The sequence below is a fragment of the Rhinoderma darwinii genome, unplaced genomic scaffold (assembly GCF_050947455.1).
Source record: "Rhinoderma darwinii isolate aRhiDar2 unplaced genomic scaffold, aRhiDar2.hap1 Scaffold_729, whole genome shotgun sequence".
In the NCBI taxonomy this organism is placed as follows: Eukaryota; Metazoa; Chordata; class Amphibia; order Anura; family Rhinodermatidae; genus Rhinoderma; species Rhinoderma darwinii.
The window spans coordinates 198,287-269,972 of NW_027464290.1; the positions used below are offsets into that span (position 1 = coordinate 198,287).

General features: G+C 44.3%; 4 non-coding genes and 5 pseudogenes across 4 annotated transcripts; 7 read left to right on the forward strand and 2 right to left on the reverse strand.

Moving 5' to 3' along the window:
* Window positions 1-3,963: 3,963 nt before the first annotated feature.
* Window positions 3,964-4,139, reverse strand: LOC142729623 (U2 spliceosomal RNA; annotated as a pseudogene).
* A 2,710-nt stretch (window positions 4,140-6,849) lies between these two features.
* LOC142729605 (U2 spliceosomal RNA) lies at window positions 6,850-7,041 on the reverse strand. Its single transcript, XR_012878383.1, has one exon. It is a non-coding gene; the product is annotated as a U2 spliceosomal RNA (small nuclear RNA).
* A 15,385-nt stretch (window positions 7,042-22,426) lies between these two features.
* Window positions 22,427-22,601, forward strand: LOC142729604 (U2 spliceosomal RNA; annotated as a pseudogene).
* Window positions 22,602-28,870: 6,269 nt separating this feature from the next.
* Window positions 28,871-29,079, forward strand: LOC142729615 (U2 spliceosomal RNA; annotated as a pseudogene).
* Window positions 29,080-35,598: 6,519 nt separating this feature from the next.
* On the forward strand, window positions 35,599-35,781 carry LOC142729635 (U2 spliceosomal RNA). Its single transcript, XR_012878400.1, has one exon. It is a non-coding gene; the product is annotated as a U2 spliceosomal RNA (small nuclear RNA).
* A 6,581-nt stretch (window positions 35,782-42,362) lies between these two features.
* LOC142729624 (U2 spliceosomal RNA) lies at window positions 42,363-42,557 on the forward strand. The gene has a single exon (XR_012878392.1). It is a non-coding gene; the product is annotated as a U2 spliceosomal RNA (small nuclear RNA).
* Window positions 42,558-49,119: 6,562 nt separating this feature from the next.
* LOC142729620 (U2 spliceosomal RNA) lies at window positions 49,120-49,300 on the forward strand (annotated as a pseudogene).
* Window positions 49,301-55,828: 6,528 nt separating this feature from the next.
* Window positions 55,829-56,016, forward strand: LOC142729602 (U2 spliceosomal RNA). Its single transcript, XR_012878381.1, has one exon. It is a non-coding gene; the product is annotated as a U2 spliceosomal RNA (small nuclear RNA).
* An 11,978-nt stretch (window positions 56,017-67,994) lies between these two features.
* Window positions 67,995-68,200, forward strand: LOC142729629 (U2 spliceosomal RNA; annotated as a pseudogene).
* The last annotated feature ends 3,486 nt before the right edge of the window (window positions 68,201-71,686 follow it).

Consider the following 71,686-nt stretch of genomic DNA (forward strand, 5'->3'; position numbering starts at 1 on the left):
CCACATTCGCTTATAAAACTCCACTGGCAACCCATCCTCTCCCGGTGTTCTATTCACTGACATGCTTTCAATAGCTGATTTAACCTCTTCCTCCCCAACTCCTCTCACCAGCCTATCATACTCCACTCTGTCCACCTGCTTCTCAATCACAGCCACCACCTCCGACTCCAAATCTCTATCACACTCCTTTACTGCATACAATTCTCTGTAAAACTCTTCAACCACTCCTAACACCACTTTCCCTTTTACCACATTCCCATCCTTATCATACACACATACCAAATCCTCTTTTCTCCCAATCACTTTTTTAAAAAAATATCTCGAACATTTCTCATTCTTTTCTAACTTATCCAATCTTGCTTGATACATAATTTCCTTACCCTTTTTCACCATCCATTCTTTCATATTCTTCTTAACTTCCTCAATCTTCTCATCCACCTCCCAACCATTCTTCTTCAAACTTCTCAAAAACCCCAATCTTTTATACAAGCACTCATACTTTCTCCTTCTACCAGCTGCTCTTCTATAACCAACTTTCTTAAAATATACTTTTGTCTTTTCCTTCACCCAATCCCACCACTCCAACACATCTACAAACTCATTCTTCCTTCTACACCAACTCCCATACAAATTAACATATTTCCCATACACCTCCTCATCTTCTAACAAATTAACATTTAATTTCCATAAACCCCTCCCACTTATACATTCCACATCCAAAACCAGTTCACACATCACACACTCATGATCCGAATATATTACCCTCATTTGCATATAATTTTTACCCATAATACCTTTCGACACAAAACACATATCTAGTCTCGAACTATAAATACCCCTGTCTGAAAAATATGTATCTTGGGGGTCTACTCCACATAATTTTATCACATCCTTCAACTGAAAATCAAACAATATATTTTTAACCACATTACCAGACACATCCACATTTTTTCCATCAATCTCACAATTAAAGTCCCCTATCCACACAACCGGATCCTTCCCAGGCAAAAACATTTTAACTTTTTCAAACAATTCCACTCTTTCATTCTTATTAACTGGAGCATATATATTAATTATACGAACATTCACTCTATTAAATCTCACCACCACCATCACACACCTTCCCTCCTCAATAACAGTATGACTACAAATTTCTATTTTTTTGTTTTTGAATAAAATCCCCACACCATCATTTCTATTTTTGTTTGACACTGACCATATTGCAGGCCCGTGCACCCACTCCTCCTGCCCCACCACAAAATCCAATCCACACTCTTGAACACAAATGACATCAACATTTTGATTTGCTAATATATCTAGTATAAGAGCTCTTCTGGCTCTACTCCTAAACATACGCACATTGGATGACAAAAACTTCAAAGACATAATCTAAAACAACCCAAAGGAAGAAAATTTAGCAACGCCATTATTTTAAGATTTTCCTCTGGAGTACTTTGGAAGAACCTTCTCCGCCAGAGCCTGTATCCATATGGGCCTCAAATAAACATTCGAATGGGTTCTCCAACAAAATCGCCTCTTCTTCCACCTTCTCAAAACGTGGCTTTTTTGCCGTTTTCCTAGGGGGACGAAAACATTCTGCACCTGTGACAGTCACTTCCCCCCCAGGAGGTTCATCTTCCTCGGAGAGAGACCAGTCTATTCTTGCTGACTCATCAATCAAAATGCTCATGGGAGATTCCACAGCTGGGCTAATCAACCCCTCCCCCATCTCCACCTGCTGCTGGTCTTGGACAGCTTCATTTTGTCTTTTTTCAGCCTCCTCAGACATCCTCAAGAATCTTGCTCCTTCCTCCCTCTTCCTATCAAGATCCATTTGATTCCTAGCCTCCTCCTGCTTCTTCCTTTCTTCCCTCCTCTTTACCACTTCAGGACAGTCTCTGTACATATGCCCAGTCAATCCACATAAATCACAGGCTCTAGGCTGTGGACACGCCCCAGCCTCATGTCCAGGATTTTTACAGTTCCTACACAGTTTAACCCCTGGGCAATCCTCCTTTAAATGGCCAAATTTAAAGCAGTTCCTGCAAAAGGATGGCTGTCCTTGATAATACAGATAGCCTCTGTTTCCAGCCACAGAAAAATTGGCAGGTGGGTGTCTCACTCCCCCAATACAGCTTTCATCAGGTCTTAATTTCACCCAGAATTTATATGTTCCATTAAAGATGTTAAGGATACTTTTCTGCCTTACCCCTCCTTTCACACTTAAACAGTACTGTCCAAGAAAGTTCTTTAGGATATTAACATCCGTGAAAGGGTTAAACACATGGATAAAAACAGTTTTTTCTTCTAGTTCAAACAGTGGAACAAATATGACATTCCTCAGTACCTGGTTAGATGCATTGGTCTTCAGACATTCATAGAATAGCAGGCAGGTCCCATCCACATAAAAGGAAATGTCATAGATACCTTGTTTTTTTGATTCTTGAATACAAAAAACATCATTTTCCAAGGAAATACCAGCCATCTTCTCCACAATTTTGTGTCCAACATATGAGATGCTGTTCTTCACGCTGTCAGAGATCTCCACCTTCAGCCGGACTGTCTTCTGGATACCTGAGGAAAATTCCATACCTGCCATCTTTTCAGCCTATCGGTCCAGGACCATAGGAGGATCGCCACTCAAAAGGTCTCCTGCTACCACAGGAACACTCGCACCCCCGACCCAGACCAGAGCAATAAACTCTGATCTGAGCCAAAAGGCCGAGAAGCGATAACCCGAACGGGCCGCGCGTTGCCCGAGCCTGCCCGATACTGCTGTTCAGCCCTTGCAGCGATTCAGCCTACTTCTAGGCAATTCCATGGGGCCCTGCAGGCTCACACACTCACAGCTACACGGGAGGTGAATAAAGGCCGGATAGGAAGCCAGACAGGATTTGCTTCTTTTGCTTGCACCACAATGCAGTGCTGAAAGAGGAGGAATCTACATAAAAACGCCTTCCTGGCAACGCCCAAATGCCCTGCTGCCATGCAGATAAACACTGGCAGCGGCAGCAAGTGCATGCCCACAGCCACCCCTTGTTCCTTCACACCTTGTATCAGCTGTAATCCAGTCCAGTCCAGTGCTGCCTGCTGAGCAGCACTGACCAACACTGCCTGGGCCCAGGCTTTTATCTCTGAGGCCCCATTATGATGTCAGAAAGCTGGCTCTGGCTCCTCAGGGCTCCACTATGACACGTGCAAAGTTCCGTCTGAACTTTATATAAGACGGTGCGGCTCAGTCAGTCACTCAGTGTTGCCTGAGAGGGCAACACTGCAACAGCCGGCCGCCAGGCTGTCTTTTTTTGCACAGCTAGTTGCCTCCAGGAGGCCACAAGAGGGAGACAAGGGACTGCAAAATGGAAAATAAGCATCCACCAACTTTACAGACAACTTCTCCTTGCTCCTACAACCTCCATCCTTGCACAGTTTGTTATTCTTCTAGGTAACATAGTAACAAATCCAAATTGCTGCTCTCTTTGTAGGCAAGCAAGGCTTTGTTGCAACTGCAATTCTTACTCCTTCTTGAAATGTAGGGACGACAGTACATTCCATCACATCCATCTAGTGTACACAGGTAGGTCCATTGTGGCGGGCGGGCGGCTTTAATGGCTGTTTGCTGTTCCCCTACTCCACTCCACTATTTGACTGTGGTGCTGCATCAATCAGTGGCTGGCTCAGGTGCAGCTCTTTAACTTACCTAAAAGGGAGGGCGGAGAGAAGACAAGGAAGGTGAATGAGCTGTTCCAATGTGAAATGCCGGAAACACAGACACACAGACGACACAAAACAAGAGGTGGCAATGTATTCATTAATTGCATTTAATCAATTAGCTCATTATCACTCATGCATTGTCCAACAGGTGTTGAAATAATGGGATTAAAAGGGGAGATCCCTTCAGAAAGACAGAAACAATGGCAAACACAAAAAACACTTTTGGAATCTGATTTTAGTCAACACATAAGGAAAGGGTGCACCGGTCCTGGAAATACTGCAATACCAGGTCAATGCGTGGAGTGGACAGAGCAAGCTCTATTTCCATCTCCCTGTTCTAAAAACCCATTTAATATATGGTCCCCAGATAGGGGACGTATCAGATATTAAACTGATAAGAACAGATGCATGTTTCCCAGGCGAGCAATTGGCAGCATGTTCAGAACCATGTTTCTGTGAATAACTCCTGAACCGTAAGTCACAGACGCTCGCTCTTGGCTGCATTCGATTCAGCTCGTGGCAGCCAGTCTAAAAAACACTATCTTGGACTTCTCTGCATGTTTCCCAGGCGAGCAATTGGCAGCATGTTCAGAACCATGTTTCTGTGAATAACTCCTGAACCGTAAGTCACAGACGCCCGCTCTTGGCTGCATTCGATTCAGCTTGTGGCAGCCAGTCTAAAAAACACTATCTTGGACTTCTCTGCATGTTTCCCAGGTGAGCAATTGGCAGCATGTTCAGAACCATGTTTCTGTGAATAACTCCTGAACCGTAAGTCACAGACGCTCGCTCTTGGCTGCATTCGATTCAGCTCGTGGCAGCCAGTCTAAAAAACACTATCTTGGACTTCTCTGCATCTATCCCAGGCGAGCAATTGGCAGCATGTTCAGAACCATGTTTCTGTGAATAACTCTTGAACCGTAAGTCACAGACGCTCGCTCTTGGCTGCATTCGATTCAGCTCGTGGCAGCCAGTCTAAAAAACACTATCTTGGACTTCTCTGCATGTTTCCCAGGCGAGCAATTGGCAGCATGTTCAGAACCATGTTTCTGAGGCTAATTCCTTAACCGTAAGTCCAAGACGCTCGATCTTGGCGGCATTCGTCTCAGCGCCTGGCAATTAGTATAGGAGCACTGTGTTTGACTTCTCTGGATGTTTCCCAGGCGAGTTATTGACAAGTAAATCCTAGACGCTCGATCTTGGTTATTTTCGCTTTCGCGGCTGGCAGTAAAATAACCATGTTTCTGTGAATAACTCTTGAACCGTAAGTCACAGACGCTCGCTCTTGGCTGCATTCGATTCAGCTCGTGGCAGCCAGTCTAAAAAACACTATCTTGGACTTCTCTGCATGTTTCCCAGGCGAGCAATTGGCAGCATGTTCAGAACCATGTTTCTGTGAATAACTCCTGAACCGTAAGTCACAGACGCTCGCTCTTGGCTGCATTCGATTCAGCTCGTGGCAGCCAGTCTAAAAAACACTATCTTGGACTTCTCTGCATGTTTCCCAGGCGAGCAATTGGCAGCATGTTCAGAACCATGTTTCTGTGAATAACTCCTGAACCGTAAGTCACAGACGCTCGCTCTTGGCTGCATTCGATTCAGCTCGTGGCAGCCAGTCTAAAAAACACTATCTTGGACTTCTCTGCATGTATCCCAGGCGAGCAATTGGCAGCATGTTCAGAACCATGTTTCTGTGAATAACTCTTGAACCGTAAGTCACAGACGCTCGCTCTTGGCTGCATTCGATTCAGCTCGTGGCAGCCAGTCTAAAAAACACTATCTTGGACTTCTCTGCATGTTCCCCAGGCGAGCAATTGGCAGCATGTTCAGAACCATGTTTCTGAGGCTAATTCCTTAACCGTAAGTCCTAGACGCTCGATCTTGGCGGCATTCGTCTCAGCGCCTGGCAATTAGTATAGGAGCACTGTGTTTGACTTCTCTGGATGTTTCCCAGGCGAGTTATTGACAAGTAAATCCTAGACGCTCGATCTTGGTTATTTTCGCTTTCGCGGCTGGCAGTAAAAGAACCATGTTTCTGTGAATAACTCTTGAACCGTAAGTCACAGACGCTCGCTCTTGGCTGCATTCGATTCAGCTCGTGGCAGCCAGTCTTAAAAACACTATCTTGGACCTCTCTGCATGTTTCCCAGGCGAGCAATTGGCAGCATGTTCAGAACCATGTTTCTGTGAATAACTCCTGAACCGTAAGTCACAGACGCTCGCTCTTGGCTGCATTCGATTCAGCTCGTGGCAGTCAGTCTAAAAAACACTATCTTGGACTTCTCTGCATGTTTCCCAGGCGAGCAATTGGCAGCATGTTCAGAACCATGTTTCTGTGAATAACTCCTGAACCGTAAGTCACAGACGCTCGCTCTTGGCTGCATTCGATTCAGCTCGTGGCAGCCAGTCTAAAAAACACTATCTTGGACTTCTCTGCATGTTTCCCAGGCGAGCAATTGGCAGCATGTTCAGAACCATGTTTCTGAGGCTAATTCCTTAACCGTAAGTCCTAGACGCTCGATCTTGGCGGCATTCGTCTCAGCGCCTGGCAATTAGTATAGGAGCACTGTGTTTGACTTCTCTGGATGTTTCCCAGGCGAGTTATTGACAAGTAAATCCTAGACGCTCGATCTTGGTTATTTTCGCTTTCGCGGCTGGCAGTAAAAGAACCATGTTTCTGTGAATAACTCTTGAACCGTAAGTCACAGACGCTCGCTCTTGGCTGCATTCGATTCAGCTCGTGGCAGCCAGTCTAAAAAACACTATCTTGGACTTCTCTGCATGTTTCCCAGGCGAGCAATTGGCAGCATGTTCAGAACCATGTTTCTGTGAATAACTCCTGAACCGTAAGTCACAGACGCTCGCTCTTGGCTGCATTCGATTCGCGGAGAGAAGACAAGGAAGGTGAATGAGCTGTTCCAATGTGAAATGCCGGAAACACAGACACACAGACGACACAAAACAAGAGGTGGCAATGTATTCATTAATTTCAATTAATCAATTAGCTCATTATCACTCATGCATTGTCCAACAGGTGTTGAAATAATGGGATTAAAAGGGGAGATCACTTCAGAAAGACAGAAACAATGGCAAACACAAAAAACACTTTTGGAATCTGATTTTAGTCAACACATAAGGAAAGGGTGCACCGGTCCTGGAAATACTGCAATACCAGGTCAATGCGTGGAGTGGACAGAGCAAGCTCTATTTCCATCTCCCTGTTCTAAAAATCCATTTAATATATGGTCCCCAGATAGGGGACGTATCAGATATTAAACTGATAAGAACAGATTTTTTTTTTATTTTTTTTATTAAATCCTCAGATGGGATATTCAACGGTCCAAAACTACCATTAGAACATCAGTAACAGTTATAGGGCACTGTTTCCCATCATCATGTGGACTTTCTTTATTTCCAACAAATAATACACATAAATAAACATAAAATAGCTATTAGGAACAATTTACTACATCTATCCACTTTCTCACTTTCCACACTCCTTCAGCATCTTCTCCTCTTCTCCTTTTATCCCACAAAAAACAAACATATAATTTTCCTAACACCATTCTTACACTGTCTTTTACAGGAAATTCTTTTCTTTTAAATACATACACATTTCTAACATCCCATAATACTTCTTTTATACATGCAAGCAGCAACCACAACACTCTCTCTTTTTCTCCATTACACGCACACAAACCAAACATAAACATTTCAAAAGATAACAAACTTACCCCAGTCAACTCTTTACATAACGGTCCTATTCTCTTTATCACTTCTCTTGCATACTGGCAATTCCAAAACAAATGAACAATACTCTCTTTTCCATTACAGCCAGACCTCGGGCACGCATCACTCCTGACCAAACCTCGATTCCTCTGGAACTCTCTAACCGGTAGTACTCCGTGAAGGCTTTGCCAGACTAACTCTCTCTGTTTATTCGTTAAGCCATCCATTCTTACTTTCTTCCATACTTTACTTACATCTCTTCCTCTCACCATATTTATACTACACTCAGTCTCTCTACATTCAATCATCCTATACACTAGACTCTTATTTCGCAACATTCTGACATCCACATCCCGTAATTCATATTTACCAAGGAACTTGTACATCCATACATACCACACAGGAATGACGAAGGAAACAGGACGACGCAAATCTCGCACACACCACTTCATTCGAATCAAATAGGTACCAAATAAATATCTACACATATATGCGTACTTTCCATCTGATCTAACTACTCTCAATAGAAAGATAACCAAATTTACCCCAAAATAAATTTCTAAATTTGGAAACCCAAGACCTCCCTTATCTATACTTTTCACTAAAATTTCTCTTTTAGCCCTCTCCATTTTGGATCCCCATAAAAAAACAAACAAAATTCTATTTAGACTCCTAAGACCCATATAGCTTGGTGGAAAGACTATGGCAATAAACAAAAAGATCGGTAAAATAATGCTTTTGATTACTAAGATTTTCCCAAAGAAGGATAAACTCCTCATTTTCCAAAAATTTAACTTGTTTTCAACTTTTTTCTTAGCATCTTCCCAACATTCCGCACCATCCAATCTTTCATTGAACTTTACACCCAAAACCTTAATTGGTCCATTCACTACATTCACTCCTATATCCCTCCTCAAAACGCCTTTTCCAAAATTTTTACATTCGCTCTTGTCCCAATTCACACGAAAAGCAGACACGCTACAAAAGAAGGACACTAGCAATTTCACTCGTCTCACTGAACACTCAGAATCACACCAAACACAAACATCATCCATATAACCACTTACTTTCCATTCTTTCCCTCCTCCACCTGGCACATGTACACCACGAATAACTTTGTCCTTTCTTATCATACACAACAAAGGTTCAATTGAACAAATAAAAACAATCGCAGACAACGGACATCCTTGACGCACGCCTGACAACACATTCACTTTCCTTCATACATGCCCATTCAATAACACCCGACTATATATCCCTTTATATAGGCTTCTAATACGCCAGACAAACTCAACTGGAAACCCCATTCTAACTAAAACCTTAAATAAATAACTATGAGATAACCTGTCATAGGCTTTTTCAAAGTCTAAACTTAATAAAAAGACATCATTTTTCCTCTCCATAGAGTCCCATAAACAATCTCTCAGCATACACACATTCTCATGCAATCTTCTTCCAGGCACTGCACAACACTGTTCTTCCCCAATCACACTCTCTATCACATCACGCATCCTATTCGCGATCACCTTTGCATAAATTTTATAATCACAATTGAGCAACGTTATTGGACGCCAATTCTTCAAATCTTTCAAATCCCCTTTTTTTGGTATCAATACAATTACTCCTGCACGCATACTCGCAACCATTTCTTCATTCGTCCACATATATTTACATACTTCGAAGAAATCACGCCCTATCACATCCCACATACGTCTATAAAATTCTATTGGTAATCCGTCTTCACCAGGCGTTTTATTTACCGCCATACTATTTATTACCTTCCATAATTCTTCTATCACCAACTCTTTCATGACACCTTGTTTTTCTACATCACTCAACTTACCATCCAAAACTTTTAGCACATCACTTTCCATATCTTCATCTCTCCACTTATTTGCATACAAATCCTCATAAAAACTCGCAACTTCTTCACTTACTCCATCACCGCTCACCTCATTGCCATCTCTTCCAACCAACACATTCATACTTTGTCTTTTACTAAAGACTTTTTTGAAAAAAAACCTGCTACACTTCTCATCAAACTCCATTTTATCTAATTTTGCCCTATAAATAATACTTTTTCCTCTATCATTCAAATATTCATTAATCTCTCTTCTTACACACAAGATATCTTCATTCACTTCCGCACCGCTCTCTCTCAATTTATACAATAAATTCAGACGTGCATTTAGTCTCACATACTTCTCTCTTTTAACTGCAGCAGTTTTATACCCAAGATTCCTAAAAAATATTTTTGTTTTCCATTTAACCCAATCCCACCATTTACCTATATTATTGAAAGTTCCTTTTTGTCTACACCAACTCTCATACTTTCTAGCATACTCCTTTCTCACATCTTCACTTTCCATCAAATTAACATTTAATTTCCATAAACCACGCCCAGACACATTGTTTACATCCACATCTACTTCACATATAACCAATTCATGGTCAGAAAATACCACTTGCTGTTGACTGTAACTTAAAGGAACTAAGTTCCGAGAAATAAAACAATAATCTAAACAACTATGTATTCTACCTCTATCTGCATGATAGGTATTCAACCTGGGATCGATTTTGCATAATTTCTGCATGTCCGATAAATGAAAATCATTAATTATTTCTAATAATACTTTCCCTGAAATATCGACAGTACTTTTACTAATATCACAGTTCATGTCTCCAACTAATATTACCGGTAGCCCTCCTGGAACGAAAAACTTAATTTTATCAAACAAATTTTTTCTTTCAACTTTGTCCGTTGACGCATAAACATTAATGATACAAAACTTAACATTTTTATAGCTAAAAAAGGCCAAGATACACCTCCCCTCCTCTATAACTGTATAACTAATAAGAGACACTTCTTTTCCCTTAACTAAAATTCCCAGCCCATCATTTTCATTTGATACACTCCATGACCAAATTGAACTTCCATGCACCCATTCATCACTACTAATTGCTTCATTCAAACCACATTCTTGCAAACAATATATGACTGCATTTTCTTGTGCAAGAAACTCTAATATGGCAGTTCTTCTATTCTTAGTTTTAAACACTCTCACATTTTGTGAAGCGATTTTGACTCCCATATTGCCAAAAAACTTTTAGCTCATGGAGAACACTGAAAAAACAGAACAAAGGAAAAACATTATCTATAAAGTTCCACCACCATCCACAACGTCCGCAATGTCTTCCTCCAGCGTTTGCAACGAAGAGCCGGCTTGCGGGGTTTGGTTTTCACCCTCCTCACTACGTCTTTTCTTGAAAACCCTCCTCTGCACGCACAATGCTTGGCCATCTTCGTCTGATTCATCCCCACCACCCTCCCTTTGACTCTTTACCGTCTCTATGCTTGATGGGAACTCATGAATATTCGTTGGATCTGATTCATGCACCGCCTCCCCTGCCTCTTCAAACAGCTCCTCAAAGTGCCTCATCAGGGGTAAGAAAGGGTGGGGCCCACCTGGTTGCAAAATCTGTGGCTCACTTACTTTCAGCTTCTGTGCTCCGCCCGAGTCTTTCACCACACTAGCATAAGACTTTACCTGTTGCATTTGTCTTTGCTTTCTTTGCTCCTCCTGTCTCTGCTGTGCTGCTTTGGTTTTTTCCTCATTTGCAGCCCTTTGAGCATCTGCTACAGGACAAAACTTGTACATGTGGTCAGTCCCCCCACACGCATCACAGGATTTTGGGGTGGGGCACTCACCTGCAGTGTGGCCTTCTTGTTTGCAATTTCTGCAACACACTGATTTATCACAGAAGACCTGTGTGTGACCAAAGGAAAAACATTTCCTGCAATACCTTGGCTGTCCTGGATAACTTAGAAAACCACGGTGCCCTGCGACAGAGAAACTTGACGGTGGGTGTTGAAAACCCCCAACACAGTTTAAGTCACGTTTCAGCTTGACTTGAAATCTGTACTTACAGTTAAAAATCCCTAGGATGTTGGTCTGTGCAACTCCTCCTTTCACATACTCACAGTACTTGAGCAGGAAATTCACCAGCAGATCAATCTTGGTGTAAGGGTTATACACATGTACAAGCAAGTTAATTTCATTGAATCCAAACAATGGTGTAACTTTAACTCCTTGCATCATGGGATCTTCAGTGTTGTTTCTCAGCCACTCATATACATTAAGGCAAGTAAAATCCTCATGGAACGTGACATCGTACGCACCTGTTTTTGGAAAGTCTTGTACAGCATAGATGTCTTGCCTTTCTGCTCCAGCCTTTTTTTCGATAAGATCTGCAACCACAAATTTCACGTTGTTCTTGTTGGCTTCTCTCGGGGGCACTTCAATCCGGATGGTATTCTTGATGGCAGCCATTCTTCACAATAAACCTGTCGGTACAAAACCACAGCAAAAAAAGTTTCCCGTAAACGGAAACGGAGGATCGCTCCAAACTCGCACCTCCAGCCCAAACCAGGCAATAAACCTGATCTGAGCCAAAAGGCCGAGAAGCGATAACCCGAACGGGCCGCGCGTTGCCTGAGCCTGCCCGATACTGCTGTTCAGCCCTTGCAGCGATTCAGCCTACTTCTAGGCAATTCCATGGGGCCCTGCAGGCTCACACACTCACAGCTACACGGGAGGTGAATAAAGGCCGGAGAGGAAGCCAGACAGGATTTGCTTCTTTTGCTTGCACCACAATGCAGTGCTGAAAGAGGAGGAATCTACATAAAAACGCCTTCCTGGCAACGCCCAAATGCCCTGCTGCCATGCAGATAAACACTGGCAGCGGCAGCAAGTGCATGCCCACAGCCACCCCTTGTTCCTTCACACCTTGTATCAGCTGTAATCCAGTCCAGTCCAGTGCTGCCTGCTGAGCAGCACTGACCAACACTGCCTGGGCCCAGGCTTTTATCTCTGAGGCCCCATTATGATGTCAGAAAGCTAGCTCTGGCTCCTCAGGGCTCCACTATGACACGTGCAAAGTTCCCGTCTGAACTTTATATAAGACGGTGCGGCTCAGTCAGTCACTCAGTGTTGCCTGAGAGGGCAACACTGCAACAGCCAGCCGCCAGGCTGTCTTTTTTTGCACAGCTAGTTGCCTCCAGGAGAATACGATTGCGCTATCGAATTGGTACCAGGAGCTAAGCTTCCTAAGGGTAGGATATTTAATCTTTCTTGTCCCGAACGTGAAGCTATGAGAGTGTATATCCAGGAATCCCTGGCCAAGGGTTACATTCGTCCCTCTTCTTCTCCGGTAGGTGCTGGCTTCTTCTTCGTGGGGAAGAAGGATGGTGGTCTTAGGCCATGCATTGACTACCGTAGCCTGAATAAGGTCACGGTAAGGAACCAGTATCCCCTTCCTTTGATTCCTGATCTCTTTAATCAGGTTCAGGGGGCCCAATGGTTTTCTAAATTGGATCTACGGGGGGCGTATAACCTTATTCGCATCAAAGAGGGGGATGAGTGGAAGACTGCGTTTAACACGCCCGAAGGCCATTTTGAATACCTCGTCATGCCCTTTGGGTTGTGTAATGCCCCTGCGGTCTTCCAGAATTTCATAAATGAGATTTTGAGAAATTACCTGGGGATTTTTCTGGTAGTGTACCTTGATGACATACTGGTGTTTTCCAAGGACTGGTCCTCCCACGTGGAGCATGTCAGGAAGGTGCTCCAGGTCCTTCGGGAAAATAAACTGTTTGCCAAAACCGAAAAATGTGTGTTTGGGGTACAGGAGATTCCATTTTTGGGTCAAATCCTCACTCCTCATGAATTCCGCATGGACCCAGCCAAGGTTCAGGCTGTGGCGGAATGGGTCCAACCTGCCTCCCTGAAGGCGTTACAGTGTTTTTTGGGGTTTGCTAATTATTACAGGAGATTTATTGCTAACTTCTCGGTCATCGCTAAGCCCCTTACGGACCTCACTCGCAAAGGTGCTGATCTCCTCCACTGGCCTCCTGAGGCTGTCCAGGCTTTTGAGGTCCTTAAGAAGTGCTTTGTCTCGGCCCCGGTGCTGGTTCAGCCCAACCAAATGGAGCCATTTATCGTGGAAGTTGACGCATCTGAGGTGGGAGTGGGGGCTGTCTTGTCCCAGGGTACCAGGTCCCTCACCCATCTCCGCCCCTGTGCCTACTTCTCCAGGAAGTTTTCGCCAACTGAAAGTAACTATGATATTGGCAACCGCGAACTCTTAGCCATTAAATGGGCATTTGAAGAGTGGCGCCACTTCCTGGAGGGGGCTAGGCACCAGGTAACGGTCCTTACCGACCACAAGAATCTGGTGTTCCTAGAATCTGCCCGGAGGCTAAACCCGAGACAAGCTCGATGGGCGTTATTTTTTACCAGATTCAATTTTTTGGTTACCTATAGGGCTGGGTCTAAAAATATTAAGGCTGATGCACTGTCGCGTAGCTTCATGGCCAGCCCTCCTTCGGAGGAAGATCCTGCTTGTATTTTGCCTCCAGGTATAATCATTTCCTCGATCGATTCTGATTTAGTCTCTGAAATTGCTGCTGATCAAGGTGCAGCTCCCGGGAACCTTCCTGAGAACAAGCTGTTTGTTCCCCTGCAATTCCGGCTAAGGGTACTTAGGGAAAATCATGACTGCGCACTATCTGGCCATCCAGGCATCCTGGGTACCAAACACCTCATTACCAGAAATTATTGGTGGCCTGGGTTGCCTAAAGACGTTAAGGCCTACGTCGCCGCTTGTGAGGTTTGTGCTAGGTCCAAGACTCCCAGGTCCCGACCAGCGGGCTTACTGCGTTCGTTGCCCATTCCCCAGAGACCTTGGACACATATCTCCATGGATTTTATCACCGATTTGCCTCCATCCCAAGGCAAGTCGGTGGTGTGGGTGGTGGTGGACCGCTTCAGTAAGATGTGCCACTTTGTGCCCCTCAAGAAACTACCCAACGCCAAAACGTTGGCTACCTTGTTTGTCAAACACATCCTGCGTCTCCATGGGGTCCCTGTCAATATTGTTTCGGACAGAGGGGTACAATTTGTTTCATTGTTTTGGAGAGCCTTCTGTATGAAGTTGGGGATTGATCTGTCCTTCTCCTCTGCCTTCCATCCTGAAACCAATGGCCAAACGGAGAGGACTAATCAGTCTCTAGAACAATACTTAAGGTGTTTTGTCTCTGACTGTCAATTTGATTGGGTCTCTTTCATTCCCCTCGCCGAATTTTCCCTTAATAACCGGGTCAGTAACTCGTCTGGGGTCTCTCCTTTTTTTTGTAATTTTGGGTTTAATCCACGGTTCCCCTCCGTTTCACCTGGTAGTTCCAACAATCCTGAGGTAGAGGTCGTTCATCGGGAACTGTGCACAGTCTGGGCCCAGGTTCAGAAAAACCTAGAGGTGTCCCAGAGCGTACAAAAAACTCAGGCTGATAAAAAACGTTCTGCTAACCCCCTGTTTATGGTCGGGGATCTGGTGTGGTTGTCGTCTAGGAACTTGCGTCTCAAGGTTCCGTCCAAGAAGTTTGCTCCCCGGTTTATTGGGCCGTATAAGGTCATTGAGGTCCTCAATCCTGTCTCCTTCCGGCTGGAGTTACCCCCGTCTTTTCGGATACACGACGTGTTTCATGCCTCCCTCCTCAAACGCTGCTCCCCGTCCTTGGCTCCCTCGAGGAGACCTCCTGTTCCCATCCTCACCCCGGAGGGGGTGGAATTCGAGGTGGCCAGGATTGTGGACAGCAAGATGGTCCAAGGCTCCCTCCAGTACCTGGTCCATTGGAGAGGATACGGGCCCGAGGAGAGGACTTGGGTACCCGCCCGGGATGTTCACGCTGGGGTATTGGTCAGGAAGTTCCACCTGCGTTTCCCCAGTAAGCCAGGTCCACTTAGAAAGGGTCCGGTGGCCCCTCATAAAAGGGGGGGTACTGTAAAGGATCTGCCAGGCACTGCGGGGTTAACTCCCAGAACTAATCAGTCAGCACCTGAGAATACATCCCTGAGACTGACTCCTGCTTCCACCATTCAGGCTGGCAGGCTTAGGAGTGGGAGAGCCTATCGTAACCTGGCCAGACTCAGCTAGCTCCCGCCCTCGGTCTATTTAAGCCTGCACTTCCTGTCCCTCGGTGCTTGTTATTGCTTTTGTTTCCTTCCTTGTGGTTCCTGGCCCAGCTACAGCTCCTGCTATTTTTGATCCTGCTCCATACCGACCCTGGCTTACCGACTACTCTTCTGCTTTTCGTTTTGTACCTCGCACACTCCTGGCTTGACTCGGCTCGTTCACCACTCTGGTTGCTCACGGTGTTGCCGTGGGCAACGGCCCCTTTTCCTTGCTTGTGTTCCTTGTTTGTTTGTCGTGTTTGTCGTGCACTTACTGAGCGCAGGGACCGCCGCCCAGTTGTACCCCGTCGCCTAGGGCGGGTCGTTGCAAGTAGGCAGGGACAGAGTGGCGGGTAGATTAGGGCTCACTTGTCCGTCTCCCTACCCCCTGCCGTTACACCTCCCTTTTAGGTAAGTTAAAGAGCTGCACCTGAGCCAGCCACTGATTGATGCAGCACCACAGTCAAATAGTGGAGTGGAGTAGGGGAACAGCAAACAGCCATTAAAGCCGCCCGCCCGCCCGCCCGCCCGCCCGCCCGCCACAATGGACCTACCTGTGTACACTAGATGGATGTGATGGAATGTACTGTCGTCCCTACATTTCAAGAAGGAGTAAGAATTGCAGTTGCAACAAAGCCTTGCTTGCCTACAAAGAGAGCAGCAATTTGGATTTGTTACTATTTTACCTAGAAGAATAACAAACTGTGCAAGGATGGAGGTTGTAGGAGCAAGGAGAAGTTGTCTGTAAAGTTGGTGGATGCTTATTTTCCATTTTGCAGTCCCTTGTCTCCCTCTTGTGGCCTCCTGGAGGCAACTAGCTGTGCAAAAAAAGACAGCCTGGCGGCCGGCTGTTGCAGTGTTGCCCTCTCAGGCAACACTGAGTGACTGACTGAGCCGCACCGTCTTATATAAAGTTCAGACGGAACTTTGCACGTGTCATAGTGGAGCCCTGAGGAGCCAGAGCCAGCTTTCTGACATCATAATGGGGCCTCAGAGATAAAAGCCTGGGCCCAGGCAGTGTTGGTCAGTGCTGCTCAGCAGGCAGCACTGGACTGGACTGGATTACAGCTGATACAAGGTGTGAAGGAACAAGGGGTGGCTGTGGGCATGCACTTGCTGCCGCTGCCAGTGTTTATCTGCATGGCAGCAGGGCATTTGGGCGTTGCCAGGAAGGCGTTTTTATGGAGATTCCTCCTCTTTCAGCACTGCATTGTGGTGCAAGCAAAAGAAGCAAATCCTGTCTGGCTTCCTCTCCGGCCTTTATTCACCTCCCGTGTAGCTGTGAGTGTGTGAGCCTGCAGGGCCCCATGGAATTGCCTAGAAGTAGGCTGAATCGCTGCAAGGGCTGAACAGCAGTATCGGGCAGGCTCGGGCAACGCGCGGCCCGTTCGGGTTATCGCTTCTCGGCCTTTTGGCTAAGACCAAGTGTATTTATACAGGAGGTTTTTTCAGAAGGTGCCTGGGGTACCCGGCTACTTGGCCTGGGGGGATCGTCACAGGTTTATCGCCTTGACTTCACCCCCCTGCAGCTATTGGGTAGTCGGACTAGTCCTCAGGCAACGAGAAGGGATCACTAGGCGGACGGCTTGCGCCGGACGGCCTAGAAGGGCGATTCCTTTTTGCGACAAGCTGTGTTGGGACAAGCTGTGATGCCGTTCACATACGGATTCGTGACTGGGGAGACCCAGTTGCGACAGTCTATCCGGATTGAGGTCGAGGAGAAACATCGCCAGCGGAGGAACCTGAAGTTCATAGTAGGGGAAATCTTGCTTGGCTTCTTCGGCCTCAGACGGGAGAATATCCTGTGTCTTAATGACCAGGAAGGCCGCGGACGATATACCATCTCCTTTTGTACCGCGGCCTGCTGCGACACCATCTGTGCAGCCCTGTCTGGTGCGGACCAGACAGATGAGCGCCTGGACGGGCTCAATTTCTCGTTCCTCTACGGCGAGGAATCCATTCCACTCGTCGTGGTGATGCATAGCCCGTTTGTCCCTGCCAGGGACATCGAGATTTTCCTAGGGCGATATTGTAAAGAGATACACTTCAGCCATGAAGTAAAAAATGCAGAGGGCTTCTGGAATGGCAAACGGAAGTACTTCGTGAAGTTCTTCCAAGACCCAAGTGGCATACGAGGCTTTGTACATCCGCCAGCCAACTTTGCCATTGGGAGGAACCGGGGTTATCTCTTTTACCCCCAGATGCCCCGGTTCTGCTGGAACTGCCAGTCGTATGGACATACAAAAGACGCATGCAGTGAAGGTCATGTCATACGCTGTAACAAATGTGGAGGCCTTGGGCACGTGGCCTCCAAGTGCAGTTCCAGCACCATGTGTAACCTGTGCGGGGAGACAGGACACATGTACAAAGATTGTCCAAAGAGAACGCAGTCATTGAGGGGTGAACCCAAACCTGGGCCACCCCGACCGGGGCCAGGGCAGCAGCCTGCAACAGGTGTGGGCACTGCTGGTAATGCCCCGGGACCTACCGAAGGGTCAGGGCCAATACCCCCCACTCCACGTGTGGAGGGTGGTCCTAGGGATTCCAAGGGGGCCGAGCAGGGCTGTTCTAGCTCTGTAATGAAGGCCCCAAGCTCCAACCCGGAACCGGTCGGAAAAAAGTCTCGCCGGTCCTCGATACCCACAAAAGGGGACTGGGCAGAGATGGTGGCTGGTGAAGAGCCAAATAAGGAGTCCAGACGCAGGGGCTCCTTGCGGGATACCCCAAGCACCAGCCGCCACCGATCGGCTGGGGAGCTAGAGTCCGTCCCTCTTGTTACGCCAATAGAGGGTCGGATGCAGACGGCTTTAGATGCAGTAGGCGGAATGATGAGAAAGAAGGAAGGGACCTCACAGGCTCCTGAGCAACCCGAGATGACCAGCGATCCGGAGAGACCTGTAGCCGCACCTGAGGTAGCAGAGGCCGGAGATCGTGACGGAGATGACATCAGCCAGGAGACCGAGGAGACATCGAGTGAGGAGGACGAGGACGGAGCGCGTATGGATTTATCCAGTACGGGGAAGAGGACGAGAGAAGAGGACGTGTCCACAATTAAGAGGAAAACACTATGCCGCAGCTCGGATGAAAGCGAATTCAGGGGAAGAGTCGGGTCTAAACATCTATCCGGCTCTGACCCTGTGAACATCTTGGAGTTCGCGTCCCCGGATGCGGGGCAGCCTGACTCCCAGAGTATATCGGGGTCGGGCTCCTCAGAAGTGGACACTGACTCTCCATAAGTGATGCCTTCTAGTACCCTAAAATTCTCCTCACTGAATGTGAGGTCCCTAAAGAGCCCTGTTCGCAGGGCTGCTTTATTTTCTTTTCTTGAGACAATGGACTTTGATTTTTGCCTACTGCAGGAGTGTGGAATCCCTAACAGCATGGACTATATGGATTTAAAACAAGACTGGAAGCTGGGCCCTTCGGTGTGGTCTGGAGCCAATGACTGTCGTTCTTCAGGTGTGGGATTACTCTGCCGTGGCCGTTTTATTTCCATACAAAATGTGATTGAGATTATGCCCGGCAGAGCTGTTTTAACCCACCTACATATTAATGGACTTTTAATTCGTATTTTAAATGTGTATGCCCCTCCTGACAAACAGGAGCGGGCAGAACTTTTTAAGATATTACCACTGTTTTGTGTTGGGTCTACCCCCCTGCTGGTAGGGGGTGATTTTAACTGCATAAGAGAAGGAGAGTGCCGGCAGGGGGGTGATGCAAATAGAAAAGACCTAACTACCTACCTGCTCAAAAATTTTATTGATGATTTTAAATTACGCGATTGCTGGAAGGATCTCTTGCCAGGAGACCCAGGCGCCACATGGTCGAATGGAAGAGTGAGCTCCAGAATCGATTTTATCTTTGCCTCTCATGATTTTACCCCTCAAAAATGCATGCTTTTAAATAATATCTTTTCAGATCACAAACTCCTAAATGTGTCTCTGGAGCTCGAGGGAGAGCAAAAAGTAAGTAAGGGCCTCTGGAGGTTGAACGCCACACTCCTGGAGGACCCCGAAATTAAAAATGAGTTTGTGCGGACCTACCAGTGCTGGCAATTACAGAGAAAACCCCACGAGACCATGCTGCACTGGTGGGAGGGCATTAAACCAAAAATTAAATTATTTTTTATCCGAGCAGGTAGGAAGAAAGCTAGAGAAAAGAAACAGTGGTTTTATGTTCTTAATAAGCGTCTACATGTGCTTTTTAAATTGAAGGATGTTGGGTTTGATGTGGATTCTGATATTTTAAACTTAAAAGCTGAAATAAAAAAATGTCTTGATGATAAAGGTAAACAAATAATTTTTAACTCCCACGTGAAGCATCTAGAAGAAGACGAGAAGTGCTCCCGATTCTTTTTTAAAAAGGTAAATGACAAAAGAGACGCTATTTTAAACCTAGAAGGGGAGACTTCCGTGGGAGGAATGTTAAATGCAGCTTTTAATTTTTACCAACTCCTTTTTAGCAAAAAAGCTATTGATGAATCCTTTTTAAATCATGCTCTTAACTCCCTTGATTTTAAGTTAGATACTTTGGACCAGGAGGTTTTATCCCGGGATCTTAATTTAGAGGAACTTTTATTTGTTTTTAAAAGTTTTTCAGCGGGAAAGGCCCCTGGGGAGGATGGGTTGCCTATTGAATTTTATCTAACTTTTTGGGATGTTTTAAAAGAGGATATGATTTTACTATATAAAGAGGCTTTTATTGTAGAAGAGCTGCCCCCTTCTTGGAGAAGGGGGATTGTGTCCCTAATTTTTAAAAAGAAGGGTGGAAAGGACCAGCTCAAAAATTGGCGCCCGATTACGCTTTTAAATGTAGATTATAAAATTTTAGCCAAACTGATAGCGGTCCGTTTTAAACCTTTTATCAGTAAATTAATCCACCCAAATCAGGTCTGTGGGGTACCTGGTAGATCTATCACTGAGTCCCTTAATATTTTAAGAGATGTTATTTGGTATTTTAAAGATCGAGGCCAAAACCTTGCTATTTTATCCCTTGACTTTGAAAAGGCCTTTGATAGAGTGTCCCATGAGTTCCTTTTTATGGTTCTTAAAAAAATGGCGGTGCCTGATTTTATTATAAGTCGTGTGATGCTTTTATATCGGTCCTGTTTTAGTGAGATTTCTATAAATGGATTTTTAACTAGTGGTGTTCCTCTTTTATCTGGAGTCAAGCAAGGGTGCCCATTGTCTCCCCTACTATTTATTTGCGCAATGGAGCCCCTTTTAGCCATGCTCAGGAACAATAAAGTTATTAGAGGCGCCCCAATACCTGGTGGGAGGGGCAACCAAGTAAAGTTATTAAGCTACATGGATGATGTGACAATTCTGTGCCCCGATTCATCATCCAAGAGGAGGGCGCTGAGGAACACCACCTTTTTCTGCGAGGCTTCTGGTTTTAAACTTAACATTGATAAATGTGACTGTTTTAATATAGGAGGCTGGGATTCCTCCCTGACCCCAGGAGTCAGAATGCAGAAGGACCAGATTAAAATTTTAGGGATTGTTTTTAATCAGGCGAACAATGGGACCTCTAACTGGGACTCAGTGATAGCAAAAATAGAGAAGAAGGTTTTAATGTGGGATCTTAGGAGCCTCACGATGGAGGGGAAAATTTTAATCATAAAAATGATTTTAATCCCAATAATGCTCTATGTGGCCATGGTTTTCCCTCCATCCATTTTATATATTAAAAAGCTAACACGCATTTGTTTTATGTTTCTGTGGGGCTCCAAGATGGAAAAATTAAAACGTGATTTTATGTATAAAGGTAAAGACAATGGCGGGAGAGATGTTCCTAACCTTTTTACATTTTTTTATATCAAATATTTCTGCTTCTGTTTTAAAATGTTTAAATCCGATGGCATTTTTAGCTGCTTTTTAAAATACGCAGCGGGCATGGTTTTTAAACGTTGGGCTCGTATCTCCTTAAATTCTCCTGTGCTTCTGTGTCCCCCAAAACACTATGTGGTGCTAGAAAAGACTGTTAGGCTCCTGAGCCTCCAAGAATTGGAGCCTGACATATTGGGGGACCAGAGGAAGGTGTCAGTGGCGTGCAGACACGGAGAAGAGACAGTGGCAGTGTCCAATTTCTCGCAGGCAAGGTCCAAGCAAGTGTGGCGAAATGTGTATGGAAAATATCTTGCAAATGTGCATAAGGACCTTGCCTGGGCAATCGTCCACCAGTGCCTCCCTACACGTGCATTCCAACATAGGAGAGGACTGGTGGCGAGAGCCAAGTGCCCACGAGATAGGTGCGGGAATGACGAAACAGTAATGCACTTGTTCTGGAACTGCCACTATGCACAGGAGGTATGGAGGAAAGCAGGCCTTTTACTAAAATGGATCTGTGGTCTTAAAGATTTTAAGTACGAATACGTTTTTTATGGCCTTTTTACCTGCCCATCATTCAGACAGCAGATGATCTGCTGGATGATTATTAATTGTTTTAAAAATGCCATCTGGAAGGTTAGGAACATTCTTCTTTTTAAACGTGATTTTATTGACATTACAGACTGTGTCAAGATTGCGCTAAGTGAGCTGTATGTCTACTACCTCAGAGACAAAAAAAATTTAGGAGCAAAAGAGGCGGCATCCATGTGGTGTCTGTCTCTGTGGAACACGATTACCATGTAAATAATTTATGTATTTGTAATTGTGATTTTACTGCTTGTTTTATCCTGCCATTGTCATATTTTTAAAGAAACCTTCTTCTCGTTAAAAATTTATTGCTTTTATCATTTTAATGAAATGTATTAAAAATAAACATTTTATTACTGAATTTAATTTTACAAAAAGGTTTTAATGAAATGAATTATAAAAACTTTTTGTTACTGAATTTTATTAAAGAAAAATGTACAAACAAATAATTTATTACAGAATTGTATTACACCAAAAATATTTTATGAAATGTACAACAAGCATTTTATTACTGAATTTTATTCTATGAAATGTATTCTCTGTATATATATATATGTGTCAATAAAATTTTGTTGAAACCTTATCTGTTCTTATCAGTTTAATATCTGATACGTCCCCTATCTGGGGACCATATATTAAATGGATTTTTAGAACAGGGAGATGGAAATAGAGCTTGCTCTGTCCACTCCACGCATTGACCTGGTATTGCAGTATTTCCAGGACCGGTGCACCCTTTCCTTATGTGTTGACTAAAATCAGATTCCAAAAGTGTTTTTTGTGTTTGCCATTGTTTCTGTCTTTCTGAAGGGATCTCCCCTTTTAATCCCATTATTTCAACACCTGTTGGACAATGCATGAGTGATAATGAGCTAATTGATTAAATGCAATTAATGAATACATTGCCACCTCTTGTTTTGTGTCGTCTGTGTGTCTGTGTTTCCGGCATTTCACATTGGAACAGCTCATTCACCTTCCTTGTCTTCTCTCCGCCCTCCCTTTTAGGTAAGTTAAAGAGCTGCACCTGAGCCAGCCACTGATTGATGCAGCACCACAGTCAAATAGTGGAGTGGAGTAGGGGAACAGCAAACAGCCATTAAAGCCGCCCACCCGCCCGCCCGCCACAATGGACCTACCTGTGTACACTAGATGGATGTGATGGAATGTACTGTCATCCCTACATTTCAAGAAGGAGTAAGAATTGCAGTTGCAACAAAGCCTTGCTTGCCTACAAAGAGAGCAGCAATTTGGATTTGTTACTATGTTACCTAGAAGAATAACAAACTGTGCAAGGATGGAGGTTGTAGGAGCAAGGAGAAGTTGTCTGTAAAGTTGGTGGATGCTTATTTTCCATTTTGCAGTCCCTTGTCTCCCTCTTGTGGCCTCCTGAAGGCAACTAGCTGTGCAAAAAAAGACAGCCTGGCGGCCGGCTGTTGCAGTGTTGCCCTCTCAGGCAACACTGAGTGACTGACTGAGCCGCACCGTCTTATATAAAGTTCAGACGGAACTTTGCACGTGTCATAGTGGAGCCCTGAGGAGCCAGAGCCAGCTTTCTGACATCATAATGGGGCCTCAGAGATAAAAGCCTGGGCCCAGGCAGTGTTGGTCAGTGCTGCTCAGCAGGCAGCACTGGACTGGACTGGATTACAGCTGATACAAGGTGTGAAGGAACAAGGGGTGGCTGTGGGCATGCACTTGCTGCCGCTGCCAGTGTTTATCTGCATGGCAGCAGGGCATTTGGGCGTTGCCAGGAAGGCGTTTTTATGTAGATTCCTCCTCTTTCAGCACTGCATTGTGGTGCAAGCAAAAGAAGCAAATCCTGTCTGGCTTCCTCTCCGGCCTTTATTCACCTCCCGTGTAGCTGTGAGTGTGTGAGCCTGCAGGGCCCCATGGAATTGCCTAGAAGTAGTCTGAATCGCTGCAAGGGCTGAACAGCAGTATCGGGCAGGCTCGGGCAACGCGCGGCCCTTTCGGGTTATCGCTTCTCGGCCTTTTGGCTCAGATCTGTAGTGGGTTTGAAACCATTAGGCAAGGTTCCTACAGTGGAAACCTACCTGCTCGGCCTTTTCGGTTTTCGGACCGAACTGCTGCTATTGAGGGGTGGCTGAAAGCTGTAGTGCCTTTTCCTTAGGAGGATCCGGATTCTTTTCGTGGAGGGAGAAATTCTTTGGACGTGGGATTCTGGATTATCGATTTGGATCAGGAGGCGATCGAGCTTGGATTTCTGGGCTGTGAGTATATTTTTTCATTTGGAACGATGGAAGGAAGATCGGATAATTTCCAGGACTTCTTTGCGGATGATACTCCTTTGAAGGACACGATTCGTTTTGTCATCTCGCCGCAATACCGCCAGGTAAAAGAACTGGGGTTTCTTTATTCAAATGTGTTTGGTCCTATCCAAAAGATCAAGGATGGGGATTATTTTTGTGTTCAATCTTTTAACTCCCGTGGAATTCACGATGTTACTTTGAACTCTTGTGGGATTTGTGAAGCAGCGTATGCTCTCTATGAGCGAAATAGAGGACATGCTATGTTGGAGGGAGTAAAGGTCCTTCCTTTGTTTCAATATCAATATAAACTGCTGACAGTGCAAATGTACAACCCATTTATTTCTGATATGGAAGTCACATCTTTTTTGTACAACTTTTGTGAGAAGGTGACCCTTAAGAAACATGGGATTACTAATTTCGGTGCATGGAATGGGAAAAGGATCTACAGTGTGGTCTTTAAAAAAGATCCGACTGCTGAGGGGGGTGTTCTGAGACCACCCCCTATTATTTTCATCAACAGGAGTAGGGGTTATCTTTTTTTTACGGGGATGCCCCAATACTGTCGTAGATGTCGCAAATATGGACATGCTGACATGGCCTGTAAGCGTTGCATGAAATGCCATGATTCCGTTCATCAGGAAACAGATTGTCCTAAAAAAAGAGAGGAGGAAATTTTGTCAGATGAGGACTTTGTGCCTCCAGAACAGGCGCAGGCTCCTATAGGTTCTGTGGTACAGAATAAGGGCAAGGGAAAAAAAGAGGAAAAAAAGAAGGATAAAAAGAGCTCCCAGGGGAAAACAAAATCCTCAGGTGTGGAGGCTTTAGTGGTAGAAAAAGAGAAAAAAATATCAAAAGAGAAAAAGGAGAAGAAAAAAGAGGAATTAACTGTGGTGTTGGAGACTCCCCTTTCACCCCCTGGGCAAGCAGGTTCGTCTGGTGCTCAGGAGGAGATGGAGTTGGCAACAAAAAGTTTAAAAAGATATACTAGAGAAGAAGAGAAAGTGAGTGATGAAGAGACTGACCAAAGTGGGAAGAAAAGCAAGGTTTATGATCTTCTTGGAGATATTTCTCCCTCTGACTCATCTGGAGCTGAAGATCTGAAGATTGATACTTCTCCACCATTTATCGATGAGGGCGGGGGAGAAAGCCCTGGCATCTTGGTTAAAAGATGATCAGGGCTGCCTCCCTGAATGTTCAGGGGTTTAATAACCAATATAAACGTACAGCCATTTATGATTTTTTTAATAATGAAAATTATGACTTTGTTTTCTTACAGGAATGTAATTTAGAAAAGAGATTATGTTATAAGTATCTACAAGGTATATGGAAAGGTAAATCTTGTTTTTCAGGTGGAAACGAATTCAAGAGTGACGGGATAGGTTTTTTATGTTCTAAAGATTGGGAAATTGTTAGGCATGAAGAAATATACCCAGGGCGCATACTTATGGTGGAGGTTTTAAAAGATAGCAAAAAAATCAAGTGTTTTTGCATATATGCAAATACAGAAAAAAATTTGAGAATTCACCTTTTTGAGTTACTACAGTTGTTTATTGTTGGTTCAGATCCCATCATCATTGGTGGTGATTTTAACTGTCAAATCTGTAAAAAAAAAGAAGGATCAGTATCTGTTTTGAAAAATATTTTTTCTGCCTGTAACCTTAAAGATACCTGGGAACTAGGTGGAAAAAGGAAAGAGTATGAGCTTACTTGGAGTAATCGTGGATGCTCATCTAGACTAGATTATATTTTTGTATCTAGTGATTTGATGTGTTCTTCTTTTAAATCCTTTGACAGTTGTTTTACAGATCACAAGTTAATTGAATGTACACTAAATTATGAGGTTTCAGAAGGTAAGGTGCCATCACACTGGAAACTTAATGTGTCCCTCTTGGAAGGAAATAAGGTTAAAGAAGAATTCTGTAAGTTTTATGATAAGCTAAAACAAAAAGAGGGCGAGTTTAATAATGTATTGGAGTGGTGGGATTTCATGAAGAGGGGTTTTAAAACCTTCTTTGTTAAATATGGGAAGAAGATAGCCTATGCAAAAAAGAAACTATACATTGATCTTAGTTCTAGGCTCCAGTGTTTTTACCTCTTTAGAAACAATGGTATAGAAATGGATGATCAAATTGAGGATGTAAAAAGTCAGATAAATAATTTATTAAAAGAAAAAGGGAAAGAGATTATTTTCAACTCTCGTGTAAGAATCCTTGAAAAGGATGAGAAATGCTCTCATTTCTTTTTTAAAAAAATTAACGGGAAAAAAGATTTTATTGAGTGTCTAGAAGGGGAAACAAACCGTGAAGAAAAATTATTAAAAGCAAAAAATTTTTATGAGGAATTATTTTCCGAAAAGGTGCTTGATGCCTCTTTAAAGGAACATTTTATGGGGTTGTTAGATAAAAAGCTTAGCACTGATGAGATGATGTTTCTAGAGGAGGAATTTACTAAAAATGAAATATTAGATACGATTAATAGTTTTCAGAATTTAAAAACCCCTGGTATGGATGGTCTACCAATAGAATTCTATAAAAAATTCTGGGATGTGATAGGTGAGGATGTGTTCAAAGTTTTTTCTCAAATTGAATCTTCATTAATAATCCCAGAGTCCTGGTTGGAGGGTCTTATTGTTTTAATTTTTAAAAAAGGTGATAAAAAATTAATCAAGAATTGGAGGCCAATTACGCTACTGAACACCGATTATAAAATTTATGCAAAATTGTTAGGTAATCGTTTAAAAAAAGTGATAGCATCAATAATTGGGGTTGACCAGACATGCGCTGTGCCAAAAAGAAAAATTGTCGATTCTTTGGTTTTGCTACGGGATATTATTTGGGACAGCAAGGACCGCAATCAGGATTTAGCTTTGATCTCCTTTGATTTTGAAAAAGCTTATGATAGAGTTTCACACGATTTCTTATTCACAGTTTTAAGCAAATTAGGATGTTCAGAGGGTTTTATTAATCGTATTAAAATCTTATACAAGGGAGGTTTTAGTAAAATTTCAGTTAATGGTTCCTTATCTGATAAAGTTCATATTCGATGTGGGGTGAAACAGGGCTGCCCTCTGTCACCTATCTTATTTATATGTGCAATTGAACCCCTCTTAGAGGCTTTTAGGAAAGATAAAGTAATTAACGGTTTTTTCATCCCGGGCTGTAAAAATGAACAAGTTAAAGTTATTGCATATATGGATGATGTGACAGTTTTGGTGCGTGATCTTAGAAGTTTTAATAGGGTTTTAAGAACAGTGGATTGGTTCTGTGGAGCATCAGGTTTCAAAGTGAATTTAGATAAAACCGGTGTTTTAACAATTGGGAAATTTACCCTTGAACCTGATTGTAAGTTGCTTAAAATGCATGACATGAAGATTTTAGGTATTTATTTTTCAGAATCTTGTGGGAATATAAAAAATTGGGAATCCTTGCTGGAAAGGGTAAGGAAAAAGATTTCCTTTTGGAATTTGCGAACTTTGACTCTTGAAGGTAAAATTTTGATCATAAAACAGGTTTTACTCCCCATGATTTTGTACATATCTGCTGTTTTTATCCCCCCAAATAATATCATGAAAAAACTTATTAAAATCTGTTTTTATTTCCTATGGAAATCAAATATGGAAAGAGTCAAAAGGGAGGAGTTGTATAAACCTAGGAATAAAGGAGGGAAAGGCTTCCCCCGATATTAGGTCTTTTTTGTATATTAAATATTTGGCCTATTGTACAAGCACTTTATTGGGGCCCAGTTCAAAGATAAAAACTTTTCTTATTTATAATCTTGGGTTTTATATAAGGAAATATAAGTGGTTAGAAATTGACTTAAACAGACCATATAAGTTTTTACCACCAGAACATTATATTATTTTAGAGAAAATTTTAAGGGAGTTTGAGTTGTTAAAATCTGACTTAAGTATTATTACTAATCATAAAAAAGTGTTAAAGATCTTAGATGAGAGGAAAATTATGAGTTCTGTAACAGGTTTCTCTGTAAGAATTGTACAAGGTATTTGGATCAATGTTAACCTGTTTTACTTGTCTAACGAACATAAGGACCTGTTGTGGTGTATGTTGAAGGATTGCTTACCTACAAGAGAATTTCAGCATAGAAGAGGTTTGGTAAGACATGAAAGATGCCCAAGAGTAAGATGTAGCGGAAGTGAAACGCCAACGCATATTTTTTGGAATTGCTCATTTGCACAAAAGATTTGGAGGAAAGTTAGCATCTTAGTTAAATATTTGAGCAAAATTGATCATTTTGATTTTAATATGATCTTTTATGGATTGGGCATTGGTAAAGAGGATTTTAAAGTCGTATGGTTAATATTTACATGTGTTAAGATGGCTTTATGGAAAGCAAGAAATATTGTATTATTTAAAAGAGATGAGCTAACTGTTGAAAACTGTCTTAAACTATGTTTAAGCTATCTGTATGTATATTTCTGGAGAGATAAATTATTACTAGGTACTGCGAGAGCAAATGAGATTTGGAAACCAGAAATGTGGAATGTACTTACCTTGTGATGTGTAATCTTGTATTGTTTTCTTCTTTGTTATACCTGTTAAAAAAAAAAAAAAAAAAAAAAAAAGTTAAAATATAATTAAAAAAACAAAAACAGAAAACAAAACTTATTTAAAAAAGAGAAAAAAAAAAAGTAATAATAACAATTAAAAAATGGATAAGATCATGAAAATTATATATTCATACTACAATGATGGTATTGATGAAATCTAAGACTTTCAACCTATGTTTTGTGCTTTAAGATTTCAAATCTGAGTAGTAAAAAAAAAAAAAAAAAAATCTGTTCTTATCAGTTTAATATCTGATACGTCCCCTATCTGGGGACCATATATTAAATGGATTTTTAGAACAGGGAGATGGAAATAGAGCTTGCTCTGTCCACTCCACGCATTGACCTGGTATTGCAGTATTTCCAGGACCGGTGCACCCTTTCCTTATGTGTTGACTAAAATCAGATTCCAAAAGTGTTTTTTGTGTTTGCCATTGTTTCTGTCTTTCTGAAGGGATCTCCCCTTTTAATCCCATTATTTCAACACCTGTTGGACAATGCATGAGTGATAATGAGCTAATTGATTAAATGCAATTAATGAATACATTGCCACCTCTTGTTTTGTGTCGTCTGTGTGTCTGTGTTTCCGGCATTTCACATTGGATCAGCTCATTCACCTTCCTTGTCTTCTCTCCGCCCTCCCTTTTAGGTAAGTTAAAGAGCTGCACCTGAGCCAGCCACTGATTGATGCAGCACCACAGTCAAATAGTGGAGTGGAGTAGGGGAACAGCAAACAGCCATTAAAGCCGCCCGCCCGCCACAATGGACCTACCTGTGTACACTAGATGGATGTGATGGAATGTACTGTCGTCCCTACATTTCAAGAAGGAGTAAGAATTGCAGTTGCAACAAAGCCTTGCTTGCCTACAAAGAGAGCAGCAATTTGGATTTGTTACTATGTTACCTAGAAGAATAACAAACTGTGCAAGGATGGAGGTTGTAGGAGCAAGGAGAAGTTGTCTGTAAAGTTGGTGGATGCTTATTTTCCATTTTGCAGTCCCTTGTCTCCCTCTTGTGGCCTCCTGGAGGCAACTAGCTGTGCAAAAAAAGACAGCCTGGCGGCCGGCTGTTGCAGTGTTGCCCTCTCAGGCAACACTGAGTGACTGACTGAGCCGCACCGTCTTATATAAAGTTCAGACGGAACTTTGCACGTGTCATAGTGGAGCCCTGAGGAGCCAGAGCCAGCTTTCTGACATCATAATGGGGCCTCAGAGATAAAAGCCTGGGCCCAGGCAGTGTTGGTCAGTGCTGCTCAGCAGGCAGCACTGGACTGGACTGGATTACAGCTGATACAAGGTGTGAAGGAACAAGGGGTGGCTGTGGGCATGCACTTGCTGCCGCTGCCAGTGTTTATCTGCATGGCAGCAGGGCATTTGGGCGTTGCCAGGAAGGCATTTTTATGTAGATTCCTCCTCTTTCAGCACTGCATTGTGGTGCAAGCAAAAGAAGCAAATCCTGTCTGGCTTCCTCTCCGGCCTTTATTCACCTCCCGTGTAGCTGTGAGTGTGTGAGCCTGCAGGGCCCCATGGAATTGCCTAGAAATAGGCTGAATCGCTGCAAGGGCTGAACAGCAGTATCGGGCAGGCTCAGGCAACGCGCGGCCCGTTCGGGTTATCGCTTCTCGGCCTTCTGGCTGAGATCAAGTGTAGTTCTGATTACTTGTAGTCAGTGCTGCCTGGTCTTGGTTAGGAGGTGCTCAGGTACCCTCTCTCTCGGCCTCGGGGGATCGTCCAGGTTCGCCTGGACTTCACCCCCGTGCTGCTATTTGGGAGAGAGGCTTAGTCCTGAGCAACGAGTTGCGATCCACATATCCCCCGTGTAGGCTTCGGCCGAAAAGGGGAAGCTGCGTAGACGTTGCGTCACCAACAGGTGGCGTAACTTTCCTTGAAATCCCCTCACCATGGACGAAAGTCCTGGTGAGATACCGGCGTATGCCCGGATAAAGAATACAATCCGTGTTATTGTATCAGAAGAGAAGGCGACGACCTGCGGCCTGAAGTTCTTGGTGGAGACCGTGCTTGTTGGCATTTTCAACATTCAGAAGCGGGAGATATTGGCGGTACAAGACTATCCTAGGAGAAGAACATACGACATAACTTTTGTACAGAATGGAGTGTTCCAAGATCTGCTGGCGGCATACATGGTAAAAAACGATCCGAGACTGGACGGTATTGAATTTTACGAACATGTGTTGGACATTACTAAGATGATTGTGATAAAAATGTACTGTCCGTTTGCTGATTTAAAAGATGTGATGTCCTTTTTATCCCCCTATTTCAAAAGTGTTAAATGTATTGGCAAAATAATGAACGAAGTTGGAGTTTGGACGTCAAAGTGGAGATTTTTAGTAACTTGTTATAGAGATGCCAATACAGCAGGGGGGATAATGTTGCCGCCAGCACGCTTTAAATTAGGTGATATGGCAGGAGATCTTTTTTATACAGGAATGCCTCCATTCTGTAGAAAATGTCAAAAGTACGGTCACACCAAAGAGTTCTGCGAAAGCACCTGTAGGAACTGTGGCAGCTCTGAGCACGAGGCCAAAACTTGCCCTCTGGGGAAAAGGTGTCGTTTTTGCAGCCGAGTTGGTCATCTATATGCTACTTGTCCCCACAGATCGGAACAACCCGAGGTCCGGCCGAGGCGTCCAGAGCAGCCAGCAGGCCAGATCGCCCCCGCACAAGGAGAGGAACCAAGAGGTGAAGAGGCAGATGACATGGACACCTCCAGCAGACCCCCCCAAACAGGTGACCCAAAGGAGCAAAGGCGGTTTAAGAGAAGAGCCAGTGATCAGCGGACGAAAAAGCCCCCTCAGGTAACGGAGGAGATGGGTAGTTCGGATGAAGCTGATCCGCCTGGGCCGCAGGAGATGCTGGGTCAGCCTGTACCTGAGGCAGAGGACCCGGGCGGAGCGGCAGCTAGGTCTAAGAGGCGTAGGGCATACTCAGAGGTGGCAGCGGGGGTGCCGATGGGAGTACCTGCTAGAGCGAAAGCAGGGAAACCAGTTGACGCGCCCCCGGAAGCACCAGCTGAAGGTCTCCCCCCTTCTCGCCAGTTGGGGGAGACAAGCATAGCTGCCTCTGAGGTGACAGAAGTCCCTGAAACGGCCGCGAGTGCGTTTCCTGCCCCTATCGTAGGGGAGGAGGCTGCCATACAAAATGCTCCAGAAACCTTGCCCGTGGAGTCCATCTGGGACCCATTTGCGATAAGTGCCTCAGGTATGGCGGGGGGTCAGCTGTCTGACATGAGTTCCTCTCCAATCTCCTCAACGTATACAGTCGGTTTGAAGTCGGAGGGCGATGAGAGTTCGAGTGAGGTCTCTGGTAACGCCGAGGACTGCTGAGGCCACCTCGGGTAAGATTACATAAGACTGTCTCTTTTCCCTTTTCCTCATGGCAGAGTTAGGTGGCATTTCCTTAAATGTTAGGAGCGTGCATTCCAAGACGAGAAGAGCTGCCCTGTTTGACTATCTTTCTATTTTTTCCGCCACCGTTTTTTTCCTACAGGAATGCTGTATCCCACATCGCACGAACTACAACAAATATAAGGAAGACTGGAGACTCGGACCTTCAGTGTGGTCCGGGTCTAACGATTCCAGAGCCGTAGGTGTCGCCATTTTATTTAAAGGGAACGTTTTAATTGACAGTTTTAATGAAATTTTACCAGGTAGAATTTTATTGGTCAAAGCTTTTATAGACGGTATTAGATGGCAGTTTTTAAATTTTTATGGGTCCTCGGACAAGAATGAAAGAGCTAGAATGCTAAAGATTTTACCCCTTTTTTTAAACGATTCAGAGCCACTTGTTTTAGCGGGTGATTTTAATTGTATTTTAAAGGGGGAACGCCGGTTCTCTAACTCAGTAAGCAGGAATTATGACAAAACCTCCTCATTATTAAAAGATATAGTTACTGATTTTAAACTTACTGATGTTTTTAAGAAATGTAACAGCAATTTATCTGCAGAGGCCGGCGTCACCTGGAGCAATGTGAACTGTAGCTCCAGGATCGATTTTATATTCTGCTCTTATCAAGTACTGCCTTTTAAATGTGATCTTAATCCCAATGTTTTATCTGATCATAAATTATTGTATTTTAAAGTTAAAAATGATATTGGGAAAAATACTGTCAAAAAAGCCTGGAAAATGAACGTTTCCCTTTTAGATGATCCGCAAATTTTATCTGATTTTATTACCTTTTATAAGGGCTGCAGACGGGTAAGACATCCAAATATGTCCATAGTCTCATGGTGGGAGAAAATAAAAATAAGAGACTTTTTCATAAAAATCGGAAGGAGAAAAGCAAAAGAAAAACAGGATTTTTTTGCTAATTTGAATACCCGTCTGCAGACCCAATACAAGTTCAGAGAACAGGGTATGCAGGTGGAGGAGGAGATTATGGAGATTAGGAAGGAGATCTCCCAGTGCCTGGAGCAGAGAGGTAAGGAAATTGTCTTTCGTTCAAAAATGAAACACCTCGAGGAAAATGAGACCTGCTCCAGGTACTTTTTTAAGAAAATTAACGATAAGCATACCCTGTTAGACAATGTTGATGGAGATACAAACACTGACAATATTTTAAAAAAGGTACACAGATTTTATGCGGATCTTTTTAATATAAAGCTTGTTAATGTTGATTTGATGAACGACTCATTGAAGGAGGTTGACGCTGTTTTAAATCCTGTCTCCAAAGATTTTTTATTACAGGATATTACGGAACAGGAGATTTTAGATACCATCAAGAGTTTTAAAACAGGTAAAGTCCCTGGCCCTGATGGTATACCCATAGAGTTTTATGTCACTTTTTATGGAGTTTTAAAAGAGGATCTCTATTCCCTTTTTACTCAAGTTTTTAGAACAAAAGCCCTCCCGGGGTCCTGGAAGAAAGGTGAGGTGTCCCTGCTTTATAAAAAGGGGGACAAAGCAGATATTAAAAACTGGAGGCCTATCACCTTACTAAACGCAGACTATAAAATAATGGCCAAGATTTGCGCGAATAGGCTAAAGGCTGTTATAGAAAAAATCGTCCACTCCAACCAAGTCTGTGGGATACCTGGGAGGAGCATATGGGACAATTTAAACCTTTTAAAAGATGTTATTAGTGATACGAAGGAGAGAAAAGGCAGATTGGCGGTTTTATCTATAGATTTCGAGAAAGCCTTTGATAGAGTATCACATTTTTATCTTTTTAAGGTTTTAGAAAAGATGGTCTCTGAAGGCCTTTTATGAAAATTGCACGAGCAAGATTTTAGTAAAGGGTTTTAAGACACAGGATGTCCTTTTAAACTCCGGAGTGAAGCAGGGGTGTCCCTTGTCCCCACTACTTTTTATATGTGCGATCGAGCCTCTACTCTGCAGATTGAGGAATGACAGGCATATATGTGGAGTCCCCCTGCCGGGCGGGGGGGGACTAGAGGCAAAAGTAGTGGGGTACATGGATGATGTCGCGGTCCTTTGCAGGGACGCCCCGTCACTGCAAAAAGCATTACAACAGATATACCAATTTTGCTGCTCCTCCGGTTTTAAAGTCAATTTTAATAAAAGTAATATTTTAAATATTGGCAATATGATTTTACAGGACATTCCAGTCCCTGTGTCGGAGTCTGTACAGATTTTAGGGGTCTCCTTCAATGAGTCAAACAATGGTTTTATCAGTTGGGACTTGGTGGCACAAAAAGTTAATAATAAAATTTGTTTATGGAATCTTAGAAAACTGACAATGGAGGGAAAAATTTTAATCACAAAAATGGTGATTTTACCAATTTTATTGTATCTAAGTATGGTTTTCCCTCCCCCTGATATTTTATTAAAAAAGATTACCAAGGCATGTTTTACATTTTTATGGAATTCTAGGATGGAGAAGCTCAGGAGAGAAAAAGTGATGTTGCCAAAGCTAATGGGTGGTAAAGATTTTCCAAATATAAAAGCATTTCTTTTAATCCATTTTTTTACACTGTGTCTTAATACTGTTTTTAAGGAACACTACTGGTCTTATTTTATCCGTTATAACACTGGCTATTTTATGAGGAGGTACGGATGGTTCTCTACGGTTTTAAGCTCGCTATATGCTTTTAACCTGCCAGACCAGTATAAGATTTTAGAAAAAATAGTGAACCTTTTTAACCTAAAAGACAAAAGAATAGAAGATGTAAAAAATAGTAAATATGTTTTAAAGGAAATAAAAGAAAATGTTTTAATAGCCCCCATTAGCAATTTTAATGAAAACAAGTTCAAATTCATCTGGAGCATGGTTAATGCTAAATTCATTTTTAATTCACAGAAGGATCTGGCCTGGAGCTGCGCCCACGAGTGTCTTCCATGCCGGGCATTCCAGCATCGAAGGGGACTGACCAACTCGGCTGCGTGTTCAAGGGGAGGATGCCGCGATGACGAGACAGTCTTACATCTTTTTTGGCAATGTTATTTTTCTCAATTAATATGGACAAAAATCCTCCCCTTGATGAAGAAGATAACCGGAATAAAGAAAATTACAAGCGAAGGCGTATTTTACGGATGTCTGGAGTGCCCAACAAGGACTCAGAGAATTATGGCATGGAAGATTACTAACTGCGTTAAAGCAGCTTTGTGGGAGGCCAGGAATATTCTTTTATTCAAACATGAAATTTTATCTGTGAATGATGTTTTAGGAATTTGTTTTTATGAAATGCACAAATATTATCTTTTAGACAAAAAATTCTCTCCTGTTTTAAGTAGAAAATGTTTTTTTAGTGAATGGAATTCTATAATATGATGCCACCAAGTGCCCTTTTATAAATTGTATGATTTTAATCTGACAATTTGTATTTATTTTTTAACCATTGTTGTAAAATTTGAATCTCTGTAAAAATGTTGAAAAATGTTGATTTATTGTAAAACCTGAAAAATTTTAAATAAACGGTTACCCCCAAAGTTGGGGTAGTCAACTTAAAAAAAAAATCTGTTCTTATCAGTTTAATATCTGATACGTCCCCTATCTGGGGACCATATACTAAATGGATTTTTAGAACAGGGAGATGGAAATAGAGCTTGCTCTGTCCACTCCACGCATTGACCTGGTATTGCAGTATTTCCAGGACCGGTGCACCCTTTCCTTATGTGTTGACTAAAATCAGATTCCAAAAGTGTTTTTTGTGTTTGCCATTGTTTCTGTCTTTCTGAAGGGATCTCCCCTTTTAATCCCATTATTTCAACACCTGTTGGACAATGCATGAGTGATAATGAGCTAATTGATTAAATGCAATTAATGAATACATTGCCACCTCTTGTTTTGTGTCGTCTGTGTGTCTGTGTTTCCGGCATTTCACATTGGAACAGCTCATTCACCTTCCTTGTCTTCTCTCCGCCCTCCCTTTTAGGTAAGTTAAAGAGCTGCACCTGAGCCAGCCACTGATTGATGCAGCACCACAGTCAAATAGTGGAGTGGAGTAGGGGAACAGCAAACAGCCATTAAAGCCGCCCGCCCGCCCGCCACAATGGACCTACCTGTGTACACTAGATGGATGTGATGGAATGTACTGTCGTCCCTACATTTCAAGAAGGAGTAAGAATTGCAGTTGCAACAAAGCCTTGCTTGCCTACAAAGAGAGCAGCAATTTGGATTTGTTACTATGTTACCTAGAAGAATAACAAACTGTGCAAGGATGGAGGTTGTAGGAGCAAGGAGAAGTTGTCTGTAAAGTTGGTGGATGCTTATTTTCCATTTTGCAGTCCCTTGTCTCCCTCTTGTGGCCTCCTGGAGGCAACTAGCTGTGCAAAAAAAGACAGCCTGGCGGCCGGCTGTTGCAGTGTTGCCCTCTCAGGCAACACTGAGTGACTGACTGAGCCGCACCGTCTTATATAAAGTTCAGACGGAACTTTGCACGTGTCATAGTGGAGCCCTGAGGAGCCAGAGCCAGCTTTCTGACATCATAATGGGGCCTCAGAGATAAAAGCCTGGGCCCAGGCAGTGTTGGTCAGTGCTGCTCAGCAGGCAGCACTGGACTGGACTGGATTACAGCTGATACAAGGTGTGAAGGAACAAGGGGTGGCTGTGGGCATGCACTTGCTGCCGCTGCCAGTGTTTATCTGCATGGCAGCAGGGCATTTGGGCGTTGCCAGGAAGGCGTTTTTATGTAGATTCCTCCTCTTTCAGCACTGCATTGTGGTGCAAGCAAAAGAAGCAAATCCTGTCTGGCTTCCTCTCCGGCCTTTATTCACCTCCCGTGTAGCTGTGAGTGTGTGAGCCTGCAGGGCCCCATGGAATTGCCTAGAAGTAGGCTGAATCGCTGCAAGGGCTGAACAGCAGTATCGGGCAGGCTCGGGCAACGCGCGGCCCGTTCGGGTTATCGCTTCTCGGCCTTTTGGCTAAGACCAAGTGTACTTGTACAGGAGGTTTTTAGTCAGAAGGTGCTCAGGTACCCTCTCTCTCTGCCTCGGGGGATCGTCCAGGTTCGCCTGGACTTCACCCCCGTGCTGCTATTTGGGAGAGAGGCTTAGTCCTGAGCAACGAGTTGCGATCCCCCCCCAGCCCTTTGGTAAGTCTCAGGACCCCATAGGGCGCAGCAATTGCTGTGCGGTTCGGCCTGGCCACGGAAATGGCAGGCGAGCCTGATGCGGTGCCGGTGTATGCCCGGCTAAGGAACTCTGCCCGATTTATCGTGGCAGAGGGTGGAGGCGGTCCACGTGGCGTAAAGTTCTTGGTCCACAAGATCTTGGAAGAACTACTGGCGGTCCACAAGAATGAGATTCTGGCTATCCAGGACTACCCGAAACGAGGAATTTTCGACGTCACCTTTATGGGAGAAGGAATCCTCCATGATGCCATGGACCGAGCTGAGAGGAGAAAAGGTGAACTCGTGGTAGCGGGAGTCCAGGTAGTAGAACATGCCTTCGAAATTACCAAACTCGTTGTGATTAAAATGTACTCCCCATATGTGAAGGATATGGAAGTGGCAGCATTCTTAGCTGCCTACTTCAAGAATGTCAAACTGTTGGGGAGAGTTATGAACGAGTGTGGAGTGTGGACCGTCAAGTGGAAGTTTTTAGTAACATTGATAAAGGACCCCTCCACCCAAGAAACGAGATTACCACCGGCTCGTTTTAAAATTGGAAATGTGAATGGCGACCTCTATTTTTCAGGGATGCCAAACTTCTGCAGGGCCTGCGGTACCTATGGACATACCAGTTTTAACTGCGATGTCACCTGTAGAAACTGTGGAAGCAAAGAGCACAATATGAGAGAATGCTCACAAGAGAAAAAATGTAATTTTTGCCAAAAAACTGGTCATCTGTACTATTCTTGTCCCCATAGGTACCGAGGCGAAGAAAATGAGCAACCCGAGGCGCCCCCACGTGCTCCACCAGCGGACCAGTCCCACCCCCGGGGAGAGGAGCATGCCGGGGCCGCGAAGGAGCAGCGAGGCACCTGGGCTTCAGTGGTGCGGAATAATGGAGCCAAAGCGGGTGCCTCGCAGCCAGCAACCTCTGAGGAAAGGATGGAGCCCAGCGCCAAAGATAAAAGGCAAGCTAAGAGGAAGGCGGAAAAGGAGCAGGCCACCAATGATACTGTGGCATCCCAGAGGGCTGGTTGTCCAGTGGGTGCCGGGCCTGCTCCTGCACCTGGGTCTCAGGAGTCTGACTCCGAGCAGGAGAACTGGGTAGCGGTGGGTCCCCGAAAAAAGGGAAAACAGGAGCGTGCTGGTAGGAGGGAATCAGGGGAGGAGCAGATGGACACGTCCGTGAAGAAAAGTGAGGCTCCTCCTAGGACCACCTCCTCGCCTGACCTGGTGAGGAGGGTGGGCACTGTTCCCTCCCAGATACCGGACACCCCGCCATGTGCGCAACCTCCCCCTCTAAGACGGCGTCAACAGAGCCTGGGGGGAGAGGCGGGGCCCTTGGGGGACCCACCCGAAATGGACCTACGTGGTCACCCAGTTGAGACCCAGGTGACGCTAAGCGAGAGTGGGCTCCCCTTGTACGAGATAAGAGTTGCTGGCACGGCTCTCAGTGAAGGTAGTTCCTCTCCCTTTTCGTCCCTCTTTGCAGGCGATTCGGACGAGGGTGAGGATATGAGCGCAAACGAGAATTCTGGTAATGCTGGTGGAGGAAATGTCTGATTTTAAGTTCCACGAATATTTATTATTTTAAAATCAAGACGTTATTTTAATCTCCACAATGTCTGAAGTAAAGGGAATCTCCCTCAACGTGAGGGGCGCCAAGTCCAAAGTTAGAAGGGTTGCTCTCTTCAGCTTTTTAGCTGGCCTGGCAGCCTCTGTTTTTTTCCTGCAGGAGTGCGGCATTCCCCATACGATGAAGTACCATAAATACCAAGAGGATTGGAAGTATGGTCCATCAGTCTGGTCTGGATCTAACGAGTCCAGATCAGCAGGGGTCGCCATTCTTTTTAAGGGAAACGTTTTAATCGATTTTATCCAAGAGATTCTTCCAGGACGTATTTTATTGGTTAAGGCTTTTATTGACGGTGTGAAATGGCAGTTTTTAAATTTTTACGGCTCACCAGACAAAAATGAAAGAGCAGAAATGTTAGCGATTTTACCTCTTTTTATTAACACGACTGAGCCTTTTATCCTCGCAGGTGATTTTAATTGTATCCTGAGAGGGGAACGCCGGCTTACCAGCGCTACAAGCAGAAACTATGACAAGACCTCTGGACTGCTCAAAGATATGGTGGGTGATTTTAAATTAAAAGACGTTTATAAAGAATGTAACAGGAGCAGTCCAGAGGAAGCCGGCGTTACCTGGAGCAACGCCACCTGTAGCTCCAGGATAGATTTAATATTTTGTAACGAGAATCTACTGCCTTTTAAATGTGAAGTTTTAACCAATGTTTTTTCCGATCACAAGCTTTTATCATTTTATGTAAAGCGTGATTTTAATAACATTATTAGTAAAAAGTCCTGGAAGTTAAATGTTTCCCTTTTAGATGATCCACAGGTTTTTACAGATTTTATTGAATTTTACAAAGAGAGTAGGCGGGTGAGAGACACACGGGCTCCCATCACTGAATGGTGGGAGAAAATGAAAAGAAAAATAAAAGAATTTTTATTAAAAAAAGTGTGGCAAAAGCCAGAGAGAAGAAAGCTTTTTTTAAAATCCTCAACACCCGCCTACAGACCCTGTACAAGATGAGAGAGCATGAGATAGATGTAAAAGACGACATCACCAACTTAAAAAAAGAGATAGCTCAGTGCCTGGAGCAGAAAGGCAAAGAAATTATTTTTCGTTCCAGGATACAACACGTGGAAGAGAACGAGACCTGCTCCAGGTACTTTTTTAAGAAGATGAACAATAAAAAAGCTATTCTTAAAAACATTGATGGGGTGTCGGATGTACAGGGTCTTTTAAGTAAAGTTCATGAGTTTTATACTGACCTTTTTAATGTGAAAACTGTGGATCGTGATTTTATGCGTGACTCGCTGAAGGAGATTACCACTGTTTTAGACCCTGTCTCCCAGAATTTTTTATTGCAGGAACTGTCGGAGCAGGAGATTTTAGAAACAGTGAAGAGTTTTAAAGCAGGTAAAGTTCCTGGCCCGGACGGTATACCCAGCGAGTTTTATGTCAAATTTTATGACATTTTAAAAGATGATCTCTTAAACCTTTTTACCGAAGTCTTTCATTCCAAGATGCTGCCTAAGTCCTGGCGGAAGGGTGAGGTCTCCTTGCTATACAAGAAAGGTGACATCGCAGTTTTAGAGAATTGGAGACCAATAACCCTTCTGAATAGTGACTACAAAATAATGGCAAAACTATGCGCAAACCGTTTAAAAGCCATAGTACCCCACATCATACACTCTAACCAGGTGTGTGGGGTGCCAGGCCGCAGCATCTGGGATAATATTAATTTAATAAAAGATGCGATTGAAGACACAAAATCTAGAAACGGAAAATTAGCAATTTTATCCATAGATTTTCAAAAAGCTTTCGACCGAGTATCGCACTTTTATCTTTTTAAGGTTTTAGAGCGGATGGGTATACCAGAAGGTTTTTTATTATCTATTAAAGCCTTTTATAAAGATTGCACAAGCAAAATTTTAGTAAATGGTTTTAAGACACAGGACGTTCTTTTAAACTCTGGGGTGAAGCAGGGGTGTCCCTTGTCCCCACTGCTTTTCATATGTGCACTAGAGCCTCTGCTATGCGCAATACGCCGTGATAAACAAATACGTGGAGTCCCCCTGCCAGGGGGAGGCGGCATAGAGGCTAAAGCAGTGGGGTACATGGATGATGTGGCGATACTTTGTAGGGACACCCTGTCGCTTCAGAAAGCCCTAAAACAAATTGAGTTTTATTGCTGTGCTTCCGGTTTTAGAATAAATTTCAGCAAAAGTAATATTTTAAGAATAGGAAGCATGGTTTTTAGAGACGTACCCGTTCCTGTGTCAGATACTATTAAAGTTTTAGGTATCTCCTTCAGTGAGCACGACAATGGTTTTATAAGTTGGGACATGGTGGCGCAGAAGGTAAACAATAAAATTTGTATGTGGAATATGAGGAAACTCACTATGGAGGGAAAAATTTTAATCATAAAAATGGTCATTTTACCCCTTCTTTTATACACAAGCATGGTGTTCCCTCCCCCAACAGTTTTATTACGAAAAATAACAAAAGCATGTTTTACCTTCTTTTGGAGTTCCAGGATGGAGAAATTGAAACGAGAAACGGTAATAAAGTCCAAACCAAAGGGTGGCAAAGATTTTCCTGATTTTAATAGGTTTCTTTTAATTAAGTTCTTTAGTTTCTGTTTTAATTCCCTTTTTAAAGAGCACTATTGGTCTTACTTTTTACGTTTTAATACTGGGTTTTTTATGCGGAGGTTTGGTTGGTTCAACATAATTTTATCCTCACCATACGCTTTTAAATTACCAGCGAATTACGTAATTTTAGAAAAAATAGTGGCTCTCTTCAATTTAAAAGGGAAGACCGTGAACGAACTTAAAAACAGCAAGAAAATAATTAAAGACCTGAGAGAGAGCGAGACGGTCAGCAATGTAGAGAATTTTAATACGCAACGATGTGCTTTTATTTTCAAAATGATTAATGTGTTTTATCTTTTTAATGCACAGATGGACCTGGCCTGGAGCTGCGTTCATCAATGTCTTCCATGCCGGGCATTCCAGTACAGAAGAGGATTCGCGAGGTCTGCCGTCTGCCCGAGGGAAGGCTGCCAGGCCGAGGAAACTATAAGACATATTTTTTGGACATGTGACTTTGCAAAACAATTTTGGAAAAAAATATTCCCTCTTTTGGTGAAGATGGCAGACCTAAAGGACTTAAACTATGAAGATATTTTATATGGACTTTTTGGATGCCCAACCGCGAGTCAGAAGATAATTGCATGGAAGACGATGAATTGCGCCAAAGAAGCTCTATGGAAGGCCAGGAACATCCTCCTTTTTAAGCACGACGTTTTATCGGTTGATGATGTTTTGGGTCTTTGTTTTAGTGAGATGTATATTTATTTTTCACTAGACAAAAAAAGGAATGCCACCCTTCTAAATAAATGGTTTGTGACTGACTGGAACTCCAAATAAATAAAGATTTGCCCCATGTCCCTCTACATAAATTTTATGAAAATTTGATTTTACTATTGTTACAATGTAAAAATTATTTGTATATTATCTATGTAACTAAAATGTGTTTTATTGTAAAATTGAAATTTTTATAAATAAATCATTGACACCCCCGCGAGGGGGTAGCCAACTGAAAAAAAATCTGTTCTTATCAGTTTAATATCTGATACGTCCCCTATCTGGGGACCATATATTAAATGGATTTTTAGAACAGGGAGATGGAAATAGAGCTTGCTCTGTCCACTCCACGCATTGACCTGGTATTGCAGTATTTCCAGGACCGGTGCACCCTTTCCTTATGTGTTGACTAAAATCAGATTCCAAAAGTGTTTTTTGTGTTTGCCATTGTTTCTGTCTTTCTGAAGGGATCTCCCCTTTTAATCCCATTATTTCAACACCTGTTGGACAATGCATGAGTGATAATGAGCTAATTGATTAAATGCAATTAATGAATACATTGCCACCTCTTGTTTTGTGTCGTCTGTGTGTCTGTGTTTCCGGCATTTCACATTGGAACAGCTCATTCACCTTCCTTGTCTTCTCTCTGCCCTCCCTTTTAGGTAAGTTAAAGAGCTGCACCTGAGCCAGCCACTGATTGATGCAGCACCACAGTCAAATAGTGGAGTGGAGTAGGGGAACAGCAAACAGCCATTAAAGCCGCCCGCCCGCCCGCCCGCCCGCCACAATGGACCTACCTGTGTACACTAGATGGATGTGATGGAATGTACTGTCGTCCCTACATTTCAAGAAGGAGTAAGAATTGCAGTTGCAACAAAGCCTTGCTTGCCTACAAAGAGAGCAGCAATTTGGATTTGTTACTATTTTATCTAGAAGAATAACAAACTGTGCAAGGATGGAGGTTGTAGGAGCAAGGAGAAGTTGTCTGTAAAGTTGGTGGATGCTTATTTTCCATTTTGCAGTCCCTTGTCTCCCTCTTGTGGCCTCCTGGAGGCAACTAGCTGTGCAAAAAAAGACAGCCTGGCGGCCGGCTGTTGCAGTGTTGCCCTCTCAGGCAACACTGAGTGACTGACTGAGCCGCACCGTCTTATATAAAGTTCAGACGGAACTTTGCACGTGTCATAGTGGAGCCCTGAGGAGCCAGAGCCAGCTTTCTGACATCATAATGGGGCCTCAGAGATAAAAGCCTGGGCCCAGGCAGTGTTGGTCAGTGCTGCTCAGCAGGCAGCACTGGACTGGACTGGATTACAGCTGATACAAGGTGTGAAGGAACAAGGGGTGGCTGTGGGCATGCACTTGCTGCCGCTGCCAGTGTTTATCTGCATGGCAACAGGGCATTTGAGCGTTGCCAGGAAGGCGTTTTTATGTAGATTCCTCCTCTTTCAGCACTGCATTGTGGTGCAAGCAAAAGAAGCAAATCCTGTCTGGCTTCCTCTCCGGCCTTTATTCACCTCCCGTGTAGCTGTGAGTGTGTGAGCCTGCAGGGCCCCATGGAATTGCCTAGAAGTAGGCTGAATCGCTGCAAGGGCTGAACAGCAGTATCGGGCAGGCTCGGGCAACGCGCGGCCCGTTCGGGTTATCGCTTCTCGGCCTTCTGGCTGAGATCAAGTGTAGTTCTGATTACTTGTAGTCAGTGCTGCCTGGTCTTGGTTAGGAGGTGCTCAGGTACCCTCTCTCTCGGCCTCGGGGGATCGTCCAGGTTCGCCTGGACTTCACCCCCGTGCTGCTATTTGGGAGAGAGGCTTAGTCCTGAGCAACGAGTTGCGATCCACATATCCCCCGTGTAGGCTTCGGCCGAAAAGGGGAAAAGCTGCGTAGACGTTACGTCACCAACGGGTGGCGTAACTTTCCTTGAAAACCCCTCACCATGGACGAAAGTCCTGGTGAGATACCGGCGTATGCCCGGATAAAGAATACAATCCGTGTAATTGTATCAGAAGAGAAGGCGACGACCTGCGGCCTGAAGTTCTTGGTGGAGACCGTGCTTGTTGGCATTTTCAACATTCAGAAGCGGGAGATATTGGCGGTACAAGACTATCCTAGGAGAAGAACATACGACATAACTTTTGTACAGAATGGAGTGTTCCAAGATCTGCTGGCGGCATACATGGTAAAAAACGATCCGAGACTGGACGGTATTGAATTTTACGAACATGTGTTGGACATCACTAAGATGATTGTGATAAAAATGTACTGCCCGTTTGCTGATTTAAAAGATGTGATGTCCTTTTTATCCCCCTATTTCAAAAGTGTAAAATGTATTGGCAAAATAATGAACGAAGTTGGAGTTTGGACGTCAAAGTGGAGATTTTTAGTAACTTGTTATAGAGATGCCAATACAGCAGGGGGGATAATGTTGCCGCCAGCACGCTTTAAATTAGGTGATATGGCAGGAGATCTTTTTTATACAGGAATGCCTCCATTCTGTAGAAAATGTCAAAAGTACGGTCACACCAAAGAGTTCTGCGAAAGCACCTGTAGGAACTGTGGCAGCTCTGAGCACGAGGCCAAAACTTGCCCTCTGGGGAAAAGGTGTCGTTTTTGCAGCCGAGTTGGTCATCTATATGCTACTTGTCCCCACAGATCGGAACAACCCGAGGTCCGGCCGAGGCGTCCAGAGCAGCCAGCAGGCCAGATCGCCCCCGCACAAGGAGAGGAACCAAGAGGTGAAGAGGCAGATGACATGGACACCTCCAGCAGACCCCCCCAAACAGGTGACCCAAAGGAGCAAAGGCGGTTTAAGAGAAGAGCCAGTGATCAGCGGACGAAAAAGCCCCCTCAGGAAACGGAGGAGATGGGTAGTTCGGATGAAGCTGATCCGCCTGGGCCGCAGGAGGTGCTGGGTCAGCCTGTACCTGAGGCAGAGGGCCCGGGCGGAGCGGCAGCAAGGACTAAAAGGCGTAGGGCGTACTCAGAGGTGGCAGCGGGGGTGCCGATGGGAGTACCTGCTAGAGCGAAAGCAGGGAAACCAGTTGACGCGCCCCCGGAAGCACCAGCTGAAGGTCTCCCCCCTTCTCGCCAGTTGGGGGAGACAAGCATAGCTACCTCTGAGGTGACAGAAGTCCCGGAAACGGCCGCGAGTGCGTTTCCTGCCCCTATCGTAGGGGAGGAGGCTGCCATACAATATGCTCCAGAAACCTTGCCCGTGGAGTCCATCTGGGACCCATTTGCGATAAGTGCCTCAGGTATGGCGGGGGGTCAGCTGTCTGACATGAGTTCCTCTCCAATCTCCTCAAGTTATACAGTCGGTTTGAAGTCGGAGGGCGATGAGAGTTCGAGTGAGGTCTCTGGTAACGCCGAGGACTGCTGAGGCCACCTCGGGTAAGATTACATAAGACTGTCTCTTTTCCCTTTTCCTCATGGCAGAGTTAGGTGGCATTTCCTTAAATGTTAGGAGCGTGCATTCTAAGACGAGAAGAGCTGCCCTGTTTGACTATCTTTCTATTTTTTCCGCCACCGTTTTTTTCCTACAGGAATGCTGTATCCCACATCGCACGAACTACAACAAATATAAGGAAGACTGGAGACTCGGACCTTCAGTGTGGTCCGGGTCTAACGATTCCAGAGCCGCAGGTGTCGCCATTTTATTTAAAGGGAACGTTTTAATTGACAGTTTTAATGAAATTTTACCAGGTAGAATTTTATTGGTCAAAGCTTTTATAGACGGTATTAGATGGCAGTTTTTAAATTTTTAAGGGTCCTCGGACAAGAATGAAAGAGCTAGAATGCTAGAGATTTTACCCCTTTTTTTAAACGATTCAGAGCCACTTGTTTTAGCGGGTGATTTTAATTGTATTTTAAAGGGGGAACGCCGGTTCTCTAACTCAGTAAGCAGGAATTATGACAAAACCTCCTCATTATTAAAAGATATAGTTACTGATTTTAAACTTACTGATGTTTTTAAGAGATGTAACAGCAATTTATCTGCAGAGGCCGGCGTCACCTGGAGCAATGTGAACTGTAGCTCCAGGATCGATTTTATATTCTGCTCTTATCAAGTACTGCCTTTTAAATGTGATCTTAATCCCAATGTTTTATCTGATCATAAATTATTGTATTTTAAAGTTAAAAATGATATTGGGAAAAATACTGTCAAAAAAGCCTGGAAAATGAACGTTTCCCTTTTAGATGATCCGCAAATTTTATCTGATTTTATTACCTTTTATAAGGGCTGCAGACGGGTAAGACATCCAAATATGTCCATAGTCTCATGGTGGGAGAAAATAAAAATAAAAATAAGAGACTTTTTCATAAAAATCGGAAGGAGAAAAGCAAAAGAAAAACAGGATTTTTTTGCTAATTTGAATACCCGTCTGCAGACCCAATACAAGTTCAGAGAACAGGGTATGCAGGTGGAGGAGGAGATTATGGAGATTAGGAAGGAGATCTCCCAGTGCCTGGAGCAGAGAGGTAAGGAAATTGTCTTTCGCTCAAAAATGAAACACCTCGAGGAAAATGAGACCTGCTCCAGGTACTTTTTTAAGAAAATTAACGATAAGCATACCCTGTTAGACAATGTTGATGGAGATACAAACACTGACAATATTTTAAAAAAGGTACACAGATTTTATGCGGATCTTTTTAATATAAAGCTTGTTAATGTTGATTTGATGAACGACTCATTGAAGGAGGTTGACGCTGTTTTAAATCCTGTCTCCAAAGATTTTTTATTACAGGATATTACGGAACAGGAGATTTTAGATACCATCAAGAGTTTTAAAACAGGTAAAGTCCCTGGCCCTGATGGTATACCCATAGAGTTTTATGTCACATTTTATGGAGTTTTAAAAGAGGATCTCTATTCCCTTTTTACTCAAGTTTTTAGAACAAAAGCCCTCCCGGGGTCCTGGAAGAAAGGTGAGGTGTCCCTGCTTTATAAAAAGGGGGACAAAACAGATATTAAAAACTGGAGGCCTATCACCTTACTAAACGCAGACTATAAAATAATGGCCAAGATTTGCGCAAATAGGCTAAAGGCTGTTATAGAAAAAATCGTCCACTCCAACCAAGTCTGTGGGATACCTGGGAGGAGCATATGGGACAATTTAAACCTTTTAAAAGATGCTATTGGTGATACGAAGGAGAGAAAAGGCAGATTGGCGGTTTTATCCATAGATTTCGAGAAAGCCTTTGATAGAGTATCACATTTTTATCTTTTTAAGGTTTTAGAAAAGATGGGTATACCAGAAGGCTTTTTACAGTCTCTGAAGGCCTTTTATGAAAATTGTACGAGCAAGATTTTAGTAAAGGGTTTTAAGACACAGGATGTCCTTTTAAACTCCGGAGTGAAGCAGGGGTGTCCCTTGTCCCCACTACTTTTTATATGTGCGATCGAGCCTCTACTCTGCAGATTGAGGAATGACAGGCAGATATGTGGAGTCCCCCTGCCGGGCGGGGGGGGACTAGAGGCAAAAGTAGTGGGGTACATGGATGATGTCGCGGTCCTGTGCAGGGACGCCCCGTCACTGCAAAAAGCATTACAACAGATATACCAATTTTGCTGCTCCTCCGGTTTTAAAGTCAATTTTAATAAAAGTAATATTTTAAATATTGGCAATATGATTTTACAGGACATTCCAGTCCCTGTGTCGGAGTCTGTACAGATTTTAGGGGTCTCCTTCAATGAGTCAAACAATGGTTTTATCAGTTGGGACTTGGTGGCACAAAAAGTTAATAAGAAAATTTGTTTATGGAATCTTAGAAAACTGACAATGGAGGGAAAAATTTTAATCACAAAAATGGTGATTTTACCAATTTTATTATATCTAAGTATGGTTTTCCCTCCCCCTGATATTTTATTAAAAAAGATTACCAAGGCATGTTTTACATTTTTATGGAATTCTAGGATGGAGAAGCTCAGGAGAGAAAAAGTGATGTTACCAAAGCTAATGGGTGGTAAAGATTTTCCAAATATAAAAGCATTTCTTTTAATCCATTTTTTTACACTGTGTCTTAATACTGTTTTTAAGGAACACTACTGGTCTTATTTTATCCGTTTTAACACTGGCTATTTTATGAGGAGGTACGGATGGTTCTCTACGGTTTTAAGCTCGCCATATGCTTTTAACCTGCCAGACCAGTATAAGATTTTAGAAAAAATAGTGAACCTTTTTAACCTAAAAGACAAAAGAATAGAAGATGTAAAAAATAGTAAATATGTTTTAAAGGAAATAAAAGAAAATGTTTTAATAGCCCCCATTAGCAATTTTAATGAAAACAAATGCAAAATTATCTGGAGCATGGTTAATGCTAAATTCATTTTTAATTCACAGAAGGATATGGCCTGGAGCTGCGCCCACGAGTGTCTTCCATGCCGGGCATTCCAGCATCGAAGGGGACTGACCAACTCGGCTGCGTGTCCAAGGGGAGGATGCCGCGATGACGAGACAGTCTTACATCTCTTTTGGCAATGTTATTTTTCACAACTTATATGGACAAAAATCCTCCCCTTGATGAAGAAGATAACCGGAATAAAGAGAATTACAAGTGAAGGCGTTTTTTACGGATGTCTGGAGTGCCCAACAAGGACTCAGAAAATTATGGCATGGAAGATTACTAACTGCGTTAAAGCAGCTCTGTGGGCGGCCAGGAATATTCTTTTATTCAAACATGAAATTTTATCTGTGAATGATATTTTAGGAATTTGTTTTTATGAAATGCACAAGTATTATCTTTTAGACAAAAAATTCTCTCCTGTTTTAAGTAGAAAATGGTTTTTTAGCGAATGGAATTCTATAATATGATGCCACCAAGTGCCCTTTTATAAATTGTATGATTTTAATCTGACAATTTGTATTTATTTTTTAACCATTGTTGTAAAATTTGAATCCCTGTAAAAATGTTGAAAAATGTTAATTTATTGTAAAACCTGAAAAATTTTAAATAAACGGTTACCCCCAAAGTTGGGGTAGTCAACTTAAAAAAAATCTGTTCTTATCAGTTTAATATCTGATACGTCCCCTATCTGGGGACCATATATTAAATGGATTTTTAGAACAGGGAGATGGAAATAGAGCTTGCTCTGTCCACTCCACGCATTGACCTGGTATTGCAGTATTTCCAGGACCGGTGCACCCTTTCCTTATGTGTTGACTAAAATCAGATTCCAAAAGTGTTTTTTGTGTTTGCCACTGTTTCTGTCTTTCTGAAGGGATCTCCCCTTTTAATCCCATTATTTCAACACCTGTTGGACAATGCATGAGTGATAATGAGCTAATTGATTAAATGCAATTAATGAATACATTGCCACCTCTTGTTTTGTGTTGTCTGTGTGTCTGTGTTTCCGGCATTTCACATTGGAACAGCTCATTCACCTTCCTTGTCTTCTCTCCGCCCTCCCTTTTAGGTAAGTTAAAGAGCTGCACCTGAGCCAGCCACTGATTGATGCAGCACCACAGTCAAATAGTGGAGTGGAGTAGGGGAACAGCAAACAGCCATTAAAGCCGCCCGCCCGCCCGCCCGCCACAATGGACCTACCTGTGTACACTAGATGGATGTGATGGAATGTACTGTCGTCCCTACATTTCAAGAAGGAGTAAGAATTGCAGTTGCAACAAAGCCTTGCTTGCCTACAAAGAGAGCAGCAATTTGGATTTGTTACTATGTTACCTAGAAGAATAACAAACTGTGCAAGGATGGAGGTTGTAGGAGCAAGGAGAAGTTGTCTGTAAAGTTGGTGGATGCTTATTTTCCATTTTGCAGTCCCTTGTCTCCCTCTTGTGGCCTCCTGGAGGCAACTAGCTGTGCAAAAAAAGACAGCCTGGCGGCCGGCTGTTGCAGTGTTGCCCTCTCAGGCAACACTGAGTGACTGACTGAGCCGCACCGTCTTATATAAAGTTCAGACGGAACTTTGCACGTGTCATAGTGGAGCCCTGAGGAGCCAGAGCCAGCTTTCTGACATCATAATGGGGCCTCAGAGATAAAAGCCTGGGCCCAGGCAGTGTTGGTCAGTGCTGCTCAGCAGGCAGCACTGGATGGACTGGATTACAGCTGATACAAGGTGTGAAGGAACAAGGGGTGGCTGTGGGCATGCACTTGCTGCCGCTGCCAGTGTTTATCTGCATGGCAGCAGGGCATTTGGGCGTTGCCAGGAAGGCGTTTTTATGTAGATTCCTCCTCTTTCAGCACTGCATTGTGGTGCAAGCAAAAGAAGCAAATCCTGTCTGGCTTCCTCTCCGGCCTTTATTCACCTCCCGTGTAGCTGTGAGTGTGTGAGCCTGCAGGGCCCCATGGAATTGCCTAGAAGTAGGCTGAATCGCTGCAAGGGCTGAACAGCAGTATCGGGCAGGCTCGGGCAACGCGCGGCCCGTTCGGGTTATCGCTTCTCGGCCTTCTGGCTGAGATCAAGTGTAGTTCTAATTACTTGTAGTCAGTGCTGCCTGGTCTTGGTTAGGAGGTGCTCAGGTACCCTCTCTCTCGGCCTCGGGGGATCGTCCAGGTTCGCCTGGACTTCACCCCCGTGCTGCTATTTGGGAGAGAGGCTTAGTCCTGAGCAACGGGTTGCGATCCATATACCCCCGTGTAGGTTTCGGCCGAAAAGGGGAGTTGCGCCTACTACGGAGTAGCGTAACAATACCTTACTCACCATGGACGAGGATCCATGTGAGATACCGGCTTATGCCCGGATTAAAAACACGATTCGTGTAGTTCTATCGGAGGAGAAGGCGACGACGACCTGCGGCTTAAGATTTGTGGTGGAGACCGTACTTGTTGGTATCTTCAACATCCAGAAGCGAGAAATTTTGGCGGTGCAGGATTACCCAAGAAGGAGGACATACGATGTTACTTTCATACAGAATGGAGTATTCAGAGATCTGCTGGCGGCTTATACGGTAAAAAATGACCCGAGACTGGACGGTGTTGATTTTTATGAGCACGTTATGGACATCACTAAAATGATAGTTATAAAGATGTACTGCCCTTTTGCCGACTTAAAAGAAGTGATGTCCTTTTTATTCCCTTATTTTAAAACTGTGAAATGTATTGGCAAAGTCATGAATGAGGTTGGTGTATGGACCTCAAAGTGGAGATTCAATGTAACATGTTATAAAGATGCCAATTTTACAGGAGGGATAATGTTGCCGCCAGCACGTTTTAAAATAGGTGATATGGCCGGAGACTTTTATTTTTCAGGGATGCCTCCATTCTGTAGGAAGTGCCAAAAGTACGGTCACACCAAGGAGTCTTGCGACAGCACCTGTAGGAACTGCGGCAGCTCTGAGCACGAGACCAAAACTTGCCCTCTGGGGAAAAGGTGCCGTTTTTGCAGCCGAGTTGGTCACCTCTATGCTACTTGTCCCCACAGATCTAAAGAGTTGGAACAACCCGAGGACCGGCCAAGGCGTCCCGAGCGGCCCGCAGGCCAGATCACCCCTGTACAAGGAGAGGAACCCCAAGGAGGCGAGCAAGACGATATGGATACCTCCAGCAGACCCCCCCAAACAGGTGACCCTAAAGAGCAGAGGCGACAAAAACGCAGAGCCAGTGATCAGCGGACGAAAGAGCCCCCCCAGGAGACTGGGGCACAGGGTAGTTCGGATGAAGCTGATCCTACTGGCCTGCAAGAGATGCTGGGTCAGCCTGTACCTGAGGCAGAGGTCCCGGGCGGAGCGGCAGCGCTCACTAAGAGACGTAGGGCGTACTCGGAGGTGGCAGCGGGGGTGCCGATGGGAGTACCTGCCAGGTTGAAGGCAGGGAAACCAGTTGACGTGCCCCCGGAAGCGACAGCTAAAGGTCCCCCCCCTTCTAGACAGTTGGGGGATATAGGGACAGCTGCCTCCGAGGTAAGCGTGGTCCCTGAGACGTCCGGAAGCGCGATTCCTGCCCCTATAGAAGGGGAGGGCGCTGCCAAAGATTGCCAAATCTTACCCGTTGAGTCCGTCTGGGACCCATTTTCAAGAAGCGCCTTAGGTATGGGGGGTCAGCTGAGTGATGGGTCTTCCTCTCAAACCTCATCGATGCGCACATTTGACTCGAGGAAAGATGATGATGAGAGCTCGAGTGGGGTGTCTGGCGACGCGGAGGACTGCTGAGGCCTCCTCGGGTAAGATAAAAATAGACTGTCTCTCTCCCTTTTCCTCATGGCTGAGTTATGTGGTCTTTCCTTTAATGTAAGAAGCGTGCACTCACAGACAAGAAGAGCTGCCCTTTTTAACTACCTTTCTGTTTTTACCGCCTCAGTGTTTTTCCTACAGGAATGCTGCATACCTCACCGCATGAATTATAAAAAATATGAGGAAGACTGGAGACTCGGACCTTCAGTGTGGTCCGGGTCTAATGAATCAAAAGCCGCAGGTGTCGCCATTTTATTCAAAGGGAACGTTTTAATTGATCGTTTTTATGAAATTTTACCAGGCAGAATTTTAATGGTCAAAGCTTTTATAAACGGTGTTAGATGGCAGTTTTTAAACTTTTATGGTTCTACAGACAAGAAGGAAAGAGCAAAAATGCTAGAAATTTTACCCCTTTTTATCAATGATTCAGAACCACTTATTTTAGCTGGTGATTTTAATTGTATTTTAAAGGGGGAACGCCGGTTCTCTAATTCAGTAAGTCGAAATTATGATAAAACCCCGTCTATTTTAAAAGATATTACAGTGGATTTTAAACTTACTGATGTTTTTAAAAAATGCAATAGGGATCTACCTGAAGAGGACGGCGTCACCTGGAGCAATGTAAACTGCAGCTCCAGGATTGATTTTATTTTTTGCTCTTATCAAATACTGCCTTTTAAATGTGATCTTAATTCTAACGTGTTTTCTGACCATAAACTTTTATATTTTAAAGTTAATTTGAACGATCAAAGGAGAACTCCGAAGAAAGCCTGGAAATTAAACGTATCCCTTTTAGAGGATCCGCAAATTTTATCCGATTTTATCACCTTTTATAAGGGCTGCAGACGGGTAAGACATCCCAATATGCTAATTGTTTCCTGGTGGGAAAAAATGAAAATAACGATAAGAGATTTTTTTATTAAAGCTGGGATGAAGAAAGCAAAAGAAAAATTTGAATTTTATGCTAATTTAAATACCCGTCTGCAGACCCAATACAAGTTCAGAGAACAGGGTATGCATGTGGAGAAAGAGATCACCGAAATTAAAAAAGAAATCTCCCAGTGCCTGGAGCAGAGGGGAAAGGAGATAATCTTTCGCTCTAAGGTAAAACATCTTGAAGAAAATGAGACCTGCTCCAGGTACTTCTTCAAGAAAATAAATGATAAGCATACCCTGTTAAATGAGATAGATGGGGAAACAAATACCCAAAACATTTTAAAAAAGGTGCACGGTTTTTATGCGGATCTTTTTAATACAAAACATGTTGATGTTGATTTTATGAACGACTCATTGAAGGAGGTGGATGCTGTTTTAGATCCTGCTTCCCAAGTGTTTTTATTACAGGATATTACGGAACAGGAGATTTTAGAAACTACAAAGAGTTTTAAAACAGGTAAAGTCCCTGGCCCTGACGGTATACCTATAGAATTCTATGTTATATTTTATGGTATTTTAAAAGAGGATCTCCACCCCCTTTTTACCCAAGTTTTTAGAATAAAAGCCCTCCCGGGGTCCTGGAAGAAAGGCGAGGTGTCCCTGCTTTACAAAAAGGGGGACAAAACAGACATTAAAAATTGGAGGCCTATCACTTTGCTAAACTCTGACTACAAAGTAATGGCGAAGATATGTGCGAACAGATTAAAAGCAGTGATAGGCCAGATCATACACTCCAATCAGGTCTGTGGGATACCCGGGAGGAGTATATGGGATAATTTAAACCTTTTAAAAGATGTGATCAGTGACACGAAAGAGAGAGGAGGTAAAATAGCAATTTTATCTATAGATTTCGAGAAAGCCTTCGATAGAGTGTCACATTTTTATCTTTTTAAGGTTTTAGAAAAAATGGGTATACCGGAAGGTTTTTTACAGTCTCTGAAGGCCTTTTATGAAAATTGTACTAGCAAAATTTTAGTAAAGGGTTTTAAGACACAGGATGTCCTTTTAAATTCCGGAGTGAAGCAGGGGTGTCCCTTGTCCCCACTACTTTTTATTTGTGCGATCGAGCCTCTACTCTGCAGGTTAAGAAAGGATAAGCAGATAAGCGGAGTCCCCCTGCCGGGCGGGGGGGGACTAGAGGCTAAAGTGGTGGGGTACATGGACGATGTCGCGGTCCTTTGCAGGGACACCCTGTCATTACAGAAATCCTTTAAACAGATTTACCAATTCTGTTGCTCCTCCGGTTTTTTAGTCAATTTTAATAAAAGTAACATCTTAAATATCGGCAAAATGGTTTTAATGGACATTCCAGTCCCTGTGTCAGAGTCTGTACAAATTTTAGGAGTCTCCTTCAATGAGTCAAATAATGGTTTTACCAGTTGGGACTTGGTGGCACAAAAAGTCAATCAGAAAATTTGCATGTGGAACATGAGAAAGTTAACAATGGAGGGAAAGGTTTTAATTACAAAAATGGTGATTTTACCTATTTTATTATATTTAAGTATGGTATTCCCTCCCCCTGAGATTTTATTGAAAAAAATAATTAAAGCATGTTTCACATTTTTATGGAACTCCAGGATGGAAAAGCTCAGGAGAGAGAAGGTAATATTACCCAAACCAATGGGGGGGAAAGATTTCCCCGATATAAAAGCATTCCTTTTAATAAAATTTTTTACTTTATGTCTTAATGCAGTTTTTAAGGAACATTACTGGTCATATTTTATACGTTTTAACACAGGTTATTTTATGAGGAGGAACGGTTGGTTCTCCACGGTTTTAAGCTCCCCATATGCTTTTAACCTTTCTGGCCAGTATAAAATTTTAGAAAAAATTGTAAACCTTTTTAACTTAAAAGACAAAAATATTAACGAAGTAAAAAATAGTAAAGGAATTTTAAAAAAGATAAAAGAAAATGTTTTAGTAGCTCCCATCAGTAATTTTAATGAACAAAAATGTAAAGAAATATGGAAGATGGTGAGCGCTAAATATCTTTTTAACCCACAGAAAGATCTGGCCTGGAGCTGTGCCCACGAGTGTCTTCCATGCCGGGCATTCCAGCATCGAAGGGGACTGACCAACTCGGCTGCGTGTCCAAGGGGAGGATGTAGAGATGACGAGACAGTCTACCACCTATTCTGGGAATGTTTTTACGCGAAATTGATATGGACAAGAATCCTCCCCTTGGTACAGAAGATTACAGGACTTCGGAGATACACAAGTGATGGCGTTTTATATGGATGCCTGGAATGCCCAACACAGACTCGAAAAATGATGGCATGGAAGATCACCAACTGCGTAAAAGCAGCTCTGTGGGCGGCCAGAAACATTTTATTATTTAAGTGTGAAGTTTTAGCTGTGGAAGATGTTTTAGCCATTTGTCTTAATGAAATGTACAAATATTTTCTTTTAGATAAAAAACTCTCTCCTGTTTTATGTAGAAAATGGTTTTTAAGTGAATGGAGTTCCATAATATGATGCCACCAAGTGCCCTTTTATAAATTGTTTTTATTTGACAATTTGTATTTATCTGTATTAAAAAACCATGATTGCAAATTTATGTAAATTTTTGTTGAAATGTATTGATTTATTGTAAATTTGTTCAAAATTTTAAATAAACGGTTACCTCCTTTGTTGGGGTAGTCAACTCAAAAAAATCTGTTCTTATCAGTTTAATATCTGATACGTCCCCTATCTGGGGACCATATATTAAATGGATTTTTAGAACAGGGAGATGGAAATAGAGCTTGCTCTGTCCACTCCACGCATTGACCTGGTATTGCAGTATTTCCAGGACCGGTGCACCCTTTCCTTATGTGTTGACTAAAATCAGATTCCAAAAGTGTTTTTTGTGTTTGCCATTGTTTCTGTCTTTCTGAAGGGATCTCCCCTTTTAATCCCATTATTTCAACACCTGTTGGACAATGCATGAGTGATAATGAGCTAATTGATTAAATGCAATTAATGAATACATTGCCACCTCTTGTTTTGTGTCGTCTGTGTGTCTGTGTTTCCGGCATTTCACATTGGAACAGCTCATTCACCTTCCTTGTCTTCTCTCTGCCCTCCTGTAAAGGATCTGCCAGGCACTGCGGGGTTAACTCCCAGAACTAATCAGTCAGCACCTGAGAATACATCCCTGAGACTGACTCCTGCTTCCACCATTCAGGCTGGCAGGCTTAGGAGTGGGAGAGCCTATCGTAACCTGGCCAGACTCAGCTAGCTCCCGCCCTCGGTCTATTTAAGCCTGCACTTCCTGTCCCTCGGTGCTTGTTATTGCTTTTGTTTCCTTCCTTGTGGTTCCTGGCCCAGCTACAGCTCCTGCTATTTTTGATCCTGCTCCATACCGACCCTGGCTTACCGACTACTCTTCTGCTTTTCGTTTTGTACCTCGCACACTCCTGGCTTGACTCGGCTCGTTCACCACTCTGGTTGCTCACGGTGTTGCCGTGGGCAACGGCCCCTTTTCCTTGCTTGTGTTCCTTGTATGTTTGTCGTGTTTGTCGTGCACTTACTGAGCGCAGGGACCGCCGCCCAGTTGTACCCCGTCGCCTAGGGCGGGTCGTTGCAAGTAGGCAGGGACAGAGTGGCGGGTAGATTAGGGCTCACTTGTCCGTCTCCCTACCCCCTGCCGTTACATAATAACAAGCCCATACCTAGTCTACCCCTGGTCCCTGACACCACTATGGATCCCCGTGAGACCCTGGCTCAGCAAATGCAGGGTCTCTCCCTACAGGTCCAGGCCCTGGCTCAGAGGGTCAACCAGCCTGATGCTACCCTGGTAGTTCCCCGCACCGCACCTCTTGAACCCCACCTCAAGTTGCCCGACCGGTTCTCAGGGGACCGGAGGACTTTTCTCTCCTTTCGGGAGAGTTGTAGGCTTTACTTTCGTTTAAAGCCTCATTCCTCAGGTTCTGAGAGCCAGCGGGTGGGTATAATTATGTCCCGGCTCCAGGAAGGGCCCCAAGAGTGGGCCTTCTCCTTGGCTCCTGACGCCCCTGAACTTTCCTCCGTTGATTGTTTCTTTTCTGCTCTCGGACTTATTTATGACGAGACTGACAGGACTGCCTTTGCCGAGAGTCAGCTGGTGACCTTAAGTCAGGGTAAGAGACCTGTTGAGGAGTATTGCTCTGACTTTCGGAAGTGGTGCGTAGCTTCTCGGTGGAATGACCCTGCCTTAAGGTGCCAGTTTAGGTTGGGTCTGTCGAATGCCCTGAAAGACCTGCTAGTTAGCTATCCCTCTTCTGACTCCCTAGACCAGGTTATGGCTTTAGCGATACGACTTGACCGACGTCTCAGGGAACGACAACGTGAACGTTTATGTGTTTTCTCCTCCGACTCCCCCATGATGCCTCCCGAAGCTCCGTTGCTTCGTTCCTCCCTGAAAGATTCAGAGATACCTATGCAACTCGGGGCCTCCGTGTCCCCCCAACAACGTAGAGAATTCCGCAGGAAGAATGGTCTCTGCTTCTACTGTGGGGACGACAAGCATCAAGTGAACAACTGTCCTAAGCGTAAGGTTGCAGCCAGAGAACTTCCGCGTCTAAGTGATCATCGGGGAGGTCACTTGGGCGCACAGGTATTTCCCGTAAATATGAAACGTACTAAGATCTTGCTTCCCTTTCAGGTCTCTTTTGGTGGTAGGTCTGCTACCGGCAGTGCTTTCGTGGATTCAGGGTCCTCTACTAATATCATGTCTGTGGAATTTGCTATGTCCCTTGCTATGCCTCTTATTGATTTGCCTAAACCTGTCCCGGTAGTGGGTATCGACGCCACTCCTCTTGCTAATGGTTATTTTACACAGCATACCCCTGTTTTTGAACTCCTTGTTGGCTCCATACATTTGGAGCAATGCTCTGTACTGTTGATGCAGGGATTATCGTACGATTTGGTGCTAGGTCTTCCCTGGTTGCAGTTGCATAATCCTACGTTTGACTGGAATACTGGGGAGCTAACCAAATGGGGTAATGAATGTTGTACGTCATGTTTTTCTGTTAATTCTATTTCTCCCCCTAAGGAGGCGAATACGCTACCCGAGTTTGTTCAGGACTTCGCTGATGTTTTCTCTAGGGAGGCCTCCGAAGTGTTACCTCCTCATAGAGAATACGATTGCGCTATCGAATTGGTACCAGGAGCTAAGCTTCCTAAGGGTAGGATATTTAATCTTTCTTGTCCCGAACGTGAAGCTATGAGAGTGTATATCCAGGAATCCCTGGCCAAGGGTTACATTCGTCCCTCTTCTTCTCCGGTAGGTGCTGGCTTCTTCTTCGTGGGGAAGAAGGATGGTGGTCTTAGGCCATGCATTGACTACCGTAGCCTGAATAAGGTCACGGTAAGGAACCAGTATCCCCTTCCTTTGATTCCTGATCTCTTTAATCAGGTTCAGGGGGCCCAATGGTTTTCTAAATTGGATCTACGGGGGGCGTATAACCTTATTCGCATCAAAGAGGGGGATGAGTGGAAGACTGCATTTAACACGCCCGAAGGCCATTTTGAATACCTCGTCATATCATGCCCTTTGGGTTGTGTAATGCCCCTGCGGTCTTCCAGAATTTCATAAATGAGATTTTGAGAAATTACCTGGGGATTTTTCTGGTAGTGTACCTTGATGACATACTGGTGTTTTCCAAGGACTGGTCCTCCCACGTGGAGCATGTCAGGAAGGTGCTCCAGGTCCTTCGGGAAAATAAACTGTTTGCCAAAACCGAAAAATGTGTGTTTGGGGTACAGGAGATTCCATTTTTGGGTCAAATCCTCACTCCTCATGAATTCCGCATGGACCCAGCCAAGGTTCAGGCTGTGGCGGAATGGGTCCAACCTGCCTCCCTGAAGGCGTTACAGTGTTTTTTGGGGTTTGCTAATTATTACAGGAGATTTATTGCTAACTTCTCGGTCATCGCTAAGCCCCTTACGGACCTCACTCGCAAAGGTGCTGATCTCCTCCACTGGCCTCCTGAGGCTGTCCAGGCTTTTGAGGTCCTTAAGAAGTGCTTTGTCTCGGCCCCGGTGCTGGTTCAGCCCAACCAAATGGAGCCATTTATCGTGGAAGTTGACGCATCTGAGGTGGGAGTGGGGGCTGTCTTGTCCCAGGGTACCAGGTCCCTCACCCATCTCCGCCCCTGTGCCTACTTCTCCAGGAAGTTTTCGCCAACTGAAAGTAACTATGATATTGGCAACCGCGAACTCTTAGCCATTAAATGGGCATTTGAAGAGTGGCGCCACTTCCTGGAGGGGGCTAGGCACCAGGTAACGGTCCTTACCGACCACAAGAATCTGGTGTTCCTAGAATCTGCCCGGAGGCTAAACCCGAGACAAGCTCGATGGGCGTTATTTTTTACCAGATTCAATTTTTTGGTTACCTATAGGGCTGGGTCTAAAAATATTAAGGCTGATGCACTGTCGCGTAGCTTCATGGCCAGCCCTCCTTCGGAGGAAGATCCTGCTTGTATTTTGCCTCCAGGTATAATCATTTCCTCGATCGATTCTGATTTAGTCTCTGAAATTGCTGCTGATCAAGGTGCAGCTCCCGGGAACCTTCCTGAGAACAAGCTGTTTGTTCCCCTGCAATTCCGGCTAAGGGTACTTAGGGAAAATCATGACTGCGCACTATCTGGCCATCCAGGCATCCTGGGTACCAAACACCTCATTACCAGAAATTATTGGTGGCCTGGGTTGCCTAAAGACGTTAAGGCCTACGTCGCCGCTTGTGAGGTTTGTGCTAGGTCCAAGACTCCCAGGTCCCGACCAGCGGACTTACTGCGTTCGTTGCCCATTCCCCAGAGACCTTGGACACATATCTCCATGGATTTTATCACCGATTTGCCTCCATCCCAAGGCAAGTCGGTGGTGTGGGTGGTGGTGGACCGCTTCAGTAAGATGTGCCACTTTGTGCCCCTCAAGAAACTACCCAACGCCAAAACGTTGGCTACCTTGTTTGTCAAACACATCCTGCGTCTCCATGGGGTCCCTGTCAATATTGTTTCGGACAGAGGGGTACAATTTGTTTCATTGTTTTGGAGAGCCTTCTGTATGAAGTTGGGGATTGATCTGTCCTTCTCCTCTGCCTTCCATCCTGAAACCAATGGCCAAACGGAGAGGACTAATCAGTCTCTAGAACAATACTTAAGGTGTTTTGTCTCTGACTGTCAATTTGATTGGGTCTCTTTCATTCCCCTCGCCGAATTTTCCCTTAATAACCGGGTCAGTAACTCGTCTGGGGTCTCTCCTTTTTTTTGTAATTTTGGGTTTAATCCACGGTTCTCCTCCGTTTCACCTGGTAGTTCCAACAATCCTGAGGTAGAGGTCGTTCATCGGGAACTGTGCACAGTCTGGGCCCAGGTTCAGAAAAACCTAGAGGTGTCCCAGAGCGTACAAAAAACTCAGGCTGATAAAAAACGTTCTGCTAACCCCCTGTTTATGGTCGGGGATCTGGTGTGGTTGTCGTCTAGGAACTTGCGTCTCAAGGTTCCGTCCAAGAAGTTTGCTCCCTGGTTTATTGGGCCGTATAAGGTCATTGAGGTCCTCAATCCTGTCTCCTTCCGGCTGGAGTTACCCCCGTCTTTTCGGATACACGACGTGTTTCATGCCTCCCTCCTCAAACGCTGCTCCCCGTCCTTGGCTCCCTCGAGGAGACCTCCTGTTCCCATCCTCACCCCGGAGGGGGTGGAATTCGAGGTGGCCAGGATTGTGGACAGCAAGATGGTCCAAGGCTCCCTCCAGTACCTGGTCCATTGGAGAGGATACGGGCCCGAGGAGAGGACTTGGGTACCCGCTCGGGATGTTCACGCTGGGGTATTGGTCAGGAAGTTCCACCTGCGTTTCCCCAGTAAGCCAGGTCCACTTAGAAAGGGTCCGGTGGCCCCTCATAAAAGGGGGGTACTGTAAAGGATCTGCCAGGCACTGCGGGGTTAACTCCCAGAACTAATCAGTCAGCACCTGAGAATACATCCCTGAGACTGACTCCTGCTTCCACCATTCAGGCTGGCAGGCTTAGGAGTGGGAGAGCCTATCGTAACCTGGCCAGACTCAGCTAGCTCCCGCCCTCGGTCTATTTAAGCCTGCACTTCCTGTCCCTCGGTGCTTGTTATTGCTTTTGTTTCCTTCCTTGTGGTTCCTGGCCCAGCTACAGCTCCTGCTATTTTTGATCCTGCTCCATACCGACCCTGGCTTACCGACTACTCTTCTGCTTTTCGTTTTGTACCTCGCACACTCCTGGCTTGACTCGGCTCGTTCACCACTCTGGTTGCTCACGGTGTTGCCGTGGGCAACGGCCCCTTTTCCTTGCTTGTGTTCCTTGTATGTTTGTCGTGTTTGTCGTGCACTTACTGAGCGCAGGGACCGCCGCCCAGTTGTACCCCGTCGCCTAGGGCGGGTCGTTGCAAGTAGGCAGGGACAGAGTGGCGGGTAGATTAGGGCTCACTTGTCCGTCTCCCTACCCCCTGCCGTTACACCTCCCTTTTAGGTAAGTTAAAGAGCTGCACCTGAGCCAGCCACTGATTGATGCAGCACCACAGTCAAATAGTGGAGTGGAGTAGGGGAACAGCAAACAGCCATTAAAGCCGCCCGCCCGCCGGCCCGCCCGCCCGCCACAATGGACCTACCTGTGTACACTAGATGGATGTGATGGAATGTACTGTCGTCCCTACATTTCAAGAAGGAGTAAGAATTGCAGTTGCAACAAAGCCTTGCTTGCCTACAAAGAGAGCAGCAATTTGGATTTGTTACTATTTTACCTAGAAGAATAACAAACTGTGCAAGGATGGAGGTTGTAGGAGCAAGGAGAAGTTGTCTGTAAAGTTGGTGGATGCTTATTTTCCATTTTGCAGTCCCTTGTCTCCCTCTTGTGGCCTCCTGGAGGCAACTAGCTGTGCAAAAAAAGACAGCCTGGCGGCCGGCTGTTGCAGTGTTGCCCTCTCAGGCAACACTGAGTGACTGACTGAGCCGCACCGTCTTATATAAAGTTCAGACGGAACTTTGCACGTGTCATAGTGGAGCCCTGAGGAGCCAGAGCCAGCTTTCTGACATCATAATGGGGCCTCAGAGATAAAAGCCTGGGCCCAGGCAGTGTTGGTCAGTGCTGCTCAGCAGGCAGCACTGGACTGGACTGGATTACAGCTGATACAAGGTGTGAAGGAACAAGGGGTGGCTGTGGGCATGCACTTGCTGCCGCTGCCAGTGTTTATCTGCATGGCAGCAGGGCATTTGGGCGTTGCCAGGAAGGCGTTTTTATGTAGATTCCTCCTCTTTCAGCACTGCATTGTGGTGCAAGCAAAAGAAGCAAATCCTGTCTGGCTTCCTCTCCGGCCTTTATTCACCTCCCGTGTAGCTGTGAGTGTGTGAGCCTGCAGGGCCCCATGGAATTGCCTAGAAGTAGGCTGAATCGCTGCAAGGGCTGAACAGCAGTATCGGGCAGGCTCGGGCAACGCGCGGCCCGTTCGGGTTATCGCTTCTCGGCCTTTTGGCTAAGACCAAGTGTATTTATACAGGAGGTTTTTAGTCAGAAGGTGCTCAGGTACCCTCTCTCTCGGCCTCGGGGGATCGTCCAGGTTCGCCTGGACTTCACCCCCGTGCTGCTATTTGGGAGAGAGGCTTAGTCCTGAGCAACGAGTTGCGATCCCCCCCCCAGCCCTTTGGTACGTCTCAGGACCCCATAGGGCGCAGCTTTTTGCTGTGCGGTTCGGCCTGGCCACGGAAATGGCAGGCGAGCCAGATGCGGTGCCGGTGTATGCCCGGCTAAAGAACTCTGCACGATTTATCGTGGCAGAGGGTGGAGGCGGTCCACGTGGCGTGAAATTTTTAGTCAACACGATCTTGGAAGAACTACTGGCGGTCCACAAAAACGAGATTTTGGCTATCCAGGACTACCCGAAACGAGGAATATTTGATGTAACCTTTATGGGAGAAGGAATCCTCCGTGATGCCATGGACCGAGCTGAGAGGAGAAAAGGTGAACTCGTGGTAGCGGGAGTCCAGGTAGTAGAACATGCCTTTGAAATTACCAAACTCGTTGTGATTAAAATGTACTCCCCATATGTGAAGGATATGGAAGTGGCAGCATTTCTAGCTGCCTACTTCAAGAACGTCAAACTATTGGGGAGAGTTATGAACGAGTGTGGAGTGTGGACCGTCAAGTGGAAGTTTTTAGTGACTTTGATAAAGGACCCCTCCACCCAAGAAACGAGATTACCACCGGCTCGTTTTAAAATTGGAAATGTGAATGGCGACCTCTATTTTTCAGGGATGCCAAACTTCTGCAGGGCCTGCGGTACCTATGGACATACCAGTTTTAACTGCGATGTCACCTGTAGAAACTGTGGAAGCAAAGAGCACAATATGAGAGAATGCTCACAAGAGAAAAAATGTAATTTTTGCCAAAAAACTGGTCATCTGTACTATTCTTGTCCCCATAGGTACCGAGGCGAAGAAAATGAGCAACCCGAGGCGCCCCCACGTGCTCCACCAGCGGACCAGTCCCACCCCCGGGGAGAGGAGCATGCCGGGGCCGCGAAGGAGCAGCGAGGCACCTGGGCTTCAGTGGTGCGGAATAATGGAGCCAAAGCGGGTGCCTCGCAGCCAGCAACCTCTGAGGAAAGGATGGAGCCCAGCGCCAAAGATAAAAGGCAAGCTAAGAGGAAGGCGGAAAAGGAGCAGGCCACCAATGATACTGTGGCATCCCAGAGGGCTGGTTGTCCAGTGGGTGCCGGGCCTGCTCCTGTACCTGGGTCTCAGGAGTCTGACTCCGAGCAGGAGAACTGGGTAGCGGTGGGTCCCCGAAAAAAGGGAAAACAGGAGCGTGCTGGTAGGAGGGAATCAGGGGAGGAGCAGATGGACACATCCGTGAAGAAAAGTGAGGCTCCTCCTAGGACCACCTCCTCGCCTGACCTGGTGAGGAGGGTGGGCACTGTTCCCTCCCAGATACCGGACACCCCGCCGTGTGCGCAACCTCCCCCTCTAAGACGGCGTCAACAGAGCCTGGGGGGAGAGGCGGGGCCCTTGGGGGACCCACCCGAAATGGACCTACGTGGTCACCCAGTTGAGACCCAGGTGACGCTAAGCGAGAGTGGGCTCCCCTTGTACGAGATAAGAGTTGCTGGCACGGCTCTCAGTGAAGGTAGTTCCTCTCCCTTTTCGTCCCTTTTTGCAGGCGATTCGGACGAGGGTGAGGATATGAGCGCAAACGAGAATTCTGGTAATGCTGGTGGAGGAAATGTCTGATTTTAAGTTCCACGAATATTTATTATTTTAAAATCAAGACGTTATTTTAATCTCCACAATGTCTGAAGTAAAGGGAATCTCCCTCAACGTGAGGGGCGCCAAGTCCAAAGTTAGAAGGGTTGCTCTCTTCAGCTTTTTAGCTGGCCTGGCAGCCTCTGTTTTTTTCCTGCAGGAGTGCGGCATTCCCCATACGATGAAGTACCATAAATACCAAGAGGATTGGAAGTATGGTCCATCAGTCTGGTCTGGATCTAACGAGTCCAGATCAGCAGGGGTCGCCATTCTTTTTAAGGGAAACGTTTTAATCGATTTTATCCAAGAGATTCTTCCAGGACGTATTTTATTGGTTAAGGCTTTTATTGACGGTGTGAAATGGCAGTTTTTAAATTTTTACGGCTCACCAGATAAAAATGAAAGAGCAGAAATGTTAGCGATTTTACCTCTTTTTATTAACACGACTGAGCCTTTTATCCTCGCAGGTGATTTTAATTGTATCCTGAGGGGGGAACGCCGGCTCACCAGCGCTACAAGCAGAAACTATGACAAGACCTCTGGACTGCTCAAAGATATGGTGGGTGATTTTAAGTTAAAAGACGTTTATAAAGAATGTAACAGGAGCAGTCCAGAGGAAGCCGGCGTTACCTGGAGCAACACCACCTGTAGCTCCAGGATAGATTTTATTTTTTGTAACGAGAATCTACTGCCTTTTAAATGTGAAGTTTTAACCAATGTGTTTTCTGATCACAAGCTTTTATCATTTTATGTAAAGCGTGATTTTAATAACATTATTAGTAAAAAGTCCTGGAAGTTAAATGTTTCCCTTTTAGATGATCCACAGGTTTTTACAGATTTTATTGAATTTTACAAAGAGAGTAGGCGGGTGAGAGACACACGGGCTCCCATCACTGAATGGTGGGAGAAAATGAAAAGAAAAATAAAAGAATTTTTTATTAAAAAAAGTGTGGCAAAAGCCAGAGAGAAGAAAGCTTTTTTTAAAATCCTCAATACCCGCCTACAGACCCTGTACAAGATGAGAGAGCATGAGATAGATGTAAAAGACGACATCACCAACTTAAAAAAAGAGATAGCTCAGTGCCTGGAGCAGAAAGGCAAAGAAATTATTTTTCGTTCCAGGATACAGCACGTGGAAGAGAACGAGACCTGCTCCAGGTACTTTTTTAAGAAAATGAACAATAAAAAAGCTATTCTTAAAAATATTGATGGGGTGTCGGATGTACAGGGTCTTTTAAGTAAAGTTCATGAGTTTTATACTGACCTTTTTAATGTGAAAACTGTGGATCGTGATTTTATGCGTGACTCGCTGAAGGAGATTACCACTGTTTTAGACCCTGTCTCCCAGAATTTTTTATTGCAGGAACTGTCGGAGCAGGAGATTTTAGAGACAGTGAAGAGTTTTAAAGCAGGTAAAGTTCCTGGCCCGGACGGTATACCCAGCGAGTTTTATGTCAAATTTTATGACATTTTAAAAGATGATCTCTTAAACCTTTTTACCGAAGTCTTTCATTCCAAGATGCTGCCTAAGTCCTGGCGGAAGGGTGAGGTCTCCTTGCTATACAAGAAAGGTGACATCGCAGTTTTAGAGAATTGGAGACCAATAACCCTTCTGAATAGTGACTACAAAATAATGGCAAAACTATGCTCAAACCGTTTAAAAGCCATAGTACCCCACATCATACACTCTAACCAGGTGTGTGGGGTGCCAGGCCGCAGCATCTGGGATAATATTAATTTAATAAAAGATGCGATTGAAGACACAAAATCTAGAAACGGAAAATTAGCCATTTTATCCATAGATTTTCAAAAAGCTTTCGACCGAGTATCGCACTTTTATCTTTTTAAGGTTTTAGAGCGGATGGGTATACCTGAAGGTTTTTTATTATCTATTAAAGCCTTTTATAAAGATTGCACAAGCAAAATTTTAGTAAATGGTTTTAAGACACAGGACGTTCTTTTAAACTCTGGGGTGAAGCAGGGGTGTCCCTTGTCCCCACTGCTTTTCATATGTGCACTAGAGCCTCTGCTATGCGCAATACGCCGGGATAAACAGATACGTGGAGTCCCCCTGCCGGGGGGTGGCGGCATAGAGGCTAAAGCAGTGGGGTACATGGATGATGTGGCGATACTTTGTAGGGACACCCTCTCGCTTCAGAAAGCCCTAAAACAAATTGAGTTTTATTGCTGTGCTTCCGGTTTTAGAATAAACTTCAGCAAAAGTAATATTTTAAGCATAGGAAGCATGGTTTTTAGAGACGTACCCGTTCCTGTGTCAGATACTATTAAAGTTTTAGGTATCTCCTTCAGTGAGCACGACAATGGTTTTATAAGTTGGGACATGGTGGCGCAGAAGGTAAACAATAAAATTTGTATGTGGAATATGAGGAAACTCACTATGGAGGGAAAAATTTTAATCATAAAAATGGTCATTTTACCCCTTCTTTTATACACAAGCATGGTGTTCCCTCCCCCAACAGTTTTATTACGAAAGATAACAAAAGCATGTTTTACCTTCTTTTGGAGTTCCAGGATGGAGAAATTGAAACGAGAAACGGTAATAAAGTCCAAACCAAAGGGTGGCAAAGATTTTCCTGATTTTAATAGGTTTCTTTTAATTAAGTTCTTTAGTTTCTGTTTTAATTCCCTTTTTAAAGAGCACTATTGGTCTTACTTTTTACGTTTTAATACTGGGTTTTTTATGCGGAGGTTTGGTTGGTTCAACATAATTTTATCCTCACCATACGCTTTTAAATTACCAGCGAATTACGTAATTTTAGAAAAAATAGTGGCTCTCTTCAATTTAAAAGGGAAGACCGTGAACGAACTTAAAAACAGCAAAAAAATAATTAAAGACCTGAGAGAGAGCGAGACGGTCAGCAATGTAGAGAATTTTAATACGCAACGATGTGCTTTTATTTTCAAAATGATTAATGTGTTTTATCTTTTTAATGCACAGATGGACCTGGCCTGGAGCTGCGTTCATCAATGTCTTCCATGCCGGGCATTCCAGTACAGAAGAGGATTCGCGAGGTCTGCCGTCTGCCCGAGGGAAGGCTGCCAGGCCGAGGAAACTATAAGACATATTTTTTGGACATGTGACTTTGCAAAACAATTTTGGAAAAAAATATTCCCTCTTTTGGTGAAGATGGCGGACCTAAAGGACTTAAACTACGAAGATATTTTATATGGACTTTTTGGATGCCCAACCGCGAGTCAGAAGATAATTGCATGGAAGACGATGAATTGCGCCAAAGAAGCTCTATGGAAGGCCAGGAACATCCTCCTTTTTAAGCACGACGTTTTATCGGTTGATGATGTTTTAGGTCTTTGTTTTAGTGAGATGTATATTTATTTTTTACTAGACAAAAAAAGGAATGCCACCCTTCTAAATAAATGGTTTGTGACTGACTGGAACTCCAAATAAATAAAGATTTGCCCCATGTCCCTCTACATAAATTTTATGAAAATTTGATTTTACTATTGTTACAATGTAAAAATTCTTTGTATTTATCTATGTAACTAAAATGTGTTTTATTGTAAAATTGAAATTTTTATAAATAAATCATTGACACCCCCGCGAGGGGGTAGCCAACTGAAAAAAAAAAAAAAAAATCTGTTCTTATCAGTTTAATATCTGATACGTCCCCTATCTGGGGACCATATATTAAATGGATTTTTAGAACAGGGAGATGGAAATAGAGCTTGCTCTGTCCACTCCACGCATTGACCTGGTATTGCAGTATTTCCAGGACCGGTGCACCCTTTCCTTATGTGTTGACTAAAATCAGATTCCAAAAGTGTTTTTTGTGTTTGCCATTGTTTCTGTCTTTCTGAAGGGATCTCCCCTTTTAATCCCATTATTTCAACACCTGTTGGACAATGCATGAGTGATAATGAGCTAATTGATTAAATGCAATTAATGAATACATTGCCACCTCTTGTTTTGTGTCGTCTGTGTGTCTGTGTTTCCGGCATTTCACATTGGAACAGCTCATTCACCTTCCTTGTCTTCTCTCCGCCCTCCCTTTTAGGTAAGTTAAAGAGCTGCACCTGAGCCAGCCACTGATTGATGCAGCACCACAGTCAAATAGTGGAGTGGAGTAGGGGAACAGCAAACAGCCATTAAAGCCGCCCGCCCGCCCGCCCGCCCGCCACAATGGACCTACCTGTGTACACTAGATGGATGTGATGGAATGTACTGTCGTCCCTACATTTCAAGAAGGAGTAAGAATTGCAGTTGCAACAAAGCCTTGCTTGCCTACAAAGAGAGCAGCAATTTGGATTTGTTACTATGTTACCTAGAAGAATAACAAACTGTGCAAGGATGGAGGTTGTAGGAGCAAGGAGAAGTTGTCTGTAAAGTTGGTGGATGCTTATTTTCCATTTTGCAGTCCCTTGTCTCCCTCTTGTGGCCTCCTGGAGGCAACTAGCTGTGCAAAAAAAGACAGCCTGGCGGCCGGCTGTTGCAGTGTTGCCCTCTCAGGCAACACTGAGTGACTGACTGAGCCGCACCGTCTTATATAAAGTTCAGACGGAACTTTGCACGTGTCATAGTGGAGCCCTGAGGAGCCAGAGCCAGCTTTCTGACATCATAATGGGGCCTCAGAGATAAAAGCCTGGGCCCAGGCAGTGTTGGTCAGTGCTGCTCAGCAGGCAACACTGGACTGGACTGGATTACAGCTGATACAAGGTGTGAAGGAACAAGGGGTGGCTGTGGGCATGCACTTGCTGCCGCTGCCAGTGTTTATCTGCATGGCAGCAGGGCATTTGGGCGTTGCCAGGAAGGCGTTTTTATGTAGATTCCTCCTCTTTCAGCACTGCATTGTGGTGCAAGCAAAAGAAGCAAATCCTGTCTGGCTTCCTCTCCGGCCTTTATTCACCTCCCGTGTAGCTGTGAGTGTGTAAGCCTGCAGGGCCCCATGGAATTGCCTAGAAGTAGGCTGAATCGCTGCAAGGGCTGAACAGCAGTATCGGGCAGGCTCGGGCAACGCGCGGCCCGTTCGGGTTATCACTTCTCGGCCTTCTGGCTGAGATCAAGTGTAGTGCTGTTTATTCGTATCAGTACTGCCTTGGTCTTGGTTGGGAGGTGCTCCGGTACCCTCTCTCTCGGCCTCGGGGGATTGTCCAGGTTCGCCTGGACTTCACCCCCGTGCTGCTATTTGGGAGAGAGGCTTAGTCCGGAGCAACGAGCGGCGATCCCCCTGGCCACAGTGACCCGTGTGTCTCTGTGGTGCGATACCCATTTAGTGAGTTATCATGGCGGCAGATGATACTCTCACGTTCGAGCCGAACTTCACTCGGCTAAAAAACTCGGTACGTTTTACGTACACGGAGGAGGCTCCAGCCAATCGTGGATTGAAACACCTGATCGAAGAGGTGCTTTTGGGAGTATTTGCGATCCGGCCATTGGAGATTTTGGCAATCCAGGACTATCCTAGGCGTGGGATCTATGATGTGACCTTGCGATATGACGGTATATACTTGGATTTTGCAAATCGCTTGAAAAAGGTAGGCAGAGATCCCAGGCTTAAAGGGGTCCAGATTGTGGAGCATTTTTCTTCAGATCGGAAACTCATGGTGATTAAAATGTATTCTCCTTATATAACTGAAGATGAGATAATATTTTTTTTAAAAAATTTTTGTACTTTGGTTATTCCTAAGGGGAAGGTTATGAATGAGTTTGATGTATGGACCTCTAAATGGAAATTTTTTGTTGAACTTAAAGACGACCCAAAAGCACCTGAGGAAAAATTGGTACCCCCAGCTCGTTTTAAATTGGGCAATATTAACGGTGATATTTTTTTTAATGGCATGGAGGAATTTTGTCGAATTTGCAAAAAATATGGGCATACAAAAAATGATTGCGAGAGTACTTGCACAAATTGTGGCAGCCAAAACCATACTGTTAAAAATTGTAACAAACCAAAAAAGTGTAGTCTGTGTCAAGACACCAGTCACTTTTACGTAGCTTGTCCCCACAGACAGAAACCGCAGAAGAGACCACAAAATTCTACATACCGACCCCAACGAGAGAAACAACTGGAAAACCAGCCGGCCCCCGAAGAGGAAGCAAGAATGGAGACCCAAGAAGCAAGTCACACTTCGGACATTAATACTGGTAAGTCTGTTGCCTCTCTTGATAACGAAGGATTTCAGTCTCAAATTAGGATGAAGGACCGACAAAAGGAGAGGAAGCGAATAGAGAAGCAGGGGACGGGGATGCCTTTTTCTCGAAAGGAAGGTAGAAACCCGGAGGAAGCTGTTTCTCAGGAAAAACAAGAAGACCTAGGTGCGAAAAAACGGAAGACAGGTGAGCCTCAAAATCAGGACGTACTAAGGATGACAAACCGGTACTTAGCAATACAACCTGTAGGTGAACCTGGAGCAACCAGCACTGTCCCGGAAACCCCAGAAGAGATGGCCCAGATGTCTGTTGGACAGCCTGGCGCTTCCCATTCAGGAGGCCCTATGGAAGAGACGGACTACGGGTCAAAAATACCAGAGAGGGGAAAGACGGGTTTAACGATCATTCCAAATACTCTCCTTAGTCCTCTGTGTGAGGATTTTTCGGAGGAGGCAACAGACAGCGATTCCAGTTCTACAAGCTTTTTGCACGGCGTGACTTCTAGAGGGGACCTGGAAAACTCTGACAGCTCTCAGGGGTTGGCTAGGCTGGAAGAAGAAATAAAGATTTTAAGGGGTTGAAAATTGTGTTTTATCCCACCTTTTATATCTCATCAATGGCAGTTTTAAAAGGACTCTCCCTAAATGTAAGGGGACTCAAGTCAAAAATACGCAGAACAGTCCTTTTTAATTATTTATCCCTGCTTTCTGCTTCAGTGTTCTTTTTGCAGGAGTGTGGCATCCCTCATCGGGCAGAATATCAAAAATACGAAACAGATTGGAAATATGGAACTTCGGTATGGTCTGGTTCTAACCTATCAAAATCTGCAGGAGTGGCAATCCTTTTTAAGGGTAATATTAACATTGCTTTTAAACAAGAAATTTTACCAGGCAGGATTTTATTAGTAAAGGCTTTTATAAATGGTATTAAGTGGCAGTTTTTAAATTTTTATGGATCACCAGATAAAAAAGAAAGAGAAGAAATGCTGGGAATTTTACCTCTTTTTATAACCGATTCCTGTCCCTTGGTTTTAGCTGGGGATTTTAATTGTGTTTTAAGAGGTGAAAAAAGAATTACGCAGTCCTCCAGTAGAAACTACGATAAAACTTCTGGTCTTTTAAGTAACA